The sequence below is a fragment of the Euphorbia lathyris genome, chromosome 7 (genome assembly GCF_963576675.1).
Source record: "Euphorbia lathyris chromosome 7, ddEupLath1.1, whole genome shotgun sequence".
NCBI lineage: Eukaryota > Viridiplantae > Streptophyta > Magnoliopsida > Malpighiales > Euphorbiaceae > Euphorbia > Euphorbia lathyris.
The window spans coordinates 49514259-49586347 of record NC_088916.1 but is presented as its reverse complement, the minus strand read 5'-3'; the positions used below and the strand labels follow the sequence as shown (position 1 = coordinate 49586347).

The window sequence follows — 72089 nt, the reverse complement described above, 5'->3', positions numbered from 1 at the left end:
TCCACGATCACCGCACCAATGATAACTTGCCGGATCCGATTTGATATTCTCTGCCAGAGTTACCTGCAAAACAGAACCGGAGACAGGATCTCCGGAAAAACTCTCTGACGATCAAGTCAGTTTTTGTAAGAAGGTTGGTAATTTGACAATAGTATTGCGGGGAAAATTGTGAGCGTACCTTTTTCCCTCGTTCTTAAGGCCTTTTATAGGTGTTTTTTAAGTAACCGCCGAGGGCGGTTACTCCTTAGTGGGCCACGTTCTGAGGGCGGTTCCCCCTTTTTAGGCCATGTCCCTTTCGTGGCTTTCATGGCAACGAACGTGGTTCTGAGTGGGAGTCTTGATGCTCCGTTTAGGAATTCGGGGCGGTTACTCGCTTCACCCGTTTCCGCTTATTCGGGTCCCATTCGGGGCGGTTACTCGCTGCGCCCGCTTCCTTTATTCGGATCTCATCCGATCTTAGACCATAGGTCTAAGTATGGGCTGGGCCTGCGAAATGAATATGACTCGGTTTAGCCTCGCGGGTCATCAACAACATATCAGCTACAATCCAATAACTAATGCACTCATTTATGTCTTTATCATCAACAATACAAGTCAAAATCAGCTAGCAAATCAACCATTTAATTAAAAAAAATTCTGCCAGACTTAACCCAAGTCCATAATTTTGTACAACACACTAAGCACAAAACATATGATCTGCCAAACTGAATCCATTTCCTATTGTCCAACAATAGTTTCAAACCAAATGAACCTAGTCCAATCAAAATATCAAAAGTTCTTTCAACACCTTAGCAGCAAATTTCCAAATTCAGTTTTGATGAGATTCATACATATATATATATATATATATATATATATATGCACAACCATGAGGAGGAGATAAAACGGAAAACAAAAATGAACTAAATAGATGAATAAGTAGACGGAGAGCAACTTATCAGATATGGCTGGACCTATAATTACCGGCAAGAAACTCCGAGCTGTTCACGGAGGAATTGGCATCACAAGCCATGGTTCTCCGTTCAATCCCCTCCTACCGTTCACTTTTGCTCTTGTACATCGGGGGCTTTAAACGCGGCCCTGAAGGGAACTACTGGCTAGCTACTGACAAAATGAAAATTGAGAGGAACAGTGTAATGCAATTGAGAATTGAGAACTGAGAAGAGAGAAGGAAGTAGTGGTCGATGGACCAGTTCGTGGAGTGGTGGTCGACGTTCAAATCGTTGCAATGTGAGAGAGGTGGGTAATAGATAGAGACAGACGGGATTTCAGAGAAACCAATTAAAAAATAGTATTTTTATTAAAAAGGAGAAAAATAAGTTTATTGTTAAATGTAAAAAGTAAAATCAACGTTTATAAATAAAGAATTGAATAAAGTTTCTTATATATATATATGTGTTCTAAAAATATATATATTAAAAATAAAATATGAATCTTTTTCAAGAAAAACAAATAATTAAATCAAGGGACGATGTGCCAAAATACTCATAACGTTTACATTAATGAGCAATTTTGCCCTTAACGTCTAAGATAATGCGGTTTTTATCATAACATTAGTAGCGAATAGAAATTTTACTCCTAACGTTAACAAGCTAGGTGAATTTCAGACATTATTATAAAACGCAGATATTTTGTTCCTTATTCTGCACTAATTGCATATCAGTTGGTTCTAAAAAAAATTACATATTTTTATGATTTAATAATAGAATTGAAAATTAATGTTTATAAATTCGGCAAATATTTGTTTTTTTTCCCAAATTATACAAAATACAATATATTGTCCAATTTATTTATGGCATATTAACAATCGTCATTAATATATTACATCGACGACAAAAAAATTGTAATATAATAAAATTCTTTTTTCAAAAATTATATTCTTTTTTCCAATTTTAAATTGTTAAAAAATTTCCATTAATAGTACGGTGATGATAAACATAAATCGTCACAATAATATCAAAATACATGACGATATTTAAATAATATCACAAAAGATTAAAATATATGATGAAATTTAATTTGTCACCATTTGTTCAAATTACATAATCATGAATGCAAAGTGTCACAAAAAAAATTTCTTATTATGACGATAATTTTGTCACCAATTATCATTATTTTGTCAAAAATAAAAGTTTTCCTCCAAATTTATTCTACTAAAAGTTTCCTCTGAAAGTATAAGTTACGATTTTTCACTTATCGTCACCAAATGTTTCTATAGTGACAGATTTGAAAATCAATAGGGGTGTCTTTCAAAATTGTCATGAAAAATTTATAAACAATGACGAAAGTTAAAATTCGTCATGGTTAAGTGATTATTGGTGACAAAATTATGTTTGTAGAAAAAATAATCGTCATAAAAGACCAAATTTCTTGTAGTGAGGGTTGTATTTGATGATACTAAGTGTCAAATACTCGAGGGAAATACAAATGAATTGATTTTAACTGCCCCTCGTATAGAAAATGTGTATATGTTGAACTTGGAAAAACAGTTTTCTAAAAATATATGCTTAGTATCTAAATAGGACAACTCCTGGCTATGGCATAGAAGACTTGGGCATGTCAGCATGGATCTTCTTGCCAAATTAGCTAGAAAGCAATTAGTTGAGGGATTACCCAAATTAAAGTTTGAAAAAGATCAACTATGTAAAGCCTGTCAGCAAGGCAAACAAACAAAAAAGTCATTTCATAGTAAAAATATCGTCTCAACCAAAAGGCCATTGGAATTACTACACTTGGATCTTTTCGGACCTATCCAGCCACTCAGCTTGGGAGGTAAGAAATTTTCTTTGGTTATTGTAGATGATTTCTCTTGGATCATCTTGCTTAGTAGCAAGGATGAAACCTTTGAGATGTTCACCACATTGATCAGAAAGCTTGAAAATGACAAAGACCTAAAAGTAGCTCACATTAGAAGCGACAATGGTGGAGAATTCAAAAACCAACAGTTTGATGAATTCTGTGAAACCTGTGGTATTGACCACAACTTCTCTGCTCCAAGAACACCTCAACAAAATAGGGTTGTTGAAAGGAAAAATAGAACTATTGTTGAAATAGCTAGGACGATGCTGAGTGAAAATAGGCTTCCAAAGTACTTCTGGGGTGAAGCTGTTCACACAGCATGTTATATACTGAATAGGGCTCTAGTCAGACCTATACTCAAGAAAACCCCATATGAACTTTGGAAAGGTCGAAAGCCCAACATTGGATACTTTCGTGCCTTTGGGTGTAAGTGTTTTATACTCAATACAAAAGACAACCTTGCTAAATTTGATGCTAAAGCTGATGAGGCGATCTTTTTAGGGTACTCAACAAACAGTAATGCATATAAAGTATTTAATAAAAGAACTCAAGTTGTAGAAGAGTCTGTACATGTTGAGTTCGATAAAACTGACCCTACAGGTAAGTCAGCTCAGACTGAAGAAGATGAACCAGGTTCAGCTTCCGCTGATCAACCAGAAGCCACAATGACAAGCATACAGGAGCTGACTCAAGGTAAGCAAGAAATTGAAATAACATTTGCTGACCAACATATTCCTGTAGAGATTGTAGAAACACCTCTTCCAGACGACTCAGCACTGCCAAAGGAAATAAAGATCCCAAGAGGCCATACAGAACAAGCCATTCTTGATGCCGCTAACAACAAATTGATGACCAGGGATCAACTTAGAAAATACCTCAGCAATGTTGCATTCGTATCAATACATGAGCCAAAGAATTTTGCTGATGCTGAGCAAGATGAGTATTGGATCAATGCTATGCAAGAAGAGCTTGATCAATTCACCAGAAATGAGGTATGGGATTTAGTACCTAAACCTAGGAATCAGAAGCCCATAGGAACTAAGTGGGTCTTTAGAAATAAGCTGGATGAACATGGAAATGTGATTAGAAACAAAGCCCGACTTGTAGCTCAAGGCTATAGTCAGCAAGAGGGTATAGACTATGGAGAAACATTTGCTCATGTTGCTAGATTAGAAGCTATACGTATATTGTGTGCCTATGCCAGTTACATGAATTTTAAACTATACCAAATGGATGTAAAAAGTGCATTTCTTAATGGCTTTATAAACGAAGAGGTATACGTTAATCAACCTCCTGGATTTGAAGACTCAAAATTTCCAAATCACGTTTATAAACTCAAAAAGGCCCTGTACGGCCTAAAGCAAGCTCCAAGAGCTTGGTATGAGAGGTTGACCAACTTCCTGTTGACCAGGAACTATGTCAGGGGAAAAGCTGACACAACCTTGTTCATTAAGAAAAAGGGTAAACATACCCTACTTGCACAGATATATGTTGATGATATAATCTTTGGTGCTACTGACGAATCTTTGTGCAAAGAATTTAGCCAACAGATGCAAACTGAGTTCGAAATGTCCATGATGGGTGAACTCAACTTCTTTCTTGGACTCCAAATCAAGCAAGGTAAGAATGGCATATTTATAAGTCAGTCTAAGTACACCAAGGAAATGTTAAAGAAATTCAGCATGGAAGAGTGCAAACCAATATCAACCCCCATGGGTACTGATACTGTCCTATGCAAGGATGAAAAGAGTAAGTCAGTTGATAGTAAACTCTATCGAGGTATGATAGGTTTATTACTCTATCTCACTGCTAATAGACCAGATATTCAATACTCAGTATGCTATTGTGCTAGATATCAAGCTGACCCCAGGGAATCTCATCTAACTGCTGTAAAAAGAATTTTTAGATACTTGCAAAGCTCAGTTGATGCAGGTCTATGGTATCCAACCTCAAATGACTTCACACTCATTGGATATACTGATGCTAACTATGGACGAGATAAGCTAGAACGAAAAAGTACTTCAGGGGGATGCCATTTCCTCGGAAGCTGTCTAGTGTCTTGGTTTAGCAAGAAGCAATCATCCGTAGCTTTGTCTACAACTGAAGCTGAGTACGTGGCTGCAGGAAGCTGTGTTGCACAAGTCCTATGGATAAAACAACAGCTTGAGGATTACGGAGTCAAAACAAAGACGATAGAGATCAAATGCGACAACAAAAGTGCCATTGATCTATCTAAAAATCCTATCCAACACAGCAGGATGAAGCATGTTAGCATAAGGCATCACTTCATCAGAGATCACATACTAAAAGATGAGATCAAGCTGACCTATGTGCCAACAAACGATCAGCTTGCAGATATCTTCACAAAACCCTTGGCACGAGAGCAATTCAACACACTAAGGGAAGAAATTGGTATGTCAAATCCACTCTAACTAAATTTTGCATTGAATAATTATGAGTGGAACTTTGAATGATTGTACGAATACCATGTTGAGTAAAATATTTATTCCCTACTAAGCTTAAAATAAAAAAGCCACCCTGCGCACGCATAGTAAGTATCGATACTAAGTAGGCATAAAAGTTAAGTAAACATCCCATGCTGAGTAGATAAACAAATCACTCCATGCTGAGTACAGACACACGCTAAGTACGTAACCTATGCTGAGTTAATAGGAGATAGAAAAATTGTCTTAACAAACGATAGGCACTCAATATCATTGACGCTTCGAATTTCAGGAAAAACCCATTCGCGTAAAGTAAATCTACACGTGTAAATTCTGACACATTGGGAAGACGCACATTAATGGCAAAAACCCATACGCCGAAGATGTCATAATTGACAGAGTCGATTGAACGTCCCTAGGAGAAAAACGGCAAGATAATGATTTAGGGTCCTCATTAATTTATATAAAGTAGAAGAACCCTCACTCGTCTTTCTTCATTCTTGCAATCCCTGAAACTCAAACTTCTTCCTCTCTAAAAATTTCAAAATCGTCAAAGATGTCTCCCAGCAAAAAGAAAACCCCAGAAGCGCAAAACACACCCCCTGACCACGCTGGTCCTTCAATGGAAAAGGAGAGGATAATGCTCAAGGTACACTCAAAGGTTAACAATATGGAGGTGTTAAAATGCCGGGGGTTCTCTCCAAGCTTCGTATCGACTGAAACACCATTCTGTGAATGGATTGCGAAAAATAACTGGACAGGTCTCTTTTCTCTTCCAGGAAAAGCCTACCCAAGGTTAGTACGAGAGTTCTACTCAAATTTACGGGTTGATGCAGATGACTCAGATGAAGAAAATTAAGGCTAAGGTATAGCAGCGGCAATATAAAATTTTTAGCCTACTTCCTTTTAACCATAGGATCCGTTAATCGTTATTTCATATAAAGAGGGATAAGAAGGAATACCTTTCGATGAACAATCTACCGTTGTTAAAGAAGCGCCCACAATTCTTCTCCGAGATTCCAACCACAAAGTTTAATACGGTGAGGCTAAGATGAAATCAACCCTTATGAGATGCAACCAAAATAGATTGCCTCTAATAAACCAACACAAGATCAAAGAGAAAGAGGGATGAATAAGATTAATCAATCGATGGAATGCCGTATGAATTCTTGTTCACAAACTTGGGAATAGAATTCTTTTCTCTCACTAATATAGCAATTTCGAAAATCACAAGTAGGGGGAGGGATAGGCTTAGTCGAAATTCATTAAGAGAAGGGGTATATATATTAGCTTGTATCTAAACCCTAGTTAGATAGGAATAGGTTACTTAATAGGAATTCCATTCGAAATAGGATTCCTAATTATTATCTTATAATATATCAAATACATTTAGGATAATAATAAATAACCTAATTGGATAATAATAGGAGTATATTAATCTAATTAAAACTCCTAACTTAATTATCTCTTAATTAATTTAATTCATAATCCTAATCTAATTAGGATTAATGGAATAAAATTAATTCCTTACTAACATATATAAATTTCGGCCCCCTCCTAGTATTTGGGCCTTACTGGGCTTAATTGGACTTCTATCTATTAATCATATCCATCTCTCTTTTGGTTCCAAGTCTTATGTGTGATCCATTAGGTCCTTACTACTTCTGGCCGTATGCAACCTATTAAATTAATTTCTTCAAGAATTATATTTAATCCCTTGCATAACAGAATGATGTACAGAGTATGTTATTGGCAAGTCCGTAATCATTCCCCCAGAGTCCGTTAAGAAGACAGGTTGATTCTGTCGTTAACCCTTCTGTATTAGTTACGGTATAATACGATCCTTTATCAACTACATCCTTGAACTGGATCTTATGACTATGGGTAATGTCAAGTCACATATAGCGAGACGTTCGTTTTACTTGTTATTGGCCGAGTCAACTCAAAAAGATAGGTTAAGTGAAATCTGTATTTCTACTCTTAAGCTATCACCTTGCAAGGGTTTAGAGTCGAGTCTTCCACAAGCGATCCTTGGATGTATCTCCCATTAATCGGGAGTGATAAATGCTCAATCCAATGTATAACTACCCTGAAATTACTTCCTGTGACACCCAACCTTTGCAGTTCACACCCCAGAGTCATCTCTGTTAAGAATCGTGGGACCACAGGATCAAAGTCTCACATTCAGTAATTCAGGATGACCAATTAACATTCCTTTGAGTCTGAGGATTAGTTATACCTATTAATACCAATGAGATGAACAGTTGACAAGGATGAATCTACCCATCCTGTTATCTCAAGTCGGATCCCCAATCCTAATGAACAACGTTTCACCGGATCTATGTAACTGTCCAGATATCTATATATGTGAAGCTTGTGAGATCAGCTTTCTGTCGGACAGAAGACATTGTTACATACAAGTCTCAACTGTGATATATCAATCCTAAATATATCACTTGACTTGGGGTGGTTTTAAGTTTATTAGTTTATTATAAAGTTTTGTCTCACTTCATGCTTGTATGAACACTTTATAATCACTTTAAACAAACTTACGGATTTCCTTTTATTATACTTTATTTAGTGCTTAAAAGGGATTGCCTTTATATAGTTATAAAACATATATCTCATTAAAACAAATGATATAAAGAACAATTCATTTACAATAAGTTTGTATCCTGCAACAATTGACTATAGGACACAAAACTCCAACATACTCCCACTTGGACTAAAGCCAATTGTTTCTAAAACTTATCCCAGTAGAAGTTAAATGGCGATCATGTACTTTCTGGGTTAAAGGCTTTGTCAACGGATCTGTAACGTTGTCCTCTGTAGGTACTCTTTCTATTCTCACATCTCCTCTAGCCACAATCTCTCTTATGATGTGGTATCGCTTTAGGTAGTGTTTGGATGCATTATGAGACCGTGGTTCCTTTGCTTGCGCAATGGCTCCATTGTTATCACAGTACAGAGTAATGGGATTGACAATTTCAGGCACCACACTTAGTTCTGTAATGAACTTTCTAATCCAAACTGCTTCCTTTGCTGCTTCCGCAGCAACGATGTACTCTGACTCGATCGTAGAGAAAGCTACGCTTCCCTGCTTGGAACTTTTCCAACTGACCGCGCCCCCATTTAGGATAAACAGGTATCCTGATTGGGATTTAAAATCATTCTCATCTGTGAGATGACTAGCGTCTGAAAATCCTTGTATTTTCAGATCTCCTTCTCCGTACACTAGAAACATATCTTTAGTTCTTCTCAAGTACTTAAGAATGTTTTTGACGGCAATCCAATGCTCGTCTCCCGGATTCCCTTGGTAACGACTCGTTACAGATAACGCGAACGCTACGTCGGGTCTAGTGCATAGCATAGCATACATAATCGAAACGATCACGCTGGCGTACGGGACTACAGCCATGCGTCGTTTGTCATCATCAGTTTTAGGACATTGATGATTATTTAACTTTACTCCATGTACCATAGGTAAGTTACCTCGTTTCGATTCAAGCATGCTAAACCGATTTAGCACCTTTTCAATGTATGTAGCCTGTGAAAGACCAAGCAGTCTACGCGATCTATCTCTGTAGATCTTTATACCAAATATATAGGCTGCTTCACCAAGGTCTTTCATTGAGAAGTTACCAGATAACCATATTTTCACTGACTGTAATAGAGCAATGTCATTTCCCATTAACAGTATATCGTCCACATATAGTATGAGAAATGCTATAGAGCTCCCACTTGCTTTCTTGTAAATGCAAGCTTCTTCGCAATTTTGTTCGAAACCAAATTGTTTTATGGTTTCGTCAAAACACTTGTTCCAGCTTCTAGATGCTTGCTTGAGTCCATAAATGGATCTTTGAAGTTTGCAAACTTTATTTGCATCCTTTGATATGAAACCTTCAGGTTGCATCATGTATACATCCTCAAGCAGGTTTCCGTTTAGGAAAGCTGTTTTCACATCCATTTGCCAAATCTCATAATCAAAATGAGCGGCAATTGCAAGCATGAATCTGATTGATTTGGACATAGCAACGGGAGAGAAGGTTTCGTCATAATCAACACCTTGTTTTTGACGATATCCTTTCGCTACCAACCTAGCCTTGTAGGTGCTAACCTTTCCATCCATGTCAGTCTTCCTTTTGAAGATCCATCTGCACCCAATGGGTTTTATCCCTTCGGGTGGATCAACCAAAGTCCAAACTTGGTTAGTATACATGGAATCCATTTCAGAATCCATGGCCTCAAGCCATGCTTTAGAATCTGGACTAGTAAGAGCCTCTTCGTAGTTTTCGGGTTCGTCGTCTAACACGGGAACCTCGTCATCATCTCCCACTAGAAAACCATATCTAACTGGGAGTTCACGAACTCTTCGTGATCTACGAATAGGTGCCACTGGAGTCTCATCTAATGGGACTTCTTCGGGTACCTCGACCGCCTCCGTTATTTCAGTCGGTGTTTCTTCCTCTTGAACTTTATCGAGTTCAATCACGCTTCCCTTTTGTGTTTCTTCGAGAAACTCTTTCTCTAAGAAGGTTGCGTGTTTGGATACGATTACTTTCTGATCATCTGGATGATAGAAGTAATATCCCATAGTTTCCTTAGGGTATCCGATGAAGAAACATTTATCAGATTTAGAATCTAATTTGTCGGACGCAACGCGTTTGACATATGCTGAACAACCCCATACTCTCATGAAAGAGAACACGGGTTTCCTACCAACGAACAATTCATATGGCGTGGAACTAGCAGATTTAGTTGGTACTCGATTTAGGGTGAAGAGGACAGTTTCTAAGGCATAGCCCCAGAACGTCTTTAGAAGTAAGGCCATGCTCATCATGGATCGTACCATATCTAATAGGGTACGGTTTCTCCTCTCGGATACACCATTGTGTTGTGGCGTATAGGGAGGTGTCCATTGTGAGCATATCCCACATTCAGTTAGATAATTCAGAAAATCATCAGAAAGATATTCGCCACCTCGATCAGATCGAAGTGTTTTTATTTTCTTTCCTAATTGATTTTCCACTTCATTCTTGAAGCATTTGAACTTGTCAAAAGCTTATGATTTGTGCCTCATCAAGTAGATATAACCATAGCAAGTATGATCATCTATAAAGCTAATGAAGTATCTGAATCCTCCTCTTACTTGGACTGACATAGGACCACATACATCTGAATGAATGAGTCCTAGAGTGTCTGATACACGCTCACCTTTATTGCTAAAGGGTGTCTTTGTCATTTTACCTTTTAAACATGATTCGCATGTTTCCAATGATTTAGAATCGATTGGATCTATAAGCCCATCTGAATGTAGCTTTAGCACGCGTCTCTTGTTTATATGGCCTAAACGACAATGGCACAAGTAAGTTGAATTATCTAGCTTATGTCTTTTGGTATCAATTGCAAAAACAGGAGTTTTATCATCTAACACATAAATCCCATTTTGTGATATTCCTGAAAAATAAAAGATCGAATCTTTATAAAAATTGCAACTATTGTTCTTTATTGAAATATGAAAACCGTCGTCAACGAGACGGCTAATAGAAATAATGTTACGAGACATCTCAGGAACGTATAAACAATTCCTTAATTCTATTACAAGCCCAAAGGGCAAAAGTAAAACATAATCTCCAATTGCGAGGGCGGCAACTCTTGCTCCATTTCCCACTCGCAAGTTTATGCTTCCTTTCTTTAGTTCCTTAGTCTGTTTTAGCTCCTGCATATTTGTACAAATATGAGATCCACATCCGGTATCAAGTACCCAAGATTCAGACAATGAAACCGTATTTATTTCAATATAGAACATACCAGACGCTGAAGCACCGTCATTTGCCTTCTTGTGGAAGGTTAGGTACTCCAGACAGTTTCTCCTCCAATGCCCGAAATCACCACAATAGTGACACTTTCCTTTGGGCTTCTTTGGTTCCTTTCCCTTTGTTTCGGTGAGCACAGCCCCCATGCATTTATCAGGATGGTTTGGATCGGGAGCGACCCCTTTCCTTTTTCTCGATCCTTCAATAGCAAGGGCCAACATTTCCTCGTTTTCTTTTATACTGGGCTCGACTGACTCGAGCATATGTGCAAGCTCTACAAGAGAGGTTTGCAAGCCACTCATCTGATAGTTCATAATGAACTGTGAGTAGCTCTCAGGGAGGGACTGTAGAAGTAAGTTTTCACTTAGTTCATGGTCCATCGCATCTCCAATACTAGAAAACTTGGTTATGAGGCTGATCATCTTGGCACAATGTACCATCACAGATGTGCCCTCCTGCATCTTGCTTTTATATAACTCTTTGGTTATTTCGAAGCGCTCGCACCGAGTTTCTATCACAAATAGCTCTTTTAGGTGCTTGACCATGGAAGAGGCATCCATATCTGAATGTAGTTGCCTTTTAACTTCCGGTGTCAATGATGCAAGTATGATGTCCCCCACTTGATCATCATCAGCTTTATGCTTCAAGTAAGCATAAACCTCTTGGTAGGGAGCATCATCCATTGGGTAAGGGGGTATCGGTGTATCAAGTACATACCCTTTCCTTTCGAACTTCAAAACAATTTTGAGGTTACGAAACCAGTCGGTGAAGTTTGAACCATTCAACTTGTTATCGGTAAGGATGTAACGCAGATCGGTGTTAGTCATGATTTTAAGAGTGTGTGTTTAAACAAAACCTGAGAGTGAGAAAGAGTAAGCGTATGTCATTCATTTGCTTTAAAGTTTAACAATCTAAAATTATAGGCCTTTTAATTTATTTCAGATTGCTCCCACTATTTTGCCAAATTAATAACCCTCCATATTAATTCGAAGAATTTCACAAATCCTTTAGTGAGCTAGGATCCTAACTCCTGAGATTTCGCCTTGAGTTTACTCAACAAGCTAGTCTCATTCATTAGGTAGATTCATATAATCAATCACATCTCTAATGTGATTCCTAGGTTATTGGGTTACTAACCACATTAGTAACTAATATTCTATTCATATTAATCCCAACCATTTTGCCCATTAGTTTATGACAACATGAGTTTACTCATCCAATTATCATAATCTAATTTAAGTATTACCCCATATTCATGAAAAATGATTTTCGATAATTCAGGTGTTACCATAAGACCCCGAGCTTGAGTTTACTCAACAACCCAAAGGCCCCCAGTACTTTCGGCTGAATTATAATATTAGGGAGGGGAAACCGATTTTAATAACTTACTTATTTACTTAACTTTTTAATGAGGGATTTTATTTAAGTCTCATAATCTAACTTAGTCTTGATTTGCTTTAGCATACATCAGACATACATACATTCACATACATTGGCGTTATGGACACATTATCTAAATTATTCCGTCGAGCCAGAGACGGAATAAAAGGCCAAACCTAAGGAAATACTAACTATTACATATTTCTCTTTAGGTCCTCCGTCTTCTCCATGGCGCCTTGAAATTACATATTAATTTCTATACTACTATAAGAAAACTTCAATTGAATTGAAGGGAATCAGATGAGAGGAGAAATTACAATAGATAGTAGAAAGGCAGGACGCGCAGGCCCTATTTCAAAAATACCAAAAGACTAAAAGAGGGTCCAAATATGTCCATAACTCCAAACATGCATAGACTCAATTAAATAAATTTAATTGGTTGATTACATAACCGACTTATGTAATATTTAGGTTAATCACATTAACTCGTCAAATTAACTTTCATCCAATTTTACTTCTAATCGTTTTGTATCTTTATATTAATCCTTAGATTAATATAACCATATAAAACGTTGATTATGCTCGTCCCATTTATTTTGATTTTAATTCATTTAACACTTTGATTTACATATTTGTAAAAACAAACATTTAAACGAATTATTCATTCGATAATCAAAACAGAAAACTATTAATTTCTGAAACATATATATACATTTAACATAAAACGATTTTAAACCTATTTTAAAATCAAGTGGGTATCGGGCCGGGCCCGAGGGCGGGCTGCTGCCGATTGGCAGCAGCCCTTAGGGCACGCGGGGCGCTACCGCCTTGCGGCAGCGGCGCCCCTGCGCCGCACGCGGCTGCTGCCGCGAGGCAGCAGCCGCGTGACAGCGGCCAGTCGCGCCGTGAGGCGCGACTCGGGCTGCTATCATATTTTTTTTTATATTAAATATATATATATATATATATATATATATATATATATATATATATATATATCAGTTCTAAAATAATTTTAAAACGGTTTTCAGAAATAGGATAATCTACAATAGATTTCCGTTTTATCATTTAGAATTAATAAAACTAATTTTATCAACCTAACTATAAAACTAATAGATTTTGTTATAATGATTATCAACCGAAATAATTAGGAACATAAGCATAATCAGTTTTAATTAACAATTAATCAAAACTTTATTTATCTTTAGAATTAATCAATCAATACTATTTGTCAATTAATCCTAACCATAAATATTTATTCAATCCTATTGAAAACTTCTATATTTTCATATATGAAATAACGGATTTAACGATGGCTCTGATACCACTGAAGGAAATTAAGGCTAAGGTATAGCAGCGGAAATATAAAAATTTTAGCCTACTTCCTTTTAACCATAGGATCCGTTAATCGTTATTTTATATAAAGAGGGATAAGAAGGAATACCTTTCGATGAACAATCTACCGTTGTTAAAGAAGCGCCCACAATTCTTCTCCGAGATTCCAACCACAAAGTTTAATACGGTGAGGCTAAGATGAAATCAACCCTTATGAGATGAAACCAAAATAGATTGCCTCTAATAAACCAACACAAGATCAAAGAGAAAGAGGGATGAATAAGATTAATCAATCGATGGAATGCCGTATGAATTCTTGTTCACAAACTTGGGAATAGAATTCTTTTCTCTCACTAATATAGCAATTTCGAAAATCACAAGTAGGGGGGGATAGGCTTAGTCGAAATTCATTAAGAGAAGGGGTATATATATTAGCTTGTATCTAAACCCTAGTTAGATAGGAATAGGTTACTTAATAGGAATTCCATTCGGAATAGGATTCCTAATTATTATCTTATAATATATCAAATACATTTAGGATAATAATAAATAACCTAATTGGATAATAATAGGAGTATATTAATCTAATTAAAACTCCTAACTTAATTATCTCTTAATTAATTTAATTCATAATCCTAATCTAATTAGGATTAATGGAATAAAATTAATTCCTTACTAACATATATAAATTTCGGCCCCCTCCTAGTAACTGGGCTTAATTGGGCTTCCATCTATTAATCATATCCATCTCTCTTTTGGTTCCAAGTCTTATGTGTGATCCATTAGGTCCTTACTACTTCTGGCCGTATGCAACCTATTAAATTAATTTCTTCAAGAATTATATTTAATCCCTTGCATAACGGAATGATGTACAGAGTATGTTATTGGCAAGTCCGTAATCATTCTCCCAGAGTCCGTTAAGAAGACATGTTGATTCTGTCGTTAACCCTTCCGTATTAGTTACGGTATAATACGATCCTTTATCAACTACATCCTTGAACTGAATCTTATGACTATGGGTAATGTCAAGTCACATATAGCGAGACGTTCGTTTTACTTGTTATTGGCTGAGCCAACTCAAAAAGATAGGTTAAGTGAAATCTGTATTTCTACTCTTAAGCTATCACCTTGCAAGGGTTTAGAGTCGAGTCTTCCACAAGCGATCCTTGGATGTATCTCCCATTAATCGGGAGTGATAAATGCTCAATCCAATGTATAACTACCCTAAAATTACTTCCTGTGACACCCAACCTTTGCAGTTCACACCCCAGAGTCATCTCTGTTAAGGATCGTGGGACCACAGGATCAAAGTCTCACATTCAGTAATTCAGGATGACCAATTAACATTCCTTTGAGTCTGAGGATTAGTTATACCTATTAATACCAATGAGATGAACAGTTGACAAGGATGAATCTACCCATCCTGTTATCTCAAGTCGGATCCCCAATCCTAATGAACAACGTTTCACCGGATCTATGTAACTATCCAGATATCTATATATGTGAAGCTTGTGAGATCAGCTTTCTGTCGGACAGAAGACATTGTTACATACAAGTCTCAACTGTGATATATCAATCCTAAATATATCACTTGACTTGGGGTTGTTTTAAGTTTATTAGTTTATTATAAAGTTTTGTCTCACTTCATGCTTGTATGAACACTTTATAATCACTTTAAACAAACTTACAGATTTCCTTTTATTAGACTTTATTTAGTGCTTAAAAGGGATTGCCTTTATATAGTTATAAAACATATATCTCATTAAAACAAATGATATAAAGAACAATTCATTTACAATAAGTTTGTATCCTGCAACAATTGACTATAGGACACAAAACCCCAACATCAGATTACTTGGAGACCACTATGAAAGGTCAGAAAATCGTTATAACCCCTGCCTATCTAGCCACACTGTTAGAGATACCGAACGAAGGAATCCAATTTCGAACAACAAAGGAGAAGATACCTAAAGCCACATTTGAGAAGCTAAAGGGGTTATGTAAACCCAAAGATCATAAAGGGGAAATACCCAGTACCTGTATGGGTAAAGATCAAAAGATGGTTCATTTCATGCTGACTAACTTTATCTTTCCCAAACTCAGCTCGGCCTCCTCCGTGTCTAACTTCGAACAGTGCTTTATATGGCACATGTTGACTTCAACTCCATTCAATCTCCCTGTGTTTCTAGTTGGAGCCCTTCAACGAAGCGGTAGGAAACTACGTTTGGGTTCACTTATTACGAAAATTATACAGGACAAGCAAATAGAGACCGTGAATGAGACAAGTTCGTTGGGAAATGAAATCACTGCTATCCTCCTGAATGGACTATTGTATAATCAACCCTTGAAGGGGTATGAAGGAACTGGAGATGCTGAGGAGGATGAGGAAGAAGAGCAAGCAGAAATGGAATCTGAAGCTGAGCCTGCACAAGAAGTTGAGGCTCATACTGAGTCACCTAAGACAGTTCAGCCTGAAAAGGGGAAGAAGAGGAAGGCTGTAGAAGTTAGCTCCAAGGATATTCATTCTGTTCCAAAGAAAATAAGGCTTTCATCAAGACAGAAAGCTAAAACTGACAATGTTGATGAGCACGTTGAGAAAAGAAAGAGGCCAGAAGTACCTGAGGATGAGAACGAAGAAACTCCTAAAACCCCGTTAAAGAAAAAGAAAAGAGGTCACTCTTTGAAGATAGTGGAAGTCGTACCACTAACCTCTCCTCAACCTGAAGGTCATGGGATTGACCAAGAAAAGGAAGATGTGGAACAAGTTGAGCACCAAAAAGCTAATACTGAAGAGGAAGAATACCCTCATAATGATGCTGAGCAGACAAGGAAAGAAGGTAATGTTGAGCAACCTGTAGATGAAGGGACAGTTGCTGCTGAGTCAAGTGAAGGTCTTCAAATTGACCATTCTCCGCCAAAAACTGAGACCCGGCGAAGATTAAAGAAGAAAGCGCCAAAGCACCTTGATCTCATGGACGACTTTCCCCTTGACGAGCCAGAAACTGACCTGTCTACAATTCAGTTCAAGTATTTCTCAAATGCAACTGAATCTCCACCAGAAGATCTAGCGGAAAAGCAAGCCACTGTTACTCAAGATGAGGAACATGCCAAGAACCCTGCAGATCCAAGTCAAACTGCTCCAATTGAGACAACTCATACCTCAACTCCACCTCCAACACAAAATGTTGATAACTCAGCTCCACAAATTCATCAAAGTCCAGGTACTCAATCTGGCAAGGAACCAACACCTCCACCATCGGAAAATCATGCACCAGCCTTTGAGTCCAATGCTGCTAAGTTTGCTTATTTGAATGCAACTGAGTCTGGCCGTAGGGTCATTGCTTCAGCTCAGTCTCTGCTTCAAGACCTTCATCCCACTCAAGCTGAAGGCTGCCAATCCACTCCAGAGCCCTCTCACTTAACAGGTATCACTCAACTTCTACAAGAACTACGTAGCCTAAAAGATTTGGTCAGTGTTATCACTGCAGTGCAAACTCAGCAACCCAACCAAGAGCAAATGGCCAAACTGACTGACTTAGTGCTTACCATGGCCACCCACATGAACTCTCTTGAAGGAAAAATTCAACACCTGTCTGAAGCCAATCCAGGGCACGTCACTTCCTCTGAGCTTCAAAACTATTTTGTCAAGCTAGCAGCGGAACTGACCCCCTCTAGAGCAACTGCCCATACTGAGTCTGCAACATCTGCTGAGTTGCAAGATTGCTTCACTAAGCTATATGCAGCGCTACCTAAATCCAGTCCTCTAAGCAATACTAAATTTGTCACCTCCACCGAACTCCAACACTGCTTCACTAAGCTTCAAGCTGAGCTGACAAGTACCCGTGACCTTGTATCCTCTTCCTCTCAGTGTACTATTGATCAATTGAGTGAGGCAGTGAGACTCCTGAACATTGATCGAGCCCAAATGGACGTTGATCCAGTATCCAACACAGAGCTAATGAGCTTCTCGCAAGCTATCATGAAAGCCATGAGGATCAACAATGCACAACGCATGTTCTATGACTCTGCTCTACTGAAACTATTTCATCAATCTTATGGTCAGGTCACCAGCTCCATTGCCTGCCTCAGCAAAGCCCATGAATGTCTTCTTAGCATGATAAGCAGCTCCATTCGAGTCCCCAGGCACGTCCAGGATGATAGCGTTCCTATCATTGACAGTTTGGGTGAAAGCACAAAAAGGCTTCAGCGCTACTCTAACTACCTCTCCTCTGCCGCCAGAAATAAGACCTTTCTTTACCAACCCGATGCTGGCAAAACGGGGGAGACAAGTAACAGAGGAACTCAGCCTCTGCCTCAGCCTTTAGGAACTGCGTCTGCGTCTGGAAGCAAAGGAAAAGGCATTGCTAATGTTGATCCCTCAGCGAAACGAAAGAAGAAGTGAATCTTGCCAGTTCGTGTCTAGAAACTTGGCACCTTATCCTGTTATCTGTTTGTTTTGTCATCTACTGTTTAGGTTGATACACCTTGTTTGTTGCTGTTGTCCAATATCGTTTTTTTTGTCTGTTATTGACTGTTGTTTAAATCCAATATCAGTTCTTTTTCCTCTTCCTGATCTATCCAGTCAAACAAATAAAAAAGACACTAAAACTAAACTAAGAGACAACATCTTTCCAAAAGTAAAGCCAGTATACACAAATATAACAAACCTAATAAAATTAGACCTTGGAAGGCTTAGAATAAAATAAAGACAAAATGAATGCAACCCTTATGGGGGAGTCACTTCAAATATATCAATCATGGGGCAACTTATAACTGAGTTCCGTAATTATGTATTTTGCCAACATCAAAATGGGGGAGTTTGTTGAAACACCTTTCCACAAGATTTTGATTTGACAAAATCATCCATGATTAAGAGGCAATTAAATTTAGATGCTTTGATTTAATTGTACTAATATGTTTGTTAAATCTTGAGTGCAAAAACATATAAAGTAAAAGACATGACAAAAGTCAGCACAAACGAAGCTGAGTAGAAAAGAACTCAGCATGACAGAATAGAAGCTGAGTGGAGTTAAAGTTCAGAAACAAAACGAAGCTGACTAAAGCTGAAGACCTCTTCAGGAACGGTTAAACAACACGGAGCTGACCTTGAAGGAACTCAGCATGAACCATGAACAATCGAAGCTGAGTATTCGTCAGGACAGCATGAAGGATCCGTTTTACTAAAAGACAAAGTCTGCCAATCTTCTGCACCAATAATTGGAACCTCGAAGACATCTAAAAAGACTGATTCCGAGAGTCATGGGACGTTGGATTATTGGAAACAGACAACTGGCACAAACAAACAAAACATACGCTAAAAGACAACCTGACGCCTGAAGAAAAACAGAAGCAGGGAATGGCGTACAGTCTGAAGCTTTCCAGAAAATGTTCCCCAAAAGAGCCGTTTTGGTAGCAACGGTCAAGACATTTTAAACGATCAAGTCCACAGGATTTTGTCTATAAAAAGCACAATCGAAGAACCAAAAGCACCGCAGCATCAAAAGAAAAATACAAGAGAGAAAGTTTCAAAAGCACTCAAATACAAAAAGAATCTTACACCGACGCTTCTATTCTATGTGTAAATGCTAGATTGAGTTGTAATCATCTAAAGTGTTCTTTAGTTCACAAAGGAACAAGTCTGTGATCAATAGAAATATTGAGAGAGTAAAGCTGAGTGCTTGGTTGTAAGCATTTCAGTAGTAGAGAAATCTAGGTGCTGGGTTGTAGCACTTAGTAGGAGTTGAGTAGACGAATAGAGGAAGGTACTCTTGCATATTCAACTGCCTTGTAATTGGTTTGTGCTCTACCGTTAAAGAGCTCAGTATTGGATTCAAAAAGCCCGGAGGACTCTGGGGACTGGACGTAGGCAGAGAGGTCGAACCAGGATAAGTGATACTGAGTAATCTCTGAACTCTCTCTTATATTGTATGTGTTGTTTGCTAAATTTACTCAGCATATAAATTGCCTAAGCTGACCTTGAGTAAATAAGTGGTGCTGAGTTAGAAGCTGACCTTCAAGAGTGTCAATTCTCAACTCACAAGAAAGCAACTTTAGTCAACATCTGACTAAAGCTGTCTTCAAACATTTCTCACCAAGCTGACCAAAAGCAGAGTTAATAAACTCTCAAAATTACTTCCAGTCAGCTTAATTAAAACGCGAAAAAGTTATATTAGTTCCTAACCCCCCATTGGAACTAATTATCAGGGACCAACAGTTGTGATAGGCCATACTCTTATGTTATGAATGTTCATTGAGTGAAATAATGTTCATGCCTACAACATATGGTTTGTGAATCATAGTCATATCATACACTTCATCACCATACTCCTTTTTATTTGAACATGACCTATGCTAATAAGGAATAAGTTGTCTTGAATAAGTAAGGAATAGACATGCACGAATAAGTTGTCTACTTGTTATAGCATGTTCACTTGAATATACATATGTCTACTTGAATAAGTTGTCTACTTGTTATAGCATGTTAGACATACTCTTAAAGCTGAAAATGTTATGAACTCAATTGACTCATTTTTATTTGAACATGAGTTATGCTGATAAGTAAGGAATATACATGCACGAATAAGTTGTCTACTTATTATAGCATGTTCACTTGAATATACATATGTCTACTTGAATAAGTTGTCTACTTGTTATAGCATGTTAGGCATACTTTTAAAGCTGAAAATGTTATGAACTCAACTGACTCCTTTTTATTTGAACATGAGTTATGCTGATAAGTAAGGAATAAGTAAGGAATAGACATGCACGAATAAGTTGTCTACTTGTTATAGCATGTTCACTTGAATATACATATGTCTACTTGAATAAGTTGTCTACTTGTTATAGCATGTTAGACATACTCTTAAAGCTGAAAATGTTATGAACTCAATTGACTCATTTTTATTTGAACATGAGTTATGCTGATAAGTAAGGAATAGACATGCACGAATAAGTTGTCTACTTGTTATAGCATATTCACTTGAATATACATATGTCTACTTGAATAAGTTGTCTACTTGTTATAGTATGTTAGGCATACTCTTAAAGATGAAAATGTTATGAACTTAACTGACTCCTTTTTATTTGAACCTGAGTTATGCTGATAAGTAAGGAATAAGTAAGGATTCTGAATGCAATTCGTTTACAATATACCTTAATCATGCATTAAGTATTAAAGGAACATTATAAAAGGGTCATTGAGCATGTATGAAGCATGTATTAAAGGGTAAATTTAGGCTAATTGCATGTACTAATATGGCTTGCAAATGATAAGATATATTTTGATTAGATAGAATATACATATACATACGAACTGAATAACAAGCTCTATGTAAAGGGTTATGTATGTGCTTGGCCATACTCTTACTATGTTCCTTTTCACTTGGTTTGATATCGTAACAACAACATTCAACATGGTGATAGGTGTATGATGCATACAGCACAAACAGAGTCCCTTGTGGTGACAACATCATAAACCTCATTACCAAGTTCATTGTACAACGAGTACAACCCAAGTGGAAGGAGCATTGTAAAAGGGTCAGTTTAGTCTACTTGTACATACATACGAACGGAATAGCAAAGCTCTACGTTATATTACAAAAAGGGGGGATGAGTGTTGCCTTTCGATTGTAATTGAAGGTCCAAAGCTCCTTAACTATTTTGACTAGAGAAAGGAACTTTGGAATTGGAATGAGAACCACATTTGGAGCTCACATTGCCTTTCGATTCTCCTTTCTCTTAGCTAAGATAGTTAAGGAGATTTGGACACCCTCATATTCAGCACAAACAGAGTCCCTTATGGTGACAGCATCATAACCCTTATTACCAAGTTCATTGTAAAATGAGTACAACCCAAGTGGAAGGAACATTGTAAAATGGTCAGTTTAGTCTACTTGCATATACATACGAACTGAATAGCAAAGCTCTATGTTATATTACAAAAAGGGGGGATGAGTGTTGCCTTTCGGTTGGAATTGAAGGTCCAAATCTCCTTAACTATTTTGAGTAGAGAAAGGAAATTTGGAATTGGAATGAGAACCACATTTGGAGCTCACATTGCCTTTCGATTCTCCTTTCTCTTACTCAAGATAGTTTAGGAGATTTGGACACCCTCATATCCATTTTGCATACTCCTCAGTCCATATCCGGGCGAGCCCCTCATATTCTTCCCTATTGCTGTGGTATTGCTCAGCAACTGCTTCTTGCCCAGGATATGGCTCCTCACTGTGGGGCTGTAGAAGTAGATCATATAGGTGCCACAAACATTACAGAATGCATAGAATAATTAGATCAAAAATATAATGTTGTGTGTTTATCAAATGAAATAGATAAATGGTTGCATTATACCGTGGCAGTGGATAAGTGATGGGTATTAAGGATACGGAGAAGACGAATCAACCCCTGAGGAGCCACGTTAGGATGATATATCCTATTCTAGAAGCAAAACTGAGAATAAGAGGAGAGATTTATTAGTGTATGTTTATATGTCATGTATGTGATTATATCTTACTGATCTGAGTTAATATTACTCTTGCAGGACTGTTTGGAAAATCCGGAGGGTAGCTGATTCTGATTTCAAATACACCCCTTTCATATGGGGTGTATTGGGGGCCTTTCATTCTGGTCGACCATTTGAAGAAGTTACCATTGAGAGGACCTGTACGTTATCATCCAAGAAGAATCATTAGAAATACACAGAAGAAACCAGGAAGAGTTACAGAACAACTATGAATTGACATACGTACCATCGATGGCCAGAAGCCACTCTGGGTTCTCCATGTACAATTTCTCCAAGTCAGCAATTATCTCTTGTGGAGTTTCAACAAGGGGATCCATTGTTACATCATAAGTTTTCTGGGTTGTTGAAGGTATGGATTCTGAACGCGTATGATGCATATATTTATAGTGATATGATTGTGGTAAGTGAAAGGCCGTGAAAGGGGAAGGGTCTGTAATTACTGAGTTTAGGGTTGTGTGTAATATTAATGACCTGCTTTTGCTTTTGTAGATACCAAGACCTTTGGGATTATAGGCCTAATTATTACTCCAAGATATGGATTGACGTTATTCAAGATATTGGTTATTTTTTGTGTTTTAATTCAAAAATTTATTGGTTATTCAAAATATGGATTGACGTTATAGGCACAAATGTAAACATATTATGAGTATTGGTCTTCAATAAAATTAAAACCATTGATATACAAAATTTCATGTTCATATTTTAGTATGTTTCAGTATTCAGGTAAAAACCAGAAATTCAAACGAAGAAGAAGGCAAAAAGTGACATTTTAATTTTTAAAAATGTCATCTAAATAACAATAAAAAGACATTAAAATAAACGTATCTGTCATCTGAAAAAAATCCTTTGACATGATTGATTAAGACCTATACCATCTAAACAGGTTATAACGGTAGAAATTATTATACGAACTGTCATCTCAAATTCAATATGCCAATTTCCCACACGTTAACCTGACGGTTTTAATTATTAGAATGTCATATGATGACATTAAAGGTGACGGTAGTAATAAATAAGCTGCATCGTAACAAGGGTAAGATGACAGTAAGAAAATAGGCTAATGTCATGTGTGATGATGAAACATGACAAAACCTGATCGTCGTCTGAAGGTGCAATAGACGGCAGCGAGCTCCGTGACAGATTTATATGTCATGGGACGACGGTTTTTAACCGTCATCTGAAGAGGGTTTTGGCGTAGTATATATATATATATATGTTCACTCTCAATGGGTATTATCATTTATCACCATCCATGGGTACTATAATTATAGCCATTAGATCAAAGATCTAATGATTTGTATTTTAATTTGTGATTTACTAATTAATATAATTAAAAATTAACATTAAAAATCATATTCTTTCATTCCCCATACATTATACAATACTAAAAGAAATTCTTTCATTCCCAATACAAGAAAATATTCTAATAAATCGTAAACCTATTATTGTTTTCTCAATTTTTTATTATTATTGCTCCATAAATACCCTTGGTACATTTGACGTTTCTAATTACTAATGCTTCTTTTTAAGGAACTACTGCTTTTATTAGTTATTGATATGTCTAAAAACACTACAAAAAAATTCTGTGTTATGAAGTACATACTAATAATAAAGTATAATAAATATAATAGATGTGAAACAACCAAATTTGACTCAGATGAGGACTTGATAAATAATCAGCATAGAATTATATATATCATTAAAATAACTTTCAATTATGCAAATTCACCATAAGATAACTATCCCTGTAAAGAAATATTTATATCAATTACTTGATGTATATTAATATTTTAAATTAGTATAATTGTGTTACATTAATATGTTTGTTATATCAAATTACTTTAATTTCCATACCATTTTTTAATTCAAAATAAAATTTCTATGGTAACTTATGTATTTTTCTAGTAAATAATTTAATAATTTTTATATTTTTACGTATTACATTAATGAGTTCACACATTAATGAGTTCACACATCTATTTTAAAGTCTTCACTTTTTTCATAATCAACTATTTAATTCCTATATTTCATTTTTATATATTAAAGTGAAAAATTCTTTTAGTTATAAAACCAAAAAAATATAGGGTCATTTACATGAAAATCATAAATAAAAATATTATTATTGTTTTGTTAATGCTGATAGTTTAATTCTTAATATATCAAAACTATTAAACTTTATTTTGCAAATGTCATGTACTTTTCTAAACAATTAACTTATGAAATGTCTGCGGAAGGTATTTTTCCTTTAACTGCTAGGTATGGTATAATTGAAAATAGTAAGTGATAAAAGTGTAGATAATTTTTACAATGTGAATTTCCTTGTAAATTTTCCAAAAATATATGATTAGGAATATGGGCCAATCCCATGCCAAAGCCCTACCAACCGATCCAAAGTATGAAAGGCCTTCGGTCCGTCAAAGGTGCATATAAATACCCCTCAAAAGGATCTCACAAGGGTACATAAACTCTCTCTACAAATATATTTGGCACCTCGTCAGAATGTATACTGACTTGATTGTCGGAGTGTACTCAGGGATCGATCCCACATAGAGACATCGAACCCTGGACAAGCACCTCAGAAGCACTTCGGAAGCACCCCTATTGTTACTGTTCAGTCTGATACCTAATTATTTAGTGCGGTGAGCATGGTCTATAAGTAACTTCAGATTTCAGAAAGATGGAGAACCTAGAAGAAACTACACCCCTGAAAGAAATGTTGCCCGGTGGAACGAGTTCAACGGCAAACGAGCACCGAGCGGCTCCCACCATCCCGATCGTTCCTACGAACCTCAGCCCTTTGCTAGAGGAAGTGGACCCAACGAAGGAGGAGACTTACAACACTTTGCAGCTACTCAGCATGATCCAAGGGTTCCAGACGGCACAGACAGTTCAAACTGCGACCCAAATGAAGATCATCGAATAACAAAGGAGCCTACAAGATGAGAATGCTAAAATCTGGCAATACCTTAAGGAAATCATGGGCCCCGCAACTCCGAGGGACGATGGAGGAGGAGTGGGGATGGCGGTCGAACCTTCAGAAGCGTCATCGATAGTCCCAAAGGTGGCCCCGCCTGCAGCGGTCACCCGATCCACATGAACCGATGTCACGACCCCATTGGATATCGAGGAGCTACTATAGTCCAAAATTCAGCATTTTCTTGACAAGAGAGCCCTCGGGGGAGTGATGAGAGGTAACGTGACATCTAGCAAAACCCTGTTGGTACAACGAATCATCGAGACCCGTTTTCCGCGAGACTGGAAGGCATCTCGCCTAGCACAGTACACGGGCACTGAAGACCAAAACGACCATGTGACCTTATTCATGAGCACTATAAACCTCTACTCCAAAGACGAGGATATAATGTGCAAGGTTTTTCCCACCACACTATTGGGGAGCGTGTAGGAATGGTACCGAGGACTCGCACCGGAGTCCATCGACTCGTTCGACCTCCTCAAAGAATTATTCCTTTCAAGGTTTGCGGCTGCGGCCAAGGTCAGAAAAATCAACTCCAACCTCAATGCCATCAAGAAGCGAACGACCTCAATGATAGAAAATCGCGTCTCGAGGACCCTCAAGAGTAGTTCGGTGAGCTGGGCAAAACCAGCACGTCGGGTTGGCCTTCATAGGCTAGCTCGGTGAGCTGGCTCCCGCAGCTCGACGAGCTGGCCTACGAAAATCATCTTTTAAGCTGATTCCTTGCCCCATGAAGCTCTCTCTCTCCCGAATTTCCTACCTGCATTAAAATACACTTTGAATTAGGGTTTAGGTCAATTGAATCTATAAATAAGGCCTTTTTTTATGTATTATCTTTATCTTTTGCTTGTGTAAAATAACCTACCCCCTACCTTGAGAATCCTACCTCCTTCCTCCGCATGCCATTGAAGAACTCCTCCGAGCTCCAAGGTTTCATCAAGGTTGTTCATATCCTTCAGTCATAGGAAGATGATTGCTTGGTCGATAGTTCCCTTAAAGGGATTTTTATTGTCTTTTATTCCCTGTTTGCTTTAGATATTTCCTATGAATCATAGGTTGTTTGTAAACTTGTGACAACAATTCTCTTTTCATCTTTAATATAATTTTCAGTATTAATTTCTCTATTGGTTGTTATTTTCCTTGTGTTTTTATGCTTTACCTAATTGGTTTAAATCATTCAATAATCCAAATACCGTTTAGGTTCATATTGCGAGTCAAATTTGATTAACCCTAACCGAAAAACTTATGAGATTGACAACCTCATAGTTGGTAAGACCCAAATTGTTGAACCAAAGAGCTAGTTTCAGTCTGACAATGGAATAATGGACTAGGAACCCTAAAAGGATGAGTAGGTTTAATTGTCTTAGGCCTAACCAACTCGGATTAGATTAGCAATTAAGAGTTAAATTAGGTTGAAAATAGTGTTATCGTATCATTCCATCAACTTCCAGGTTAAATTAGCTTAAGATCACTTAGGAGTAGGTTTAACTTAGATAAAACTCAATCTAAACACCTCTATAGCCTAGATAATATTATAAGCCTAGTAGTTTGGTACTTGCGGTATAAATCATGTGGATTCGATACCTGGACTTGTCCATATTTTATTACATGATAACGACGTGGTACACTTATCCCTTAGTGAGTGATAACTGGTGATGAACTCTCGATCGGATTCCTTCCCTGCGGGGGGGGGGGGGGGGCACCGTTAGGATCGGCGGGGGGAAGCTCCGATGCCAAAGTCAGTATATAGTAATAGGAATAAACTGTAATGACAAAGTAGGGTTTAGGAGATCGTGAATGTGTACCTCAATAGCTCAAGATGCAAGCTATTTATAGTCGTATAGTTGTAACCCTCGGTAACTAGAAAGTCTCCATTAATGCCTCATTAATGGCGGTTACTGATCCTATTCAAGTATGACCGTTAGCTCATTAATGGTTCATTAGTGCCTTTATCGGGAGTCGGCTCAGCCGTTCAGGGGGCGGATCGAGGCATGATGGCAGGTCTCCCATAGGTTTGACTATGGATAGCATGTAGAGGAATCCATGTGATCCGCCGCTTTGGTAGCTTGCTTGATATGCCATCGCTTTCCCGATTACTTGGATACGCAGTCGTTTTGGTTAATATCCCTTTCAGTCCCGTAGATAATATATCGATGTTATCAGTGAGCTTTCGAGCAACAGCTCAGGGGCGCATCACCTGCAGATTCAGAATTTAGAAGAAGATCATTAGTTGAAGCTTTCAACGATCAACCGTCTTCTGAAGGAAAAAACGGCCAGTTTCCTCATTCGGCAAAATAGATAAAGTCATCAAAAGCTCTAGAAAAAAATAGAAGTTGTTTGTTCTTAACGACTCTCTTCTAATTCAAATGGATAGTTTAAAGGCTCCTCCTATAAAAGCCAAGTTCAACATCCATTTGCAATAACTGATCATCAAGCGAAAAAGATATACATTGCAAAAAGGGAAAAAGAGCAAAGAGATATTACACAAATCATTTTCATATTCGTGTAAACACTTAGAGAGAGATTAGTTCATATTGATTTCCTATATAAATCTTTCTATTGTAAAAATCAGAAGCTATACTGGTGCTTCGATTATAGACAATCAACGAGGGTGATAGCTAAGTGTTTTAGTAGATGACGGTACTTTACTCAAACTTAGTTTATTATGTAAAAGGTTTGTACTCTACCTTTAAAAGAGTTTTTAGTCGATTAAAGCTCATAAGAATGTATTTTGAGGACTAGACGTAGGCAGAAGGCCGAACCAGTATAAATCTACCGAGTAATGTCTTTCTCTTATACCCCCTTTTACTTCTTCTGATATTGCATGCTCTGAACATATGTCTCACATTCGTCACTCTGATTAATTTGTGTATATCATATAAATCGTCCATCTAAGAGATCTTTAGATGCTCTGTTAAAAGAGTTGTCATCTAAGCGTAATCATCAGAAGCATAGTCAATCTCACTAAACTGAAACCTCAGTAGACTAAAGTTGCCTCTGATTTCGATCATTGTCTTTGTGCTACTATTGATCTAAAAGATAAATTTTTTACCCATTAGTTGTATTCATCCCTCCCCATTTAGAACTAATCTACCTTATTAGGGACCAACAAATTGGACTTTACCAGATTTATTACTTGATAACGACGAGGTACACTTATCATTTAGTGAGTCTTTGAGTGTTAGCCCGAGGCGCACTAAGCTTTTAGCGTCGTTGTTTTCGATTTATTTTCCAGCAATATCAAACCATCACGACACGTTCTATATTCTAATTGATTTTGAACTTGAACATTTTGTTCGTAAGTCTAAAAGAAACAGACACATTCAAACCCAATCTGTTTCAATGCGAAAAATCGAGTTTTATGTAAAGCCTTTAAACTTTACGTAAATATTTTATTTTTAGACATAATCTATGTAAAGTTGTATTTTTTCTAAAAACCCATTAACTTTGATAAAAAAAAATTGATTTTTACATAAAATCTCTGAACTTTATACAAATTTAATATTTTAAGATATAATATACATAAAATTGGAACTTTAAAAAAATCATTATCTTCACAAAAAAAAAGTTTACATAACAAAATGAAGTATTAGGTCGTTGTTTAATTTAGAGAAAAACATATACAGCTAAATAGGGGTAATATTGTTGTTTGTTTTACAAGGTCGACTAATGATTAATTTGAAAATCAACGATAAAAAAAAACATGTATAGCTATTCCTATTAATTCTTCGCCCACAATTAATAATTTCATTCTAGCTTATCACCATTTCATTCCGTGCTAATGGAAAATAATTATTATTTAATAAGTGAGCTTGTCTTAATATCTGACCTTTCCTGTCATCTTCAATTTCTTTTTCATAAATTGCCAAGATTAAGTGATCTTTCTTTTTTACTTAGTACACAGCATCCAATGTTTCGAAATTATGAAGAAAAATAAATTAACTTTTTATTAACCCAATATTAACTCATTAATGATTAAAAAAACTCATTAATTTAGTAACTTATTATCATAAGTCACTCATAATAAATGTACACATTTTTCTATAGTACCCATGGATGGGTATTACCCATTGAGAAATAATCCATATATATATATATATATATTTCATTGGTTATTATTAGTTTTCATTACACATCACAACTCAAATAAGATTTAACCTATCAAAAAAATGACACAAAAAAGCTTAGACATTTGAGTCTTTAGCTAGACAATTAGGTTTGATAAGGAACAAAATACATTACAAACTTTAATATATATTTTATTGTTTGAAAGTTTTCTCCGAATTTGTGTTTTCTGGCCACAAGTACTATTCTGGAATCTCGATAATAACATGATTATTTTTCTTTATTAATATTTTAAACTCATATGGAGTATGTTATAAGGCTTTTTTTTGTTTTCTATTCTATTTATTCTAGGCATGTATGATAAATTTGGTTAAAGCTTGTGAGAATCTCGATAAAAGTTCGGCTCGATCAAATTCGGTCAAACCTCGGTCAAATTCGGTCAAAACTCGTCAAAGCTCAGTTCGAGAGGGCTCGGCTCAAGATATTAATGAGTCAATACCGAGCCAACCTAGGGTTTGGTTCGGCTCGGTTTGTTTACACCCTTATTAAGGACTCAGTCAATTAAAGACAAATTTCGGTAATCTTTACTAGAATCCAATTGAACATCAAATACTAAATTAATTTATATTTAAATTTAGCCCTTCATTAGTTTAGTTTTTGTTGATTAACCTTTTGGATGGATACATTAAATTTTTAATCAATTATTTTTTAACCCATTAAGTCTTTAAATTTTTAAATGGAGACATTATGTTATTGATCATTTATGTTTTAAGACATTAAACCCCTCTTGGACGGTCTAGTTATGCATGTGATTCAAACTCATTTAGCGCAAATAGAATTGTTAATTAGTATATCAATGTTTTAACATATCAATAGATATATAGATTTTCATGCTAGATAATTTTGTAACTATATTTACTTTAGATGAACAATGATATCCTCATAGTTTTATGTTAAACGGAGTTTTAATTAATTGATGAACCAAATAAGGGCTTATTGTGTTAAAATAATTATTGATCAATAATTTAGTATATTTATTTAAAAAATCAAGAGCTTAATATGTGTAAAAAAAAGCAAAAGCTTAATATATCTACTTGAATGATTAAGGGATTAATCAATAATTGATGAGAGACTCATTTTAGCTAAAATAAACAATAAAACAAAACTTGCATGTGTTATTTTTTTTTTTAATTTCAAACAAATTGAATTCGACATTAAAAGTAGAGTTAAATTGAAAAGTAAACACATCTTTTTCTTTTTTATTATTATTGTTGAAAAAGTAAACAATGTCTTGTATTGATATTGAAGCATTATTCTACTTAACTACTAAATAGGAAATTAGGATTTGGGTGGATGAGTTAAACAATAAAATCCAAATTATATTTTTGTTGAGATATCAAGTTGAATTAGTATTTGCTTGCTCATATATATAAATCGCACAACCTTATATCGATTTCTCTTAACTTAATTTTCAACAACAACAACATGGTTTCTCTCAGAATTTCTTTTTCACTTTTTGTTCTTTGTTTTCTAGCACTCAATCTTTTAATATCGACTGCTACTCTAGTATCACATGATGGAAGAGCCATCAAAATTGGCGGCAAGCACAAAATATTAATTTCTGGTTCCATTCATTATCCAAGAAGTACTGCTGAGGTAATTAGTTCATTACCTGACCCTTCTTTTCAAAATCATGTTCGTTACAATAATTATTTTTCATTATATATATAGATGTGGCCTGATCTGATAAGGAAATCAAAAGAAGGTGGATTGGATGCCATTGAAACATATGTATTTTGGAATGCATATGAACCTGTCCATCGCGAATATGACTTTACCAGCAATCTTGATCTTGTAAGATTCATCAAAACTGTTCAATCTGTCGGATTATATGTTGTTCTTCGTATTGGACCTTATGTTTGTGCTGAATGGAACTATGGGTAACTAAATATCATTATTAACCGTTCTTGATATGTTTTAACCCATAAATTTTTTAGATATTTTGTTTTTTTAATTATATAGAGGGTTACTTGTGTGGTTGCATAATTTACCTGGAATTGAGTTACAAACAACAAATTCTGCATTCATGAATGAGATGAAAAATTTCACAACTTTGATAGTTGATATGATGAAAAAAGAAAAGCTCTTTGCCTCACAAGGAGGTCCAATTATTCTGTCTCAGGTATCTAAAATCTTAGATTTTTACAATTGAAATTTATTCTATTGTCATTAACAACAATTTAATTTGTTGAATTTGATGAATATATGTGTAGATCGAGAATGAATATGCAATGTGATGGAAAAATATGGAGATGATGGGAAGTCTTACATTGATTGGTGTGCAAATATGGCTGAATCGCTTGATATTGGAGTCCCATGTATTATGTGTCAATAAAGTGATGCTCCTAAACCCATGGTACGTATTGAGTGTCTTATTTAATCGGTTAAATATAGATTTAGATTCGACTGAGTCTAATATTGATATAATAATTATTGCATTTGGAAGAAGAACACCTTTCTTTCTCATGATTAAGTGCATAAAAAGTGACAAAAAAAACGAGAAATTTTACTTACACTTTTAAAATAATACATAAAAATAGATGCATATATTAATCGGGAGTACTGTAGAATTTTTCCAAAATTTGAAACAACAATACATCCTCAATGAAATAAAATCTCAGCATCTGATCGGTAGAAAGAATATAAAAAATCGTTAATGTCTCCAAAAACTCTGCTAATAATGAAAATAAAAAATAAAAAAGTCTAACATCTGTTACTTCCGGGAATATATCAAAGAGTGGTAGTAATAGTAGTCCTAATGTAGAACACAGAGAAGCATATAATGATAGAAAGGGTATTTAGGGTTTCAACCAAAGTTTGCATCTTTAGTACCTTTTAATTTTTAATCTGATTCTCTAGAACTAAGTTGTGAAAAAGGTTGAAAGTTTAACACATAAAACGTTTGTTTATGTTTGTCCTTGTGGGTTCCTCTAATCAATGTTGCAACTCTTCTTCCGCCTTTATACGGAACTAGTGTAAGTTTGTCTAAATCCATTTATTTTCATTTTTTATTAGATAAACACATGCAATGGTTGGTATTGTGATTCATTCACACCGAACAACGCTGATAGCCCAAAAATGTGGACGGAGAATTGGACGAGTTGGTTTAAGAGCTGGGGTGGAAAAGATCCCCTTAGGATGGCTGAGGATCTTGCTTATGCTGTTGCTAGATTTTTCCAAACCGGTGAAACATTCCAAAATTACTATATGGTTTGTGTTCTCTAGTTTATTAATTGTTGGTTTATATTAATTATAATAACAATTTTTATAATTTATTGTTATTTTATTTCAGTATCATGGTGGTACTAATTTTGGAAGAACAACTGATGGTCCATATATCACTACCACTTATGATTATGATGCACCTCTTAATGAATATGGTAATTAATATCTTTTTTAAGTCATTATATTGTTTGTTTCATATATTGACATTAATTTTATATTTTGATACTAAATAGGGGGGTTGAACCAACCAAAATATGATCACTTAAAGCAACTTCACGATGTTTTGCACTCCATTGAAGATGCACTAACTAGTGGCAACATCTCTCGTCTTTATTTTGAAAATTCTGTTGAGGTAATTAAATAAATAATTCCTTCTTTTTGTGTTTTAATTGATTAATTGATCATAGTATTCAAATTAATTATATTAATTGATATTTTCTCTTCAGGGAACTATTTTTACAACAGAAAAAGTTTCAACTTGCTTTTTTAGCAACAAAAATACCACATCAGATGCTACCATTGAATATAAAGATGCTAGTTACAGAATTCCTGCATGGTCTGTTAGTATTCTTCCTGATTGTGTAAATGTAGCATATAACACTGCCAAGGTATGTACATATATAACTTCTAACATTATAATATTTAATTACATTATTACTTTCATCGATTAAAACCTAATTACTTTGATCAAATGAAGGCCGACGAGAAATCTACTTTGGTAGTCTGTCCTACACACAAATCGTTTGTCAGCGAATGTGAAGAGAGCCAAATGGTGTACGTGGTAATGGTTAAGGCGAATCACGAATCCGCCCAAAGGGACGAAAGGGAGATGCCGAATGAAGTGACCCGCCTACTTGGCGAATATCAGGATCTGTTCCCTAACAAACTACCAAGTGGGTTACCACCTTTGAGGGACATCCAACATCATATCGATCTTGTGCCTGGGGCTAGTTTACCAAGCCTCCCACATTATCGAATGAGCCCAAAGGAGAATGACATCATGAGACAGAAAGTGGAGGAACTCATCGAGATGGGATACGTTAGGGAGAGTATGAGTCATTGCGCCGTTCCAGCTTTACTTACACCGAAGAAGGATGGGTCTTGGCGGATGTGTGTTGACAGTAGGGCTATTAACAAGATCACCATCAAGTACAAGTTCCCGATTCCAAGGTTGGATGACATGCTGGACCAACTTGGCGGATCTCGAGTCTTCTCCAAGATTGATCTCAGGAGTGGTTATCATCAGATACGAATCCGATCTAGGGATGAGTGGAAGACCGCCTTCAAGACGAGAGATGGATTGTATGAATGGTTAGTTATGCCATTTGGGATGACCAACGCCCCCAGTACTTTTATGAGGCTGATGAATCAGGTGCTTCGCCCAGTGATTGGAAACTTTGTAGTTGTGTATTTTGATGACATCCTGATTCATAGCGAGACCTTGGTAGAGCATGTGGAGCACTTACGGATAGTGTTTGACCTATTAAGGAAACACCAGCTATACGCCAACACTAAGAAGTGTGATTTCGTCATGGAAAGTCTGGTTTTCCTCGGGTTTGTGGTTAGTGGCGATGGGGTCCAAGTTGATGGGGAGAAGGTAAGAGCCATCCGAGAATGGCCCACTCCGAGGAACGTGGGGGATATCAGGAGTTTTCATGGGCTAGCAACGTTTTATCGCCGATTCATTAAGAACTTCAGTTCCATAGTGGCCCCGTTGACGGAATGTTTGAAGAAAGGAAGGGGGTTCGAGTGGGCGGACGCCCAAGAAGAGAGCTTCACCTTGATCAAGGAAAAGCTGAGTACAGCGCCAGTGCTGGCGTATCCCAATTTTGATAAGCTGTTCGAAGTTGAGTGTGATGCCAGTGGAGTTGGGATTGGTGGTGTCTTGATGCAAGAAAAGAGGCCCATTGCATACTTCAGTGAGAAGCTCTGTGAGGCACGGCAAAAGTGGGCAACGTATGATCAAGAGTTTTATGTTGTAGTGAGGGCGTTGAAAGTATGGGAGCATTACTTGGTGGGAAAAGAATTCATCCTCTACACTGACCATCAAGCTCTCAAGTACCTGGGAAGTCAGAAATAACTTCGAAGCTCCATGCATGCCCGGTGGTCCGCCTTCATAGATAAGTTCCCCTATAAGCTTATCCATAAGGCTGGGAAACAGAACAAGGTGGCGGACGCCTTGAGTCGAAGGGTGTCACTAATCAAGATAGTAAACCTAGAGACCGATTGTTTTGAACACATCCGAGGAGAATACTTGGCGGATCCTGATTTTGGTAGTATCTGGGAAAAATGTAAGAACCAGCATGGAGATGGAGCGTATCACCTGATGGATGAGTATCTCATGAGGGGCAACCAACTTTGCCTACCTTGCACTTCCATTCGCGAGAAGGTTGTTCGGGATCTACATGGCGGATCCCTGAGAGGGCATTTTGGGCGAGATAAGACATATGAAGCAGTGAGTTCCCGCTATTTCTGGCCTAAGATGAGGAGAGATGTTGCCTACTTAGTAGAACGATGCTATGTTTGCCAGACCGCTAAGGGACGCACTATAAATGTGGGCTTGCAGTTACCTTTGCCTGTGTCAGAGACCATATGGGAGGATCTGTCCATGGACTTTGTCCTAGGATTACCCAGAACTCAGAGGGGCATGGATTCCATCTTTGTCGTGGTTGATCGGTTTTCAAAGATGGCTCACTTCATACCATGTCGCAAGACTAATGATGCCTCAGCGACTGCTAAGCTATTCTTCAAAGAGATTATCAGGCTACATGGCGTACCTAAGAGCATTGTCTCGGATCGTGATACGAAGTTCCTCAGTCACTTCTGGCGGACATTGTGGGCTTTGTTCGATACGTCTCTGAAGTTTAGTACCACCGCCCACCCTCAAACAGACGGACAGACAGAAATGGTCAATAGAACCTTGGGAAACTTACTGCGCAGCAAGTGTAAGGATAAGCCCAGGATGTGGGATGTGGTTCTAGCCCAAGCTGAGTTCGCCTACAACGGCTCTGTACATTCGGGAACCGGGAGATCCCCATTTGAGGTGGTATACACACAGACCCCGAATCACGTCCTTGATGTAGCCTATCTTCCTAAAGGAAACGTGACTGCCAACCAGCTGGCCAAGGATTATGTACAGATGCACCAAGAGGTGAGGGAGACTCTTGAGGAGAGAATTCAGAAGTTAAAGGCTAAGGCGGATGAGCACCGCAGGGACCTACAGTTTGAAGTCGGGGGTGAGGTTATGGTATATTTGGGCAAAGAGAGACTCGCCAGCGCCGCCAGTAGCAAGCTTCGGCCTAGGAAATACGGACCATATAAGATCACCAAGAAGGTCAATGCCAATGCCTATCATATAGCATTGCCGAACTGGTTTGGTAAAATCTCACCAGCATTCAACATCCGTGACCTTAGCCCATGGAAGTCGGATGGTCCTTTGAAGTTCAAACAGGGCGAATCGGTGCCGAGTTCTTTTAAAGAAGGAGAGAATGATGCGGACATCCTAACTGAGATCACTGATCACAAGCGCTCTGGCGAATCCCTAGACATCAGACCCACGGAGGTTATACCTAGGAGGGCGGATCCCCAGGACAAGCAAGCGGGGCGAATCTAGGAGTACGCAAGGAGGCGTATCAACATCTACCCTGGGCGGATCTCTAGGTTTACTTCCTCCCGAAGTAATTCACCAACAACCCTGACAATCCGTACATATACCAATGTACTGTTTGTCGGGGCGTATCACCTATTTTACCCTTTTAGGGATAGCCTTAATGTAACCCTAGTAGAGGTAATCCTTGTCTTTTGTTATCATTAAGGGGAAGTATTTAAACCCTCATTTTGTAAGAATGACGACAACTTTTAATCAATCAAACATTATTCTCTTTGAGAACCGAGGTTTATACCTTGTTATTGGGATTCACTCCTTCTAGTTTAGCTAGAGAAGAAACTCTTTGTTGGTTTACGACTAAAACCTTCATTTATCGCGTTCAATCTGTATCAGGTTGCATATATCTGTTATGCGCATTAGAATACTATTAACGAATTGAATTGTGAATTATATAGGTATCATGTGTCTCGATCTTTCCTTAAAGATGGGAAAAACAATTTGGTTCTTTTCGAGGAACTCGGAGGCAATCTAACAGAAGTTAGTTTCCAAACTGTTTCGGTCGGAACAATAAGTGGTAAAGTGAATGAAGGAGAAACACTTGTATTGTCGTGTGAGGGTAAATCAATTTCGGAAATTAAATTTGCTAATTTTGGGGACACTCAATTCGTAATGGGTTCATTTAGTAAAGGAACATGTTCATCACAAGATACATTACCAGTGGTCGAAAAGGAAAATTAGTTTGAGTTAGTTTTTGTTAAATTGATATAAAATGTTAATTAATTATTGATTTCTAATTTGTAAATTTGATTTTTTTTACAGACATGCATTGGACAAGAGACTTGTAAGATGGAAGTTAGGATAGACAATTTTAGAACAACATATTGTGAGGATAATTTTGTGCATACTTTAGCGTGGAGACTCTTTGCTAGTTATTAATTAGCTTTTTAGAATATTTTAGATTTTAAATAATGCTTTAATCTTAATTTTATTTTACATTTTGTAGTCAAAGGATGATTATTAGAGTAATGGTTCAATAAAAGATTAGTTTTTTTTTAAAAAGAAATTATTCCCACTTTTAATTCCATACTCTTATTTTCTTATTCGTCCTTTGCATATTCTATTAAAAAAAAGCTACCTCTAAAGAAAGTGATTTCAGATATCATAAACATATTGAGCCATTAAATCAAAGGTTTTAGATTCTATATTTTTTTATCCTAAAAATCAGCATATAAATAAGTTAATGTAATAGATATTAACTTTTAAATAGAAAAACTCTTAATTTGTGTAACTACTTTTTAAATTATTTAGCACTTTCAGTGATTTTAATTTTTTATAATTATTATAATAAATATTTTTTAAAGTTTCAAGCACCTCAAGTTACATCATATAATAACACTTATTGAAAATTACAAAATATGGGTTATTAGCATCTTCATCCTTTTCTTTTTCTTTTTTTACATATCCGAATAATACGTGTTAGTTTTGCCTGTTATGACTTACAAGTACAAACACCCACAAGTGATGAAAGGATTTATTAGAAGATGATTATGAAAGTTTAATTTGCATTACTTTTGATGGCTGCTGGTTTTATGTAGAATTGTTAGTTGCCTCATGTTGGGTGTTTTCCGTAAGCATACGGTTTACACGTTTAAGTAATAAAAGATATCGATCCCACATGTAACGTTTGATATTTTGATTAAAAGATTGTTGTTTTGATTAAATTCATTTTCACTTAAGGTAAATAGAAAATCGTTAATTGTTAAATGTTTTCTAGTTTAGGGTTTAGGGTTCCGACTCCAATGCCTACAGAGGTCCTTTTTTCAACTTCGAAGATCAAGTTAGTTCAACGTATACATTCAATATATTAAAGGGAGGAGGTGATTGGTTGGGGGATTTCAGGAAATGGCAAGTGAATGAGGAGATATAATTCCATTTGTTAGTGTTTGTTTCAACAATTCAATGAAACCCTTTACCAATTTTTAGTTTTGGATAGACCCCAAAGTGTTTTAGACTAATTACTACAATCACATAGGTTTTGTATTCCCTTTCCTTATGTTTCCCTCCAATCAAGTTCTTGTCAATGCTCACCCCTGTCTCAATCCCGTCTCTAACGTCGCTCCTTTGCTCTGTCCATCCTTCAACCTCGATTAGGTCTTCTTCACCGATCATTCCTCACACTGTCGATCTCTCCCCTTCACTCCATTTCTCTCTCTCTCTCTCTCTCTCTCTCTCTCTCTCTCTCTCTCTCTCTCTCTCTCTCTCTCTCTCTCATCTTCTCACTTCTTAGTTGGATTTCTACAAATTCACATTGGTCGATTGTTGCAATTTGACTAACTCCAAGCTTTGGAAGTAGGTCAGATTCTGATTGGACAACCAAACAATGTCACGATTTTTTTAAGTGTCACGATGCTTTCAAAGTCATATATGTCAAAAGTCTTCCTGATAGAAATGACAATAGAAATGCTTAAAGTCTCTTTGTCGATGAAGTGTTAAAAAGACTAGTGGGTTGCGTTTGTTTTTTTAGTATGAAATTCACTATATTTGAAATAAACATTTTATAGACAGCCACGTTATTTATTTCATATTTTTTTTTGGTGCTTGTAGTTAGTATTGACATTACCAAGAAATGATATTTTGGACTTTTGATAAATAAGTCACATCGGAAACAAGTTTAATCATAAAAATAGGTTGATCATTTGAAACAGGTTCAACTATATAGATTGACAACAAAAATTAATCACGAAAACAGGTTGATTCCCCATTTAAATCAAACAATCACAATGGGAATCAAGAGGTAATGTATTCTCGAATATATCTAAATAGATAGGGAAATACATTTCCTTTCTCCTTGTATTTCTTTGTGGGTTCCTTTTCGGTACCCATATACGAACCAAACGTCCCTTAAATTGTATAATCAAATGGAATGAGGATGTAGAGAGAGATCAAATGACTAGTTGCCCTTTATAGATGGGCAGCCCCTTATATTTTATAGGTTAACTGACCCATGTACTTCTTATTGGGTCATAGGAGGAAGCCCACTTAGTGGAACTTACAGTTTATTGGGCCCATATGTTATGGGCTGTAATCCCATTTAATGTGTATTTTCCATTTTATTTATTGAGTATATAAAAGAAAAAAAAATATTACTCTCACAATATGGATGAAAACTAAAGAAAAGAGAGTATGAGATTTTACTCCAAAGATATTGCCAAATATGATGATACTAGAAGACAAGAGATGGGCCATTGCTTCTTAATTAATTATAAGATTTTTTTTGGATGGATTATGTCATAATAATAAAATAATTAAGTGTCTTCAGGAAGACAAAATCTAATTGGACCAATTTTGTTTATATCTATTAGCTTCTTCTTCCAATCCAATAACATGTGCAACCCAAATTGATTTGCCATCAAGTAGGTAAAAAATGAACGTGAGATCTACTCATGTCGTTTATGACTTTTAAACTAGTAATAATTATTTTACTTAGAGAGAGAGAGAGCATTATGGATTGTCGTACACCCAAAAAAAAAAAAGCAGAATCCAGAAATTGTGTTAGAAATAGTAGATGTTCCACTTCTAGATCTTTTTTGAGCATTATCTGCATGGGCTGCCTGTGATAATTATTATAACCAAACAATGACATTTACTTATCATATTATGGAAAATCCAACCTATATATATGTATTTATGTATATGGCACTGTCTTGAGAAACTCTCCATAAAAAGAAAACAAATTGGAGATTATATATTATATGTCCATATATTGAATGTCTCATCTTAGGGTGTGTTGAAATTTCGCCATGATCATTTAGTATGAGTGGCTTTTCTACGATGTCAATAAACCGTTTGAATTAAAAACTTAAATTGATAGTTAAAATCGAATAATAGTTTTTATATTAATCTAAATACATGATGATTTTCCCGAACTTAATCTAAAAAACCGGTGGGTTCCTAAAACTTTGAGATGTGATTGGACTTATTTAAAATGGTTTATTGACTTCCTAAAAGAAAAGACTCTATAAAATATATATATTTTAAGTTGTTCAAATCTACTCTTAGTTTATTCATATCACATTAAATAAATTTAAGTGCCTAAGGTGTGATTGGAAGAAAGGTTTTAGAGGGTTAGGGCATGTTTGGTTCAGCTGTTAGCTAATAGTTGTTGTGGTTGCTGTTAGCTGTTTGCAGTTACAGTAAGCTGTTAGCTGTCGCTGTTAGCTGTTTGTTATTAGCTGTTTAATTACTAGTGTTTGGTAAAATTATATTGAACTATTGCTGTTCGGATTTAAAATGTCTAAAATGGACATGTTTTAAATTAATCAATGATAAAATTATAAAAGAAAAAATGTGAAAAAATGCCATAAAATTGCTTTTGGCTGCTAATATTAGAGGTATAATTGCACCATTTTAGACGTTAAGGGTAAAATTCCTCCTAGCTACAAATGTTAGAGGTATTTTTGCATCTTATCCTATTATAAAATAAAAAATGTGTTACACAAATTAATAAAAATAATCTATATAAAAAATAAAAAATTTATTGGACGCAATAAAACTTTATTCTTCCGGTAATTATGTTGTAGAAATATAAATAATGTTAAAGAATAAACATATTTTGTGGAAATAAGAAGGATAATTTTGTCAATAACATATAACTACAAACAGCTGTTTATGAAAAGCTCCAAATAGAAGCTTCTCGTGAAACGCTCCAAAACGCTGCAGTATCCAGAAAAAATGTTAAACGCTATGGTTATATAAACCTAACCAAACGCTATATTTCCTGCGGTTTGGAGTGAAACGCTAAACGCTCTTCCGAAAAGCTGAAACAAACACCCTCTTAGTAAAGGAAAAGTTTAGAATGATTGATGAGAACCCTTGTTTGAGTGAAGATGTATCAAGGGTTAAGATTTTTCAAGAATTTATCAATGATTATAACCTTCCAAAATCCGTCAAATTTTGAACCCTCTAAATTGTTGGGTTTAGGAGGATTAAAATTTTAATTCATAAAATTACCCTTACATATATATATATATATATTGTAAATCGGAATCACCCTCTAACTCAAATCACAACCTCATGAATTTGTTTCTCTCATTTTCATGGACATGGAACCCATATATTTCACGGTAAAAAAAGAAAAAAAATGTGAAAATAGAAAAATGAAAAAAAGTGAAAAACATAGAAAACAGTAAAAAATATAAAAAAAACAAAAAAACATTAAAAATACAAAAAAAAAAGAAAAACACAAAAAGGAAAAACATGAAAACTAGAAAATAAAAAATGTTAAAACATAACAAATGGTAAAAAATATGAAAAACAAAAAACGATATAAAAAACAACAAAAAAAAATTATAATTATTTGTTTGTTTTCCCATTTTTTTCGTTCTTCACATTACTTTTGTTTTTCGTTTTTCTTTTTGCATTTTTTTATTATTCTACTTTTTTACAATTTTCCCAGTTTTGTCTTTTTCCATTTATACCGTTTTTTTTTTCTCTTTTTTCGTTTCTCATGTTTTATGTTTTTTCATATAAGATTATGGAATTTGAACTAGATTCCGATTCCAATGAAATGAAGTTTAATGAAGATGCTAATTTTAATATATTGAATTATAATCAATTTTAACTTTATTTCAGCTATATTTCAATTAGATTTAGTTAATCGGGTTAAACGAGTCCATCCGTATAACCCATTTATTAAATGGATTGATTCATATTAACCAATTTAATAAATGGACCGTATTAATTCGTTTATTAAATGGTTAAGTCATATGTCACACCGTTTATCCATTTTAACAACCCTATTTTAATAAAATTTTACCCATTTTATATATGTAGAAGAATAAATTAGATACCATATTTAATTAAAAAAAAGTCATTTCATTAATTTTACTAATTTTCATCTTTTTACAAATCCTCATAAAATTAAGGTTAATTCCTTACTTTTTCATTCCATTCCCTCTCTTTTCCTTCCTTTACTAACATCTCTCATCCTTCCATAAAATCAAACCCTTAAAGTTAAGGGGATAAATTTGTTTTTTTTTTTTTTAACATGGGAACCATATGAAGCTTTTTAATTTAGTAGTATATAGTAAATTAAATAATAATCCTCGTAAATTGTCAATAAAGATAAAGAAGAATGAAGAAATGTCAACAAATAAAGTGGGTATGTATAGTATAGTATAGTATAGCTTCAAAAGACTAGACGAACGAAGCACACAACTCAACTCTTTTTCTATGAATCCCCATTTCCATCTTTTATTTTTCTTTCCCTTTATCCTTTTTCAATACACTTTCTTATAAATTGAAAGAAAAAGAAAAGAAAGAAAAAACAAATGGGTTAATTTTGGTGGTCCAATACTGCTTCTTCCATTAAAGCATCTTTTACCGGATGATCCGTATCCACTTTTTATAAAACCTTCTTCTTACTACATTATATTAATAGTAATGGAATAGACGTATCCTTCCTTCTCATACATCACACACACACACGTGACTTTTATACATCACGTGCGATTCCTTCTAAAAGACAAAGGTTCCCTTGAGAAGCATCTTATTTAGGGTTAGGGTTTTTCTTTTCCGTATAACGACGAAATCATTGCTTTGCTTTCCTTTGCTACCTTTCTTTTTTCTTTTTTATTTTATATACATACATACATACAAACAAGCTTAAAACAGACAAATCTCAGCTAGCTTTCAAAATCTGTTGCCTGTTTCTCAGATAATCACATTAAGTAATTTTAATTGCAGTAGAAATTAGTGGTTGATTCTTTCTACGAAAGTTTTTATCTTTTTACCATTTATAAAAGGGTCTCTGGAAAGCTAGCAAAAGATTAAAAATTTAAAAATGGGGGTGTTTGTCAGGTGAGGAAGAATTTGGAAATAGTGAAAAGATGGAAATAGAAGAGGGATCCAAAGAGAGTTTTGAAGGAGTTAATCAGATACTTAAAGTAGGAAAAAGCAAAGGTTTTTCTGGTCATCAGAAGAAGAAGGAGAAGAAGAACAAGTATAGAAGCTTTGATAGAAACATTTCAAAGCTACATTTTTAGTCAGTTTCTCTCATATTTCGCTTTCATGGAATAGCCCACTCTTTTTGTTTTCTTCTTCTTGTTCTACTTCTTTTTTTTATTATTTATTTTCCCATGGAATGGAATAGCTTCCCCTTGACTGACAGACACTTCATTGAAACGAACGAGAAAATAGATCAAGCGAGACATGATGACCTTCTTTTCCTAAATAACAGTAATCATTTCCTCTTTTGACAATAATAAGGATAATCATAACTATCATTACACTTCTAATAATAACATCTCACAACCTAAATTAATTATCATTTCTAATTAATTTGGAACCCATATCATATCAGTGTACGTATGAAGCATTAATGAGATTGATCAGACAAATCCCTAGAGAGAATTCAACCATCTCAGCTTTAATTCTCCTTCCTTTGAAAAACAACTAAAATAGAAAGAGTCAAGACTCTTTCTTTCTCTCTCTTAATCCTTGCATTAATGGAACTGAAACATTACAGACATCAAAATCAGAAAATACCCACAACAAGAGGAAGAAGAACAAGGGTCCAGCCAGGACAGGAGAGATCTGAATAACATTGCACCAATAAAATAAAAGATGAAGTTTTGATTTTTTAGCTTTTTGTTGATCATCACTAAAGTTATATACACAAACCCATACTCAAAAAAACAACATAAATGGAACAAGAAAATTCTAAATAGATCAAGATAGTAACCCGAAAAAAAAAAAAAATTTGCAAAACCTTAACATGTTGAAGAAGGCATGAGATTCAACCCTAAATCATCTTTCTGCAACATCAACCGAGTCTTGGTACTCTCCATATTTGCTGCATTAGAACCATATTCCGGGTGCAGTCTTTTCTTTGAATGTAGAGGAACACCAAACAGCTTCGTTTTACAGACATTGTTGTTAGATTCATCAACAAATGTCAAAGAACTCTGTGAAGTATTAGTAGGAGAGTTTAAGACTTGAACTTGAGGGATTTGTTTAGAATTAGAGTTAGAATTAGGAGGGTAACATCCTACTCCGAGAAGCTGATGATTCAATGGCTTTTGTACTCCCCCAAAAGGAGCAGTAGTAGAAGGAGGGTTACAAAGAAGCATAGAAGAAGGATAAGAATTACTAGGAGCAACAGGTTTCACATGATTTTGAACAAAGTAGATAATATCATTGTAAAGCTTTCTCATGTGTGCAAGTTCAGACATTAGCATATTGTTACTTCTTCTAAGTCTCTCATTATCTTCTGATAAAGCTGTGATTGAGCTGCTGTTATATCCATTGAAAGCATTATGAGTACCTCCAGGGGAAGAGAGAGGCGGCGAGTCACACCAATTGTGAATCGGTTGCTCATCCGATTCACAAGGGGAGATGCTAACTCGGTTATTAGGAAAAGGGAAAAAACCAGGTCCAAGTGGTGAATGATGATGATGGTGATTAATAGCTACTTGTGGCTGAGCTGTTTTTCTTCTGTGGATTTCACATAGCAAATGCTTTTCCCCTTTCTTGAAGAACTCATTAGCAAACTCCCATCTGTCTGGTACAATCTTCCTAAAACCCTAATTCACCAAAAATCAAAATCAAAATCAGTACATAAACCCACAAATTAAAAACAGAAAAAGATAAGATCTTTACATAAGTATTGAGCTGGCGGACAAAACTAGAGAAATTGTTATGCTTGAAATAGTTAGGAAGAAGATCCCGGGCGAACTCCGGCGGCCTCCAAACGACGAAAGTAGTATCATCTTCACCCCAAGAAACAATGTGGTCGGTGGTGGGATCATCAACTAATTGGTAAGTTTTAGTAAGGAATGGGGCTGGGACCGATTTGTGTGAGTCTAAAGAAAGTAATATTCCTTCACAGTTGTCAAGCATAAGCGCCATTGTAGAGCTAGCACACTAAGAGTAAGAAGAGAAAGGAAGAGCAGAGAGCAGTGTGAAAATGGATAATTAAAAAAAGAAAGAGAGAGAGGGGTAGTAAGTAATATGAATATGCGGTTGTTTTTCGATTTATTACATTACATTAGTATGTTTTTTTTTGGGTTTATTAATATAAATTAGTTTGGGTCCTCGGTTATGTAGTGAGAGAGAATATGTGTCTGTCTGTCTGTCTGTTGTGTCTAGGGGCTGTGAAATAAGGGCCTTTCAAGACAAACCCGTGAACCCTCTCTTTCTCTTTCTCTCTCTGACATTGATCTCGCGCGCACACCCACTTGCCTAATTACATTTTCACCCCCTTTTCTTTCCCTTTCTTTCTACGTAGTCAACTATACAAATACTATCCATTTAGTACAGTACATATCCTTATTTACAGTTGTTGAGGGATCAGGAGGATATTTGTTTTTAGGAAACAAGCTATAGCTGATATTATGTGTATAGACCTATTTATTTCTAAATATGCACATCTTTATTATTTTTTAACATTTACTTTAAAATAGCAATTGCCTATTCATTGTCTTCCCATTCTTAACTGCATTTCTACTGTTTCTACCATGGAAAAGGTTGTAATCATTTAATTCGATTCTTACTATTTTGAATAAATAAATAAAAATAATCTTAATTACATGAAATATATCACTAAAAAAGGGTCTAATTAAATTTCAAACATATTCATTGGATCAATTAGTAGAAACACTATTATGATTTTTGGGAAATAAATATCATTTTGGCTCCTCAAATTTAGCTTGCATCACCAAAAATAAAGTTTAGGTATAAACTTAATTTATAATTCAATCTTTTCCTTTTTTTTTTTAATTAGTCCACATATGTCCAAAATTGGTGCATAGGTTTGTTTTGCACCAAACAAATTGGTGCAACACCATTTTTTATTTATTATTATTATTATTTTGATGCATAGGTTTGTTTTCATTGGTGCATAGGTTTGTTTTATTATTTTTAATCACTTCAATATATATATAGTTTTGTTTTTTTTTTTGAAATAATATATATAGTTTTGTTATATTTTGGATTAGTTTTGTTTGCTATGTGAATATATTTATATTTTTAATTAGTTTTATTATTAAAATGATATTAATAAATATTAAATTTTATTTTTATAAATTAAATTAAATTTGGATGTAGTCATTTTAATTTAATAAATACATTATATGTACTCAAATTAATTTAATGATAATAATAAAACATTTTAATTTCAAAGGAATATTTTGTTTGGAGAGTGAAAATAGTGTAATTATTGAAGAACATTTTTTTTGTAACAACACTAAAATAGAGAAAATAGAGAAAATACACCTAAATGGTTAGAGATGGTCTGATGTTCACACGTACTATTTTGAATGGTTGACACGTACTATTTTGAATTGATTTAATCTAAAATACCAAATTAAGTAATTAATTAAAAAAAAATCATAATAATTTTTATTATTATGTGTAACACTTATATATGCCAATTTGTCTTGAAATTGAAGTGTGTACATCACAATGATCATCTTACTATGTGTGTGTTGAAATTCCCTATCATATTAAGAAATCATATGATTCACAAATTTAAGGAAATAAATAAATATCATTTTGGCTCCTCAAATTTAGCTTGCATCACCACAAATAAATTTTAGGTATAAACTTAATTTATAACTCAATCTTTTGTTTTTTTGTTAAATTAGTTCACATATGTCCAAATTGGTGCATAGGTTTGTTTTGCACCAAACAAATTGGTGCAACACCATTTCTTTTATATGTGTGTATATTTGTGTATATTTATATTTTTCATTAGTTTTCTTGTTAAAATGATATTAATAAATATTAAATTTCATTTGTAAAAATTAAAATAAATTTTTATGTAGTAATTTTAATTTAATAAATACATTATAATATCAATCTATATGTAGTCAAATTAATTTAATAATAATAATAATAAAATATTTTAGTTTGAATGGAATATTTTGTTTAGAGAATGAAAATAGTGTAATGATCGGAGAACATTTATTGTAACAACATTAAAATAAAAAGTAAATAACAGCTCAATAGTTAGAGATGGTCTGATATTGATATAGGTATTATTTTGAATGATCTGATATTCACACGTACTATTTTGCATTGTCTGATGTTGACATGTACTATTTTGAATGGTGTGATTTTCACGCATACTATTTTGAATGACATGATATTGACACGTACTATCTTGAATTGATTTAATCTAGAATTCCAAATTAAGTAGTTGATTTTTTTAAGAAAAAACTCATAATTTTTTTTTTTGATAAGAATCTGGGACGAGAAGGTGTGTTAGACTGACATCCCGACTAGGTCGGCACCCCAGGCTTAAAGAAAAAACTCATAATAGTTTTTATTATTATTATGTGTAACACTTATGCATGCCAATGTGTCTTGAAAGTGAAGTATATACATCACAATTATCGTCTTACTATGTGTATTGAAATTCTATTCATAAATTCAACTGTCAGTACTTTAATACCAAATCAAGAAATCATATGATCCACAAATTTAAGCGGATAAATAAATATTATTTTGGCTCCTTAAATTTAGCTTGCATCAACAAAAATAAATTTTAGGTATAAACTTAATTTATAATTCAATCTTCTTTTATTTGATTTTTTTGTTAAATTAGTCCACATATTTTGCACCAAACAATTTGGTGCAACACCATTTCTTATTATATATGTATATAGATTTGTTATATTTTTTTTATGAATATATGGTGTTATTGTTATTTGTTGTGTTTATGTGTGCATATTTGGATTAATTTTGTTTGCTATCTAAATATATTTATACTTTTATTTAGTTTTATTATTAAAATGATATTAATAAATATTAATTTTCATTTGCAAAAATTAAATTAAATGTGCATGTAGTCATTTTAATTTAATAAATACATTATAATATAAATCTATATGCAGTCAAATTAATTTAATAATAATAAATTTAAATTCAAAGGAATATTTTGTTTGGAGGGTGAAAACATTGTAATGATTGAAGAACTTTTACTGTCGCAACACTAAAACAAAAAGAAAATAGAGAAAATACAACTAAATCGTCAGAGATGGTATGATGTTAATATGTATTATTTTGAATGATATGATGCTCACACATATTATTTTGAATTGATTTAATCTGAAAACCAAAATTAAGTAGTTAATTTATTAAAAAAAACTCATAATAGTTATTATTATTATTATTATTTGTAACACTCTCGAATGCAATTTCTCTTGAACTTGAAGTGTGTACATCACATACTCGTCTTACTATGTGTAGTAAAATTTTATTCATAAAATGAATTGTCGGGACTTAAATATCGTATTAAGAAATCATATACTAAAAACTTAAGTGAATAAATAAAATACAAAAAAGAAACTTTTATTATTATCTCTTCAAAATTTGATACCTACAATCAAAATAGAACTAGTCATTTCCAAGACACGTGAATTGAATACATGTTCCATGTGTTGGAGGTAAAAAAGGGTATAATAGGGAGATAAAAAAAAAAAAAAAAAGAAGTGAATAATATAATATAGTGTAGTAGAGCAATAATAAGTATAATAAAAACAAGAAGTAGAAGAAGAAAAAGAAGGTATGGGTGTGTGTGGGTTCATTTGAATTTGTAGGTTAGCTTTTGTTGTTTAATACCACAAAAAAAAAAAAAACAGTCTCTATTTGGGAATCCCATCATTTTCCACTCTTCTCTTCTCTTCTACCAGATATAAGGTAATGGATACATCGATTTACGTGATATGATTTAAAGCCTGTAGTTTCTTTCTTCTTCCTTCCTCATGACCATATTTTCTTCTTCTGATAATAATTATATATTCCAAACTTCAATATCAGTATCATTTTAGACATGCTCTCTGCCCACTACTCCCTTTCCTGACTCTCTCTCCTTTTTTTTTTTATTCATTTATACTCTTTCTATGTATCTATATATATATATATATATATATAATATAATGTATGTATACCTTTCTGCTTTGCTTTGAGCCTCCAACTTTGCCTCCTCCTTTTCTCTCGGCTCGGCTCGGCTCATGACGTGTCTCTCAGGTGAGGTGATTGAATTATTGGACCCTAAAGTTTGCATGAATAACGAGTAATTTTACTGTGGAAGGGTCCAGTAAATTTAATGTTTGTTTTTGTATATATGTGAAAATCTACTGATTCTATTTACTATTGATTCTACCTTTGGAAATGTAGGCATGAATCTTCTATGACTTGTGTTGTTGTGTGATTATTCAAATTCAGATTTGATTTTATATATAGTTTTTAATTAATTATGAGCACTAAAATTGAATAAGATTTGCATGAATGAGTGGTTGGCAATGGCAATGGCAATATAAGAGATCCTTTATGATGATGACTAAGCTTAAGGGTAGGTCCAAAGTGAAACAATACTAAAATCATTACTAATTATTTCTCATAGATACTCAACTCATTATTTTCATCATGCCTATCATTCCCATTATTGGAAAAACAATGTTAATTAAACTCAATTCCTACTCCTACTCATCTCTTTTAAAATTAGTTTTTATTTATTTTTAAAATTCCATTTTGTACACATTATAATATTTGTATATGATGTAGTTGAATTTTGGAAATCCACGTATAGACCTGTAACTGGACATAAATAAAATCAAACGAGATTAGAATCCGGCTAACCCGTTTCGATATCTAAGTCAGTTTTGAAGAAAGACACTTGTTAAGCATATCTCTACAGATCACGATACTCAAATAGAAGAAGGATAAGAATAGAAGTCTTTGTTTATTTTATCTTTTATCTCTTATCAGTGAGTTAGTTGTATTTTTTAAATTTGAAATATTCTCATGGTATCAGAGCTTTAAACTCGTTAAAGCCAAAATTATTTCTGCATAAACTCTTGCTTGTGTTGTTCATTTTCTTTTCTTTGTTACAATGGCAAAAGAATCTGCACTCACAATTCAACAGTTCCATCAATGTTCTAGCTTGGTATCAATCAGGCTAAGTCTCACTAACTATCTCTTAAGGCGTTCACAGGTTATTCCTTTGAGCCGGAGCCTTGGTATTTATCACCACGTCTCATCAAATATTAAACCTGCAGAAAAAATTAGAGATGCCCAGGGAAATGAAAGTGCCAATTCTGATTATAATGTTTGGGTGGTTAATGATGGTCTTCTTACATCTTGGCTTCTTGGAACAATGAAGGAAGATGTCATTAGTTTAATCTATGAAGACGATTATACTATTCATCAAATTTGGTCATCTCTTGATGAACAACTCCTTCCTCACACAGTGGAAGAAGAACAAAGTCTAAAAAATCTCTTAGTGGGGATTAAGAAAGGGTCTCGCTCTATTGAAGAATATCTACGAGAATTCAAATCTATTTGTGACAATTTGGCTGCTATTAAAAAGCCTGTGTCAGATTTAGACAAAGTCTTTCAATTTGGAAATGGTCTTGGTGGAACATACATAAATTTTCGGACTACTATGCTAAGCAAACCTCCATATCCCTCTTTTAATCAGTTTGTAGTGGCACTCCAAGGTCATGAACAAACTGTATCAGCACATCGCAATGATGAAAGGAGCTTTCTGGATCAAAATCAAGCATTTTATTCTCAAAGAGGTCGTGGTAGAGGTCGTTATGGAGGAGGAAATCGTGGCAATTTCAATTCCAAAGGATGAGGATTTACTCCAGCTGGTCGGTTTAGAATCCAAAACAGTAGCCCTTCTTTCAAAAACGTCAGCCCTTCTTCCAACAGTGACGGAGGATCCTCGGCTATCAATAATCAATCCAAATCAGATGCTGCTCGTGAATCTTCTGGTAACAAATCTATTTGTCAAATTCGTGGCAAAGCTAATCATCTTGCTATTGATTGCTGGTATAGGTTTGATTATTCATATCAATCTGAAGATTTTCCTCAAGCTTTTGCTGCTCTTAATCTTGCTGATAATGATCCTTCTCTTTATGCTGACACTGGTGCAACAACTCATATGATTAATGATGAGGGTAAGTTATTTTCAAAAAGACCTTATAATGGTCATGATAAAATCTATGCTGGCGATGGAACAGGACTCTCTATTTCTCATGTTGGATATGCTTGTATTTCTACAAATACTGGCGATTTAAAGCTTAATGATGTTCTTGTTGTTCATGAGCTTACCAAGAACTTACTATCTGTTGGAAAATTTGCATCTGATAATCAATGTGTCTTTGAATTTACTGGATCTTCTTTTGTGATAAAGGACAGAAACAATAGAGTCATCGCCAACGGTCATAAAAAAGGCAAGCTCTATGCCTTAGATGGATTTTTTCATGAAGCTTTGAGTGCAGTTAGGAAAAGCAGTACAACTTCTTCCATATGGCATGAACGACTTGGTCATCCTCACACCAAGATGCTTTCCCTATTGAAGGATAGAAAATGTATTGATGTTAATCTTTGGATTTCTGAACCGAATATTTGTGCCAGTTGTCAGATGGGTAAAAGTTGCAAATTACCTTTCAATAAAACAAATAAAGTTTCGAGTTTTCCTTTGGATAAAATACATTGTGATTTATGGGGGCCAGCACTCGTTGCATCCAATCAATCCTTTCGCTATTCTGCTATTTTTGTGGATGATTTCTCTCGTTTCACTTGGTTATATTGTTTAAGAAGAAAATCAGACTTTTTTGATTGCTTTATCAAATTCCAAAAGCTTGTTGAGAACCAATTTGAAAGAAAAATCAAGATTTTTCAATGTGATGGTGGTGGTGAATTTAACTCCGTTATTTTTCATAATCATTTATCTAATTTTGGTGTGTCTCTTCAAGTATCTTGTCCATATGCTCCTGAGCACAATAGACATCCAGATTATAGTGGCTTGCGAGTGTTCGGGTGTCAGTGTTTTCCTTCTCTTCGACATCAAGGCAATTCTAAATTTTTGAAGAAAACATATCCATATATTTTTCTTGGCTATAGCCCTCTACACAAAGGTTATCTTTGCTTGGAGCCTCATAGTAAGAGGGTTTATATATCTCGGCATGTTGTATTTAATGAAGCAGTTTTTCCTTGCAAACCTGTTGCAACAAAAGTGCATGATATAAACTTTGATCTTGTTGAATATCCGTCCACAGATGAATGGTTTTCTTGTGCCTCTTCAAACGTCACATCTGCTACAGTTAATTCTGATGTTCGTCGGTCTCATCCGGGGTGTTGTGACTCTTATGATGTTATTCCAATATCTAATAATGCATCAGATATTTCTGGATCTATTATTTGCTTGGGCAATGATGTGCTTGCATCAGTACCATCATCTGATTCTGTTTCCTCTTTGGATTCTAGTGCTTCAACCTCTAATATTTCAGGTAATAGTGTTGATACTTCTTCGGCTGATTTGCTAACTGATAATGCTGCTACAGATGGTGTTGATCCTATTATTTATTCATCAAATACTGATGCTCAAAGTCCCATCACTGCTACTCATATAGACACTGATATGTCTTCGTCTGCTGCTAGTTTGCCGCAAAATGTTTCAGCTACTACTGCAGAAATTAATGATCTTTCCTCTGCTGCAATTAATATCTTGGCAAATATTGATGCTGCCAATCTTGAGGCATCTTCGTCCGAGGAACCATCTCAAGCCTCGTTGCCCATTGCTTTGTCTAAACCGACACGAGAACGCCATCCTCCATCCTATCTAAAGGATTATGCAACTCTTACTTGTGATTCTCCATCTACTTTTGTAGAACCAAAAACACTACAGACAGCTCTCAAAGACTCTCGTTGGGTCGATTCAATGAAAGAGGAACTTCAGGAACTTGATGATAATCAGACATGGGATTTGGTGCCTCGACCAACAAATACAAACATAATTGGCTCACGATGGGTTTTTCGCATTAAAACTAAGGAAGATGGTTCTCTAGACAGATTCAAAGCTTGTCTTGTCGCTTGTGGTTTCACCCAAGTATCTGGAATTGATTTTGATGAGACATTCAACCCTGTTGTTCGACATACTACAATTCGTTTAGCAATTGCTTTGGCTATTTCTCACGGATGGACTTTACGTCAATTGGATGTCAAAAGAAAAGGTCTATATAGAGCAGCCTCCTTTTTACATGGGTTCTTAAAAGAAAAGGTCTATATAGAGCAGCCTCCTAGTTTCGTTGATTCTAAGCTAACTAGTCATGTTTGTTTGTTGAAGAAATCCCTTTATGGCCTTAAACAAGCACCTCGTGCTTGGTTTGATCGTTAATCTCAATTTTTACTTCATATTGGTTTTCGTTGCAGCAAGGCAGATCCCTCTTTATTTATTCTTCAGTCTCTTAATGTGACTGTTCTTTTTCTTATTTATGTGGATGATGTCTTAATTGCTGGTAATGATGCAGCCTTTCTTCAACAAATAATCAATCAGCTTGGCATTGAATTTGCAATAAAAGATTTAGGTATCCTTCAGTATTTTCTTCGCATCGAAATTAAGTATACTAATGATGGTGTTTTCCTATGTCAAAGAAAATATGATAATGATCTCTTAAAAAGAACAGCCATGTCAGACAGCTCCTCCTTTGCGACACCAGCTGCTCTAAAAGGAAAGTCTCATACAACTGATTCTACTTCTGTTGATGCCTTTTCTTATCGGAGCATCGTTGGGGCTCTCCAATACTTAACATTTACATGTCCTGATAATACTCATGCTGTTAACCAAGTTTGCCAACATTTATCTTGTCCCACCTTGGGCAATTTTAAGGCTGTGAAACGAATTCTTCATTACTTAAAGGGTACTTCAGATTTTGGTCTACATTATCTTTCTGCTAGTCCATCTTCTCTTTATGCTTTCAGTGATGCTGATTGGGCTAGCTGTCCCTTGTCTCGTCGTAGTACGAGTGGATTTTGTGTTTTTATTGGTGCAAATTGTATTAGTTGGAGCTCAAAGAAGCAGCCTACGGTTTCTCGTTCTAGTTCTGAAGCAGAATATCGCTCTATGGCTTCTACTACAGCTGAGTTAACTTGGCTTACCTATCTCCTTCGTGATCTTGGAATTCAGCTTTCCCGACCTCCTCAACTATTCTGTGATAACTTGAGTGCTCTTCATATGACCATTAACCCTATGTTTCATTCTCGATCCAAGCATATTCATTTGGATTATCACTTTGTTCGTGAGAAGGTTGCTGTTCAACAATTGGTGACTCGTTATATTCCTTCGGCCTCCCAACTTGCTGATATTTTTACTAAAGCCTTGGCCAAGGCTCCATTTCAGTCTTTTCTCCGCAATCTGTGTGTCCATTCTGCTTCCCACGCCAGATTGAAAGGGAATGTTAAGCATATCTCTACAGATCACGATAGTCAAATAGAAGAAGGATAAGAATAGAAGTCTTTATTTATTTTATCTTTTATCTCTTATCAGTCAGTTAGTTGTATTTTTTAAATTTGAATTACAGAGTTGTATAACAGAACAACAACTCTTCTTTGTGTATAAAGGTTACGTTCTTAGTTAATAAAAATCATCAAAAGTTATTGCCTTGAAATATTCTCAATAAATCATAAATGAGATGTAAGCTTAATGAATGGATGAAGTAGTGTACATTGAGTTGTGCTTACTCTATTTATAGTGTGATCGAACTGTAGAAGACATTTATAAGCTTAGGAGTGGGACGTGCTACGTATCACCTGGTGATAGGTGAATGTACTCTCATTCCAAAGTGTGAGAATCCTGTTACTATGACTGAACTTCATCCAATAGCATTGTGTAATGTCATACTCAAAAAAATTTCCAGAGTCTTGGGAAATATATTGAAAATGCTTTTGCCTGGGGTTATCTTTGAAAATCAGTCTGCTTTTATTAAAGGAAGGTTTATTCATGACAACGTTTTGATTGCATTTGAACTTATTCATAGCATTAACAGTAATGTTGCTAAGAAAGTAGGTAATGTGGCACTAAAAGTGGATATGAGTAAAGCATATGACAGGGTGGATTGGAATTATCTAAGATAATTGATGCTAAAGTTGGGCTTTGCAGATAAATGGGTTAATTTGATCATGCATTGTGTATCTTCTGTGCAATATATGGTTAAATAAATGATCAGTTGGTTGGCCCTGTTTGCAAAAAGAGGACTCCGGCAAGGTGATCCACTATCACCGTACTTATTTCTGCTTTGTGTGGAAGGGTTGACGTCTTTATTGGTGGCAACTGAGAATAGGGGGCTACTGCATGAGTGCCGAGTTAAGCGAGGGGCTCCAAAATTGATGGGTGGACTGAGTTTTTGAAATTTCACTGCGTTTAATCTTGTTATGTTGGGAAAACAGGGATGAAGGTTATTTACCAATCCATCTTCGCTTGTTAGTAAAGTTTTCAAAGCTAAATATTATCCAAGAGGGGATTTTATGGGGGGCCTCATTGGGGCATTCACCAAGTTTTATTTGGCGAAGTATCTGGAGTTCTCAACTAATCATTAAAGAATGAGTTAGATGGAAAATTGGAAAAGGTCAATCAATCAATGTGTGGAATGAGAGATGGTTGCGTGATGAGGAGGATGGCTATATATGAACCCCTGTGATAGAAGGATTGGAGTATTTGAAGGTGAATGATTTTTTATCCATAATTCCAGGGATTGGGATGAAGAGCTGTTGGAGGAAATTTTCGAGCATAGAGATATTACAAAAATTCATAAACTGTCTGTTGGTACTTTGAGTAGTGAGGATCGGTTAATATGGCAATTTCATTCTTTAGGACGGTATACAGTGAAAAGTGCATACCGATTGGCTACAAAATTGGAAGCGGGAGAAAGATTTCATGTTCAGGGAGCCTGGAAAAAATTATGGTATGCTGAAATTCCACACAAGGTACGACACTTTGGTTGGCAACTAGCACGCAATTGTCTCCCAACGCGTGTAAACCTCCAATTTCGCGGGTTACAAGTATGTAGTAATTGTGTGATATGTAACGGACCTTGAGAGGATGGATGGCGTCTTTTTATTGAATGTGCAGGAGCAATACGAGTGTGGCAAAAGGTGGGACTTCTGGATCAAATTAATGTAGAGGCAGCGGTGGCTGAGAGTTTGACAGTATGGTTTCATAATATGATTAGAGCAGCCCCGAAACAAATTGTGAAATCATTTCTGATGCACCTTTTATGGCAGGCTAGAAATACCCATTTTTGTCAGTATGAGATTCGCACAACAGGTCAGATTGTGGCTCAAGCTTGCACTGTACTTAACGATTGGTCAGAAGCTAATGCCTTACGGAATCAGACTGGTATAGGAGAACATCATATCAAAAATACAGCAGTAGGAAGTATTACATCTGCTGGTTGCACTACTTGGCACCCCCTGTTAGGAGGATTGCTCTCATGTTGTGTCGATGCCGCTTGTTTTAACGCTGATGGTCGTGCAGGGATGGGAGCAGCAGTACGGGATGCAAATGGACAGTTTGTAATGGAGAAATGTGCGGGTCTGTTATGTTGTCTGACGACACGAGAATGTGAGGCCGAAGCTCTATTACAGGCTATGCTAATGGCTAGAAGCTGATGGAATAAGGAATGTGGTCTACGAATCCGATGCTAAACAAGTGATTGAAGCAATAAATTCTAACTCTGTTGATGATTCTGAATTTGGGGATAGAATCATTCAAATACGTTCGATTCTGAAATCAAATGACTCTTACTCAGTCAAATGGATATGGCGGCAAGCGAATGAGATGACGCATATGTTAGCACAATCTTCTCGTTTATCCAATTGCCCTTCATTTTATAATTCTTTACCGAGTTTTGTTTCTGAATCTTTGTTACAATTTTACCAGGTTTTAGCTCATTAATTCATTGCTTTTTTTTATTAAAAAAAAAACTACACAAAACACAGACTCATGTTTATAAACTTATAAACCATAAATCTGTTTTTACAAATAGTTCAAATCACATGATTTTTTTTTTATTTTTCCTAACATTTTATACTTTAGAGATAAAGCCATGTTTCTGTTTAAGGAAAAAAATGCAAATTTTAATTAAACCAATCAAAATAGGAGATGAAAATGAGTGATATTATAAAAATTAGATAATGGTAATTTTGTAAGATGATTTTTTAAATACCTTAATTTGAAGGTTCAAAATTCGAAGTTTTTTTAGAACCCTTCTTAAAATCTTCCTTCCATGATCTTACCTTACCTCACTAATACCCTTTCTTTTAAACAAGGGGCTTTCATCAACCTTTCTAACCCTTTCTTTACTAACCCTTTAAAACTGCTTTAGATAGCCATAATATTTATCAAATTATTTTATTCATATTATTTAATTTTATGCAAAGAAAAGTAATTATTTTTAAAAGGATAGTTTTTTTTTTTTTTTTGAAGAGAAAAGGATAGTTCAATCTATACAAAATTAAATAGTGCATAAAGTTACCGTGTGACATAAAATTAAAAATTCCCTTCATTATAGAGATGATGTCTTTTAAAGATTTTAGCACATTAATTAATTAAGAAATAAAGTTATTACTATTATAATTAATTATATTTTATTAAAATATCACTAATTTTTCAAGAAAGAATCACCCTGCTAATTTTATGATAATGCAAGAATAAACTTACAAAATTAAGAAATGTTTAATTTTTTAAAGTGATAAGCATTTTTAAAATAAAAATAATTTCTCTCTTTACAAGGTATAAGAGATTAGGATTTAGATCCTCTCAAGTCGAGATTCAACTTAGAACGATATTTTACTACCTCTCAACTATTAATTACAAAATCAATAATTACAATTTAATTATTCAATAAGTAAATAATTAATTATTAGAATTTGATAATAATCATTAATTTTGTAACTAATAATTGAGATTACAATTTGATAATAATCGTTAATTTTGAAACTCAATTTGAGAGAATCTATTAGAATCCAATAGATTACTGTATAAACTTATATAAACACATAAAATTAAAATAAAAGTAAAATCTGTAAACAAAGGCCTAACTAACTCCAAAAGGTACTTCAAAGGGTAAGAATTGTCTCACATATTTAAGGAGCCATATAGCTTCCTCATTTAGCAATTTGGGATGTCTAACATGTCCCTTCAGACTCAATTCATTTGGTGTGTGACGCTATTGAACAATAGCTCTGATACCATGTAAACAAAGGTCTAACTCACCCCAATTGTTTGGAAGTAGTTTTCGAAGTTGGTCACATAACCTTTATAATGAATTTTTCTTCCTCAAAATAAAATATAAATATTTGTTATTTGTAGCGTAATTATATATATATATATATGTTAGACATCCAGATTACATAAAAATCCGCATAGTTGGTCAGTATAAATTAAATATCAAAAGCAAACTCATCACATGATAATTAGTTAAAGTAATCTGCAAAATTCCAAATGGATTCCATTTGTTTATTAGTAGAAAAAATATAGAATAAGCAGTTTGCATGTGACACTAATTTTTGTTTGTTCAGTTACATTAGATTACAGCAGTCGATGAGAAGCATATTGTCAGCAGAGCAGCTTGGAGTCCCAAAGTTCAATTATAATTGGAAATCCTCTTCTTAGCATAGTATAGTGTAGAATGCATGCATGTATGTATGTATGTTCTAATGTTCATATTAAAACGATTCTTTTTCTTACTTACACACTGCAAGTGGCAGACATGTAGTTTCGATGATTGTGTAAATAATATACCAATCTCGTGATTCTTCTTTTGTTTTCTTCTTCCACAGCTTTTATGATCTATGTCTATTTATTATCATCCGCCTCTCAATTCCCTGCCCTAGTTCTTTCATGTTACATGCATATTTATGGCAATATCTACATCTATGTGTATTTATTATCCTTTCAAGTTGTCAAAAAAAGTGCAACTAACCCTTTCAACTTCAAAACGTTACAAAATAAATAACACCTCAAATGCCACGTGACAACACGTGATTAGCAGTGGAAGTTAGTTGTAACTTTTTGAAGTTCCAATCATGTAGTACCATGTGGTATTTGAGGGATCATTTATTCCAAATAAGAAAATTAAAGGGATTAGTTGTAACGTTTTGAAGTTCAAGACGCAAATTGCACTTTTTGGACAACGTCGGAGGGATTTTTATTTATGCTAGGTATATATATAATGTGGAAAACTTAGGAGGGATTTCTTGTGTTTCGAGGTTGTGGTAACTGCAATAAGATAAAACGAGGTGTTGAAATGAGGGGCTATGAACTAATCCCGCTCCAATGTCTAAGTTAGAAGAGTTTTAGGGAATGGAGATGAGATATATGAAATTCAATAGGTTAAGAGCTGAGATACATTGGCTGCACAACATCAGTTTCTATTTATAAGGTCTAGGGTATTTAAGGGAAATACCAATTCTGATGCCTTAGCTAACGTTTGAGATATGTGTGAGGGAAACGATGGAAGTATATCCTCTCGTGAGATACAAATTTGACATGTACCAACTGTAAGTTGGGGTGACAATTTTTAGGGGATGACGTGCTCATCTTATTGGTCCACGTGTTTGAGATGATTATCCTTCATCAGTTCTTCTATTTGGGATGTGTTCATTGGTCCACGTGTCATATTAGTTTATTTTCCTATTATCATATGTGTCCACTCCGGTAAATCCTAGTTTTTTAAAGCTTCAACCTAACCATGTCTATGTTGTGGTTCGGAAAACTATTCAAATCGGCCTATCTTAAAACTAAATCAATGTGATATGTTGCTAGTACCAAGATTATATCTTCCTTTTGTGCTATCATATATCCTTTGCTTCAATAAGTTTTCTAGAGTTTCAGTCGCTTTCATTTAAAAATAAGTGATTTTTCTTATTACTTCTTTATTTTTCTTTGGTGTATGGTACCATTGGGCCGAAATAGTTCTTATAAACCACATCCGAGAGCGAATTGAGGCACGAACACTACATGTCTCTTCACGATGCTATGTTGGCACAAAAGAATAAACAAGAAGTCACTGATGCTATGTTTGCGGCAAACATTGAGCAATGTGCTTCTCTCCCCGCGGAGCAAGGTTCTTCTCTCCCCACTGAGCAGTGTGCTTCTTGTTCGATAAGGATCAGATAGATTGAGCATATTGAGATTGTGCTAGTCTCATCCAGGGGTCCACAAGTGGTCAAGGAGCGTATTGAATAGAGTGTTCAACCTACGTTAGTTGATGAATTGCCTAACAATCTTGAACCAGAGACGGAGATGCCCATATCCTTTTAAGTTTTTTTGGGAACTAAGGATTTTCTTACCACCAAGAAGGGTATTCAAAGGTGAGAATTCCATCAATAGGAATTCATGCGGGCTTCAATGATGGTCCTTTTGAAGGGTCAAAGAGGCGAATAACCCTAAGGAGCTCTTAGACTAGCCTTCACCGAAGTGGCCGGAATCTACTTCTTCTTAAAATGGGAAGAAAATGATGGAAGAGGTTGCACAACTGGCCGCTCAATGTTGAGATGGTTGAGATCAACGAAAAGTATGGTATTATAGCGGTACATTTATAACTCTTTTTTGTGTCTTTGATATGGTGATGAACTCTTTTGTCTATATTTTTGTAGAATGCTAATCCTTTGTGGGGGTGATTATGAGGCCCAAACGTTTCTCTCTTCCACGTGGGGGTTGTTTAGGATATATGACATTTGTTCCACCTTCCCTCCAAGCGGGCATTCTTTGAAGGGAAGTTTGTTTACAAGATGACAATGGTAGAAATGGCTCGCACCCACCAAGTAGGTTTTGTTTTTTTTATTGCTCTCTTTCCCACCTATTTGATGTCTTTCTTTCAACATAGTTTTTTTGGCAATGAGTAAGATGTTCCCTACATCTCCTCGGTGTGACTGAATGTTATTTTTTTTTCTTGAAGCACATAGACTTGTAGCAAGTACAATCTTCAAACTTTTTTGGATTTCATCATAACCAGAACACCTTTCAAAACCTTCAAGACCAAAAAATGGGTAACAGTTTTCATCTAAAGCATATAAGGAGATAAGGTTCATTTTCATGTCTGGAATATGTTGCATACTTATCAAGATTCTGACAACACCATCATGCATTTTGATTATGACAGTACCAATATCAACAACTTTATAAGGGTGATTATTTCCCATCAACACAACTCCTCTGTCTATCAGTTCATAAAAGGATAACCAATCTCTTTGGAGAAAAATGTGAAATGAGCAAGCAAATTCAAAGATCCATCCTTGTTCAGCTCTAGGAAAATAACTAGACATGGCATAAACTTCGCAATCTACTTCATCTTCTACAACACTGGCTTCAGCAGGGTTATCTTTGGCATGGTTGGCTTCAACTTTGATGTGTCATTTCTTTTTTATAGTAATTTCATATCAAATTGTATATATATTTTGATTTAGATCTAGACCAATTATTGTTGCTGATGGTGAGATCTCTTATAAAAGATCTCCCTCTAACACCCAGACCTTCTCCATGACATTTTTTTCATAAGAAAGCTCTCTATGTTATCAGATGATTTTACTGTAGGTAATGATCTCCCATAATTTTTTAATGATGAAAGTAGAGAATGTAATAATATAAGAGATATATCGTCTTCTTCATATTTAATATCTAAGTTTTCCAGATCCAGAAGAATGGACTTGAAATTATTAAGGTAATGAATTTAGGGATGTACCTTCGACCATATTAAGCATATGAAGATGCTGTTTTAGGACACGCTAGTTGGTGAGGCTTTAGGGCATGTATATAGTCTCAAGTTCTCTCACAAACAGGGACAGATCTACGGTGGGGTCAATGGGGGCTATTAATTTGAGATTTCTTGAAATTTTGCCCCTTCAGAAATAAAAAACGCCATTGATGGAGAGCTTTTTCTAGTTTGTGCGTAGGAGAAAGAAGAGGGAAACCTAATTTTCTTTGTCCTTCTCTTAGACAAAACGACATCGGTATCGTTTTGTCTAACAGAAGGAAAAAGAAAATTACCTTCCTATCCATCTAATTTTGTTGAGCCAAAGAAATTGAAATCCCCAAAACTGAATCTGTAACCTTCTCTCTCTCGATCTTTGATTCTATTCTCTCCTCAAAAATTTTGCCTTTAAGTTGTATTGCTCTTCAAGTCCGGCCGGCCATCATCATTTGTTTGTCTCGGTCCCCTCTTCTCTTTCATGTCCGTCTCTTTCTGGCCTGGTCGTCGTCCGTCAAAGTCTCAGTGTCTCTACTACTTCCTACAACTCAATCGAAGGATCCCTGATCAAGAACCCCATCTTCTGTAATTAAACTGAAGGCTGAATTGAATTGTTTTTTATTTGCTTCATTTATCTTTAATTGGGTTTGTTAAATTGTGGTTGTTTGTTGTTGGTTGCAAAAGTTCCAAGAGATGGTTGTTTTGCTGAAATTTGGTTGCAAAAGTTGCAGGAGAGAATTCTGTTGAATTGAATGTGTGATTTCTTTGTTAAGAAGGGCCAATTTATTATTTTGAACCTTTTGTACCAATTTAGCATTTTTAACAAATTGAACCAATTAAGTTTAAGTGTTTTGAACGGCTGTTTAGTATGTTGAACCAATTTAATCAATATGAGTGCTTTGATTGAACCAATTTAGTATGAACCCTTTGAACCAATTTAGTGTTTTGAACTAATTTAGTATTTTGAACCAATTTAATCAATTAAGTCCTTTGAACCAATTAAGTGTTATGAACCAATTAACAATTTACAAGCAAATTAGCAAAAGTTTGAACAAATTGAGCAATTTAACATTTGACTTAACTAACTTAAATTTATAAACTTAAGTTACATGTACTAGTTTTTGGCCCGTGCGATGCACGGATTCATCTTAATATATAAATATTAATAAAAATATAATCTAATAATTACAATTAATGATATAAAGGTGCTATATAAATTAAATATTTTTATTTTATTTTCACATTTACTTTAAATAATCTTTTTATAAATAAATATAATAATATAATTAAAATTAATATATTATATTATATAGCATATTATATTTTTTTATCAGTAAAAAATGAGGAAATGACACTTTATCTCAATCATTACTGTTTTATATTATATATAGATATGCAGAGAATTAGAGAGATTTTAGGGATTAATTTAAATTCTGTAGAACTTTTAGATATAATACGGATAAAATAATTTTTATATAGATAAATATAATAATATAATTAAAATTAATATATTAAATTTTTTATCACTAAAAAAGGAGAAAGTGACACCCCAGTTCCATCGTTATTGTTTTATATTATATATATATTAGATAGATGTGTAGAGAAGTAGAGAGATTTTAGGAATTAATTTAAATTCTGTAGAACTCTTAAATATAGTACGGATAAAATAATCTTTTTATAGATAAATATAATAATAGAATTAAAATTAATATATTATATATTATATTATATTTTTTATCAGTAAAAAATGAGGAAGTGACACATCAGTTCCATCGCTACTGTTTTATATTATATATAGATTTGATATGCTTAAGTTAAGCTTAACATTTAACTTAAAGTTAGGCTTAACATTTGGCTTAACTAAGTTAAATTTGTAAACTTAAGTTATTTAGTAATTTGTAAACATTTGATGAAAAAATTAACTAACTAAGTTATTCTCTAATGCAGATTATGAACATTTAAACATTTAACTTAAGTTATTTGGTAATTTGTACACATTTAAACCTAACTAACTTATTCTGTAATGCAGATTATGAAAAAATACTTCGCTAGAAAAGGGTCGATCAATGAACAAGTCATTGACAAAACTTTTGATGCAAGAGAATAGATATGGTCTTCAAAACAACCTCGGATAAAAATTGATTTGAATGATCTTCCTTTTAATCCTGGGTTAAGAAAATTAATTACAGACTATCATCCAAATGATCGAGATAAAGTTCGAAGAGCTTATCTACAAAAAGATCCATGTCAACCTCATGAACATGATTTTCCACAAAGAAGAATAAGACAAATATTAAAACGATTTGTTCTTACTTGGTTTAAGGAGTGTAGCACTTAGTTGGAATATAACATTTCTAAAGATGCAGCTTTTTGTCTGTGTTGTTATCTTTACAGATCAGATATTGGAGAGCAAGCAAATAAAGATAGTTTGATTATTGAAGGATTTACAAACTGAAAAAAGAAGGAAAGGTTTCAAACTCATGTTGGTGCCCATAATAGTGCTCATAACCAAGCTTGGAAGCAATGTGAAGACTTGATAATCAGAAACAACATATTGAAGTATCTTTTGACACTCATTCAGTTTAAACTCGAAAGGAATACATAATACGTCTAATAGCAACTATTGATTGTATTCGGTTTCTTTTACATCAAGGACTAGCATTTCGAGGAAATGACGAGTCTGATGATTCAAGTAATCAAGGGAATTTTCTGGAAGTTCTAAAGTTTCTTACAAATCATAATGAAGACATAAAAAAATCACTTTAGACAATGCTCCAGGTAACTCTAAACTTGTTGCTCATATTCAGAAGGATTTGTGTGTGTTTCTTCTATTGAAACTACTAAAGTTATCAACAATGATCTTCATAATGAACTGTTTGCTATTTTAATTGATGAATCTTGGGATATATATGTGAAAGAGCAAATGGCAATTGTATTGCGCTATGTGAACCCAAAAGGATGTGTGGTTGAGCGTTTTCTTGGTATTGTGCATGTTAGTGATACAACTGCTTTATCACTTAAGTTGGCAATGGAAGGATTATTTTCCAAGCATGGTTTAAGTATATCAAGTTAATGTGGGCAAGGTTATGATGGAGATAGCAATATGAATGGTGAGTTTAATGGCCTAAAAACATTGATCTTGAAAGAAAATCCTCCTGAATATTATATCCACTGTTTTGCTCATCAATTGCAGTTAGCTCTAATTGATGTGGCCAAAAAACATGTTCGTGTTGCTTTGCTGTTTAATGTTGTTTCTAACTTATCCAATATGGTGGGAGCTTCATGCAAGAGAAGAGATCTTCTTCGTGAGAAGCAACACGGTAAAGTTATTGAAGCACTACAAAATGGAGAGATAGAAAGTGGTACAAGATTACATCAACAAACTTCTCTTCAACGAGCTGGTGATACACAATGGAATTCACATTATGTTTCATTAGTAAGCGTAATCACCATGTTTCCCTTTGTGATTGATGTGCTTTATGTGATTCAGGAAGATGGAAGAAATTTAGAGCAAAAAGGTCAAACTTGTGCTTTACTTGCTTTGACACAAACATTTGAGTTTGTTTTCGACTTGCATTTGATGAAAAAGATATTGGGATTTACAAATGATTTGTCCCAAGCATTACAAAGAAAAGATCAAGATATCATCAACGCAATAAGTTTGGTTAACATTTCCAAACGATTGCTCCAACAAATGAGAGATGATGAATGGGCTTCTTTTTTTATTCAAGTGGCCTCGTTTTGTAAAAAAAAACATAAATGTTCCAAATATGGATGATATGTTTGTGGATCAAGGAAGGTCACGAAGAAATACTCATAAAATTATAAAATTACGTCATTATCAAGCTGATATATGTTACTGTCATTGATATGCAACTTTTAGAGCTCAATGAGCGCTTCACGAAGAAAAACTCAGAATTACTTTTATGTGTCGCGTGCTTAAATCTTATTGATTCTTTTACAACATTTGATAAGCAAAAGCTTATTAGACTTGCCCACTTGTGTCCATTTGATTTGTTTATAGTGCAGATTGCTATATTTGAAGATCCATTGGACATTTATATTTTTTATATGAGATATGACAGCCGGTTTTCTGAGCTGAAAGGAATTGCAGATCTTGCTAAAAGCTTAGTTGAGACAAGGAAAAATGTTTTGTATCCTCTTATTTATTTTCTTGTGAAGTTAGCTTTAATTTTGCCGGTTGTAACTGCTTTAGTGGAAAAAGTATTTTCGGTTATGAACTTGGTGAAAACTCCACTACGAAATCGTTTGGGAGATGATTTTTTGAATGATTGTTTAGTTACATATAGTGAGAGAGACGTATTTGATAGCATTGACAATGAAAAAATTATCCAAGGTTTTCAACATATGAAGAAGCGTAGAGGACAATTATGAAAGATATTACTTTATGTAATCTATTTTGATATATTGGAATTGGAATTATTTATTTATGTTGTTATTAAAAAAAAAAAAATTACACCGTATATATAGTTTACCCTCATTATCTAAAAATTATGGATTTGTCCCTGCCTACAAACCTTTGAGAGTTTTCTCATGGATGAATTCACGTAGGACCTCATTCGCCAATCATATAATTGAAAGGAAGCTAGAGGTCTCGCCTCCAATTCTTGTTTTCTCTCCTTTGTTACCGTAGCGGATAACTTATCTACTATCACCTTATGCAATACGTTCTGTGTCAAAATAGCTTTCATCTTGACTTGCGATTGGTTAAATTAAGAAACTCAATATATTAGATGAGTTAATTAAGTGACTACATACATATTGATGATATATGAAGTGGGACCAATAATGGTATAGAAAAGAATGGGGGGGCCAATATGAATATGAATATGAATAACATTAATGGAGAATGAACAGTTTAATGGGTAATGGGCTAACAGAAGAAAAAGAAGTTAAAAGAGGGATGGAGCTTTCTTCTTTCTTTGTTTGTAGCTTTGTTTCAGTAGGGAATAGTAGGACAAATATCCATCTTTTTTTAATGGACCCACAACACTATTTCACAATCTACAAATTAAAGCTTCCTCTTTTTTTATTTTTTCTCTCCCACACAAGTTGTCAGCAACTCACACAGATCCTACCGATCCCACCACCAAATTTTTGAATTCATCAACATATGCTATAAATTAGTATGAATTTAAGTACTAGAATCAATTTAACTCAAATATAATCAGCTAAAATTCGTAACATTCGAGCCCATTTGTCAAAATTTCATCAAACTTAAGGAACACCATAAACTTGACGCTTAATTCTAAAATTTATAGATATATTTTGATTTGGGGCCTTTTTACCTACTGTTTATCGTTGTTGTTGTTTACTATTTGTTGTTACTGATTTGATGTTTGCTATTAATAAAAACTGTTTTTCCAAGAAGCATAGATTCTCTATTTTTATAAAATGCTACTTTTCATGGGTAAAAATCAAACAGAGTCACTAATCAAAAATCTAAAACTCTTTTCTTTTAAATGAAAATGCAAATATGAGTATGAAAATGAGCTACCAAACACCCCTTTAATATATTATTTGTTTTGAATTTATATCTAAAAAAAATTGATTGGCTTCCTAAATTTACATAGTGTCTCATTAGTCGTTTAAACTTGCTTAAAATATAATGATTAAGTCCTTAAATCTATCAAAACACTATAAAATGTATAAAACAAAAAAAAAATTGTTTTAAAAACTTAAAATCACAAATTAGACCTTTTTATTTACTGAAAGATGGGACGCGAAGGAGGGTCGGACATCCCAGCTAGGCTGGCACCCCCGACACAACCAACAACCCGAAATTTATTGATAAAAAAAAAATTACAGAGGGGGAAGAACAGAAAAAAGAATCAAAAAATGTAAAGAAAATAAAAGAATAAACACAAATTTACAGAAAGCGCAAACGAGCTACATTACATAGATCATCGACCACTAACTCTTGGCAGAAGTATGGAGCTGAATGCCACCAACAAGTAGATGTGGCTGATTGCCCGTGACTTGCCAATCGATCCACAGCTTGGTTGCCCTCTCTGTAGATATGCGATGCTTGCCAGTTCATAACAGAAAGCTGATTGAGACAGGTTTGCCACTCCCTTCGAATTCTCCAAGGCATATCAGAGCGACTGTTATTCAACGACTGAACCGCAAAAGTTGAGTCTGATTCAATCCAGATGTTTCTCCAGTTTCTTTCCCACGCGGCGTTGACAGCAAAAACAATTGCTTTTAATTCAGCAATGATAGGGGACGAGCTCCTGATAGGAAGAGCGAAGCAGCCGACGACAAATCCTCTTGCATTGCGGAATAATCCCCCAGCTCCCGCGTTGCCTGTAGAACTCGCAGCACCATCAGTATTCACTTTAATCCAATTTGCCGGAGGAGCCAGCCATCTCACTGTCACAAAACTCGGTTCCGAAATCTGTCTTCCCGTACTAACCGCAGAGCCGCAACCCTCCCTAATCAGCGTCATGAATCTGTGTTTTATGCTTTGGATTGAAGGGAGGTCATCTTTAAAGATCGCATTGTTTCTGATAAGCCAAATGAACCAAATGCAAGTGACTACTGCATAATTCCAGCTCTTTCTCCTATTTCTTCCAAGGCGCATCGAATACAAAGCCAAGAAGAACTCAGCGACAGCAGAATGATAGCAGTAACCTATGTTAAACATGTTGAATATCATAGACCACAGCTCGATAACAACTTCGCAGGTGATGAAGAGATGGGATAGAGACTCTACATTAGATTTGCACAACTCACAGCGTTGCGCGAGATGAAATCCCCTCTTCTGCAGCGCCGACTGAACTGCCAATTTACCATGCAGTAGTTTCCAGCAGGTTGCGGCTCGCCTGGGAGGGACGTGCGGGTTCCAAAGGAACTTGCTCCAACCAACTCTGTTTGCAGTGTCGTGAATGGCATAATAGGCTTTGGCTGTCAGTAGCCCCGAGTCAGAAGGCTCCCAAATGCAAGAATCCGCCCCATTTAGCACTTCAATCTGCTGAATCCGAGATTGGATGTCCTCAGGAAGCGATTGCAGATTGTGCCACTCTCCATTTTGTCTGTAAAGATGGATCGGTTCGTACAGGTTCGCCTGCAAATTTCGCGGGATTTGCCATTGATCGGCTATTGACGGCACAATCCAATTTCCAACCCAGAAGTTAAGCTCTGAATCCTCACCAATCCACCAAACTGATTCTGCTCTAATCTCATCAATAATCATTCTGAGCGACGTCCAAATAGAGGAGTTCGAAATGTGCTTTTTACTCAGACCAGAAATTTCAAAGAACCGGGACCGAAGCAGTTTGACGATAGCACCACTTCCTTAGATTAGCTCCCAGCCAAATTTTGCAAGAAGAGCCTGATTAAACAACCTGTAATTTTTAATCCCCAACCCACCATTGTTAACATGCTGACAGCAGAGGTTCCACGGAACCATAATGAGTTTCCTACAATACCTGTCTCCAGTCTAGAGAAAGTTCCTTACTGCCTTATTAGCCTTCTACACAAGGGAGGCAGGCCAACGGTAAATCAGAAAGGAGTGCACCAGGGCACCAGTTAATGATGATTTAATGAGGGTGAGCCTCCCCGCAAACGAAAGCATACGACCACGCCAGAGATTGAATTTACTGAGAAATTTGTCAAGGAGAGGATTCAAATGGCGAGCTCTAGGCGCTCCTTGGAATAAAGGTACACCCAGATAAGAGAATGGGAGAGATGCTTGCTGAATATTTAGAAGTGCAGCCAGCCTGCCCCTTCTAGAGGCAGTGATGAAATTACCAAACAAAGCCTGGGATTTATTCCAGTTAACAGCTTGACCAGAGTAATTTTCATACATGTTGAAAGTGTCTCGAATACCTTTCATGTTCCTTGCCGTAGCTCTAAGGAAAATCACATGTCATCAGCATACAACAGGTGCGACGGGAAGACAAAATCCTTCGTGTACTGCATGGGGTCCAGCCTGCGCTCACCAATCAGCTTAGTTATCCATCGACCCAGGAAGTCCTCTGCTAGCCCAAACAACGTGGAAGAGAGCGGGTCCCCTTGCCTGACCCCACATGAGCATCCAAAATAACCTTTAATCCCTCCACCCAAGGCAATTGAGATTCTAGCCGACCTTAAAATCTCCAAAATCCAATCTCTAAATTTGAGAGAGAAACCAAATGATTCAAGTACCGCTAGAAGAAAATTCCAATCCAGAGTATCGAAGGCCTTTCTGATATCAATTTTTAGAGCTATGTTGCCCCCAAAACATTTCTTTTTAAGCAGATTGACCCCCTCAGAAGCAGTAGCTATGCACTGATGTATATTTCTTCCGGCTATGAAGCCAAATTGGTTGTCTGAAATAATATTGGCAGCAATCAGGGCGAGCCTTTCAGAAATAATCTTTGATATAATCTTGTAATTGAAATTGCCCATCGCCACAGGTCTAAAGTGCTGTATTTCGTTTGCCCCCTCAGTTTTGGGTATAAGAGCAATAATACTTGAATTCATACCAGGCAGCATGTATCCAGTATCAAAAAAACTAAAGACCATTTGACAAACATCATTTTTCACAATATCCCAAAAGTGCTGATAAAACATACCTCCAAACCCATCCGGACCAGGCGAGCTGTCCCTGTTCATGCTAAAAACCGCACTCCGGATTTCTTCAATAGAGGGACGCATCAGAAGACTATCATTATCCGCGTCAGTCACACAATTAGGAATGACAGAGCTTATGTCGTCATAGTTTGCATGCCGTATGCTGCCAGTGAACAACTCTTTATAGTAGCTGACCACATGATTAGCTATGGCATGCTCATCATGAGTCACTATATTGTCAATGAGCATAGAATCCAGAGAGGATTGCACCTTTTTAATTTTGGCAGATTGGTGAAAGAAGTTGGTGTTTCTGTCCCCAGCAGCTAGCCATTTTTCTTTGCTTTTCGCCCTGAACAGAAGCTCTTGTCTATAGAGCTGTAGGTCAAGATCCTGCTGCGCTTCAATTTCCTGAGCAAATCTAGCCTCATTCATACCTTCACTAGAAATTGAACTTTGGATGCTTTCAAGCTTCATCATAGCATTAGAGATTTTGCTGTCCACATGTCCAAACACTTCATTGTTCCAAGTTCTGAGCTTGGGCCTAAGAGACTTGAGCTTATAACAGAGCAGCTGGGCAGGAGGAAGAGAGACATTGCAGGACTCCCAGTGATCAGCCACAAGCTTGCGGAGAGAGCTATGCGTGGTCCACATAGAAAGAAATTTGAACCTGCTTTTTCTGCCGGTGCCAGAAGTACATGACAGAAGAATCAGACTATGATCGGATTTATTGCGAGGAAGAACAGAACAGTTTAATCTGTCCCAACAATCAATGAATTCAGAATTTACCAAAGCTATGTCCAATTTACATTCCACATGATCCTCTCATTTTCTTCCGTTCGACCAAGTGAATTGAAGCCCAGTATTATCAACCTCCAATAACTCCCCATTTCTAATGAATTCTCTGAAATCCCTGCAACTTCCTTCAGACGGACTTCGACCTGTTTTTTCATGCGCCCCTAGAACCGCATTAAAGTCACCCAAAATCAATCTTTTATCACCTCCTACCACTGAGAGCAATGAATCCCACAAAACTCTGTGCCTGCCAGCATTGTTACTACCATAAACAAAAGAAATGCGGTAATGAGATTGAAGGAGACTATACCTCAGAGTCACATGCTGGTCATGATTGGTGACAGTGGAACACCGATCCATGTGCCCAATTTGACAAAAGACCCAAATGGAATTTACATCATTGCGGGTAACGAATTACAGACCAATAGACCTCCAGAAATGATCAGGGACTCTATCAGGATCAATCATAGGTTCAGCAAGACAGACGAGGTCTAGGTGATTGCTTCTACAGATTAGCTTGAGAGCCCTCTGGGTTCCCAAATTCAGGATACCCCTGCAATTCCAGTATAATATATTCATCACTGCTGGGAGTCAACTCGTCCTGTCAGACGAGACTGTTTGTTTTTGCCTTTGGATTTTTTACGGGACGTGATCCAATGACTGCTCTCAGTTGCATAGTCCTTCACAGTACATATATCTCTATTCTGCGTTCTAATCATATGCTGAGTCCATTCAAAAGATTCAGAAAGATAGTTTACCTCTTTTGGCAGCCCTGCAGGTATACGAACATCCAGCTGTTCAAAGTCGGACTCAGCCCTCCTGTCATCTTCACTACAGTCCTCCCAGGTATCCCGTTCCTTAGATTCATAAGTTTCAGAGCGGTGCAACACTATTTGTAGATTATCCACATTTCCCTTGTTTACCCCAATTTGGTTGTCCTCACTGCGCAGGACATTCGC

General features: G+C 35.3%; 1 protein-coding gene and 1 pseudogene across 1 annotated transcript; one reads left to right on the top strand and one right to left on the bottom strand.

Annotated features, from left to right (window-relative positions):
• The first annotated feature begins 25697 nt into the window (after positions 1-25697).
• Positions 25698-36961, top strand: LOC136236099 (beta-galactosidase 15-like; annotated as a pseudogene).
• Positions 36962-43784: 6823 nt separating this feature from the next.
• Positions 43785-45316, bottom strand: LOC136200567 (heat stress transcription factor B-4). The gene is made up of 2 exons (XM_065990940.1): positions 44882-45316; positions 43785-44805 (listed from the first exon to the last, which is right to left on the bottom strand). The coding sequence occupies exons 1-2, from the start codon at positions 45128-45130 to the stop codon at positions 43993-43995; spliced, it is 1062 nt and encodes a 353-aa protein (XP_065847012.1). The 5' UTR covers positions 45131-45316; the 3' UTR covers positions 43785-43992.
• Between the last annotated feature and the right edge of the window lie 26773 nt (positions 45317-72089).

What these genes read in the sequence shown, in the direction of transcription:
- LOC136200567 (XM_065990940.1), bottom strand. Translation starts at nt 45,130, where the DNA reads ATGGCGCTTATGCTTGACAACTGTGAAGGAATATTACTTTCTTTAGAC. An exon ending in TCCGCCAGCTCAATACTTAT is followed by an intron (nt 44,806 to 44,881) that starts GTAAAGATCTTA and finishes TTGGTGAATTAG; the next exon opens with GGTTTTAGGAAGATTGTACC.